Here is a 72,089-nt window from a genome sequence, read left to right on the forward strand (position 1 = left end):
CTTGGGATCTTGTTCACGAGTGAGGGAAAGATGGAGCGTGAGATCGACAGGCGGATCGGTGCAGCCTCCACAGTGATGCAGTCACTTTACCGGTCCTTCATGGTGAAGAAGCTAAGCCAAAAGGCGAAGCTCTCGATTTACCGGTCGATCTACATTCCGACTCTCACCTATGGTCATCAGATTTCATCTCATCTTCTTCCATTTATCCGGGGCCGGGTCGCGGAGGCAGCAGTCTGAGCATGGAAGCCCAAACTTCCCTCTCCCCAGACACCTCGGCCAGCTCCTCGGGAAGAACACCAAGGCGTTCCCAGGCCAGCCGAGAGACATAGTCCTTCCAGCGTGTCCTGGGTCTTCCCCGGGGCCTCCTCCCAGGGGGACATGCCTGGAACACCTCCCCAGGGAGGTGTCCAGGAGGCATCCGAAAGAGATGCCTGAGCCACCTCAGCTGATTCCTCTCGATGTGGAGGAGCAGCAGCTCTACTCCGAGCTCCTCCTGAGTGACTGTGCTTCTCACCCTATCTTTAAGGGAGTGCCCAGCCACCCTGCGAAGGAAACTCATTTCGGCCGCTTGTATCCGCAATCTTGTTCTTTCGGTCATTACCCAAAGCTCATGATCAGAGGTGAGAGTCCGAACGTAGATCGACCAGTAAATCAAGAGTTTTGCCTTTTGGCTCAGCTCCTTCTTCACCACGACAGACCGGTAAAGCGACCGCATCACTGCGGAGGCTGCACCGATCCACCTGTCGATCTCATGCTCTATCCTTCCCTCACTCGTGAACAAGATCATGAGATACTTAAACTCCTCCATTTGAGGCAGGACTTCTCCACCAACCTGGAGAGGGCAAGCCACCCTTTTCTGGTCGAGAACCATGGCCTCAGACTTGGAGGTGCTGATTCTCATCCCAGCCACTTCACACTCGACTGCAAACCACCCCAGTGCATGCTGAAGGTCCTGGTTTGAAGAAGCCAACTGGATAACATCATCTGCGAAAAGCAGAGATGAAATCCTATGGTTCCCAAACAGGATTCCTTCCGGCCCCTGACTGCACCTAGAAATTCTGTCCATAAAGATTATGAACAGAACCAGTGACAAAGGGCAGCCCTGCCGGAGTCCAACATGCACTGGGAACAGGTCTGACTTACTGCTGGCAATGCGAACCAGACTCCTGCTCCATTTGTACAGGGACTGGACAGCCCTTAGCAAAAAGCCCCGAACCCCATACCCCCAAAGCACCCCCCACAGAATACCACAAGAGACACAGTTGAATGCCTTCTCCAAATCCACAAAGCAGATGTGGAGTGGTTGGGCAAACTCCCATGAACCCTCGAGCACCCTATGAAGGGTATAGAGCTGGTCCAGTGTTCCGCGACCAGGACGAAAACCGCATTGTTCCTCCTGGATCCGAGGTTCGACTATTGGCCAAATTCTCTTCTCCAGTACCCTGGAGTAAACCTTCCCTGGGAGGCTGAGAAGTGTCATTCCCCTATAATTGGAACACACTCTCCGGTCCCCTTTCTTAAAAAGAGGGACCACCACCCCAGTCTGCCACTCTAGAGGCACTGTCCCCGACCGCCACGCGATGTTGCAGAGGCATGTCAGCCAAGACAGCCCCACAACATCCAGAGACTTGAGATACTCAGGGCAGATCTCATCCACCCCCGGTGCCTTGCCACCGAGGAGCTTGCTAACCACCTCATTGACTTCGGCTTGGGTAATGGATGAGTCCACCTCTGAGTCATCAGCCTCCACTTCCTCAATGGAAGACGAGACAGTGGGATTGAGGAGATCCTCGAAGTATTCCTTCCACTGCCTGACATTGTCCCCAGTCGAGGTCAACAGCTCCCCACCCGCACTGTAAACAGTGTTGGCAGAATACTGCTTCCCCCTCCTGAGGCGCCGGACGGTTTGCCAGAATTTCTTCGAGGCTGACTGTTGTATTTTGTTGTTTCTTTTTTGGCCTGATTTTGTATTATCAGATGTTTATCTAGTGACCTGGCGTAGTATAGAGTAATGGTGCCGTTCCCTTTAATAAAATGTGAGCATTGCAGGCTCATGTGACCTGCTTCCTTGTTTGAAAAGGGATGGGAGCCTTTGCTCTATACTCGCTACGTTTGACCAGGTGTGCAGCTATCGGGTAAGCACTATTTTTTGTACTTTTTATATCGTGTGTTTTATCACTTGCCTTAGATGCTATGTTTGAAATTTCTTTTCCTTTGCTCCTCAATGTGCGGTTTGCTGCCAAATGCTATCTGTTTGATTTGCTGGTGATTTGTAACGTTTATCAAAGTGCAGAATTAACATGTGGGTTAAAAGTGTGCTGCTCTGTGTTAATTGCTTTGTTTGTGTGTGCGCTTTGATTGTTACATTTGTTTGTTAAGTGTAGATTTTGAGTTAGTTTGATTAATTGTTTGAGTATGAGATGTGTGAATTTGTATGGGCTGAAAGTTGTTAATGAGATTTTTAATGTGGATTATATAGTATTAGTAGTAGTGATATGTTGAAATTGGTATATTTAATGGTAGTATTAGTGTCTATTAATGTTGATGGTAATAATAACTTATGGCTTGATGTATGTTTGTTTGGTTGTTTATCATGAGTTATGTATTGCTATTTATAAATGCTCATGAATGCTTATTTATTATGAATGCATTTTATTGCTTATGTTGTGTTTTACATCTGATCATTGAGTGTGATGTTTAATACTGCCATTTATGATTACTGTGGTGAGTGAGAAGACCAATAACTGTTTTAAAATGCTTCTAGTTTTTATTTTAGACCTGAAACTGTGCATTTTGTATTGTTTAGGTTTTTACCTGCTGCATCCACTCTTGTAATCATTACTGCTACAATAACTGCTGCTGCATCCACTCTTGTAATCATTACTGCTACAATAACTGCTGCTGCATCCACTCTTGCACTGCTGCATTCATTCTTGCAATTATTACAGCTGCAACCATTTTAATGCTACTACAACTGAATGCAGAGATTGAATAAAACAAAGAAAAGTGGAAATTGAGCTGAGTAATTCCTGTGCACACCATGGTCGCCCTTTCCGTGGGATAACGGAACACTGACCGATAGTCCTTCTCCATGGCCTCACCGAACTCCTCCCAGTTCCGAGTTTTTGCCTCCGCAACTGCCTGGGCTGCGGCACGCCTGGCCTGCCAATACCCATCAGCTGCCTTAGGAGTCCCGGAGGCCAAAATGGCCCGATAGGACTCCTTCTTCAGCTTGATGGCATCCCTGACTTCCAGTGTCCACCACTGGGTTTGGGGATTGCCGCCACGACAGGCACCGGAGATCTTGTGGCCACAGCTCCAAACAGCCGCGGCGACATTGGAGGCAGAAAACATGGTCCACTCAGAGTCAATGTCCCCTGCCTCCCTCGGAAGCTGGGAGAAGCTCTCCCGGAGGTGGGAGTTAAAGACCTCCCCGACAGAGTGCTCGGCCAGACATTCCCAGCAGACCCTCACCATACATTTGGGCCTGCCAGGTCTGTCCAGCCTCCTCCTCCACCAGCGGATCCAACTCACCACCAGGTGGTGATCAGTTGACAGCTCAGCCCCTCTCTTCACCTGAGTGTCCAAGACATAGGGCCGGAGATCCGATGAAACGACAACAAAGTCAATCATCCACCTCCGACCTAAGGTGTCCTGGTGCCACGTGCACTTATGGACACCCCTATGCTCGAACATGGTGTTCATTATGGACAAACCGTGACTAGCACAGAAGTCCAATAACAAAACATCACTTGGGTTCAGATCAGGGAGGCCGTTCCTCCCAATCACACTCCTCCAGGTGTCACTGTCATCGCCCACGTGAGCATTGAAGTCCCCCAGTAGAACAATGGAGTCCCCAGTCTGAGCACCTCTCAGTACCTCTCCCAGGGACTCCAATAAGGCCGGATACTCTATAGTGCTATTTGGCCCATAGGCACAAACAACAGCAAGAGCCCTCTCCCCAATCCTAAGGCGCAGAGAGGCGACCCTCTCGTTCACTGGGGTAAACTTCAACACATGGCGGCTGAGCTGGGGAGCTATAAGCAAGCCCACCCCAGCCCGCCACTGTTCACCATGGGCAACTCCAGAGAAGTGGAGAGTCCAGCCCCTCTCGAGAAGCTGGGTTCCGGAGCCCAAGCTGTGCATGGAGGTGAGCCCGACTATCTCTAGCCAGTACCTCTCAACCTCCTGCACAAGCTCAGGCTCTTCCCCCCCAGTGAAGTGACATTCCATGTCCCAACAGCTAGCTGCTGTGTTCGGGGATCAGGTCGTTGAGGCCCCTGCCTTCAACTGCCACCCAATCCACATTGCACCAGCCCCCTACGGCTACCTCTGTGGGTGGTGAACCCACAGGAGGTCGGGCCCACATCACCGCTTCGGACTGAGCCCGGCCGGGCCCCGTGGACAAAGGCCCGGCCACCAAGCACTCGCATACGAGCCCCAACCCCGGGCCTGGCTCCAGAGTGGGGCCCTGGCTGCGCCATACTGGGCAACATCATGGTCCTTGATAGATTGTTATCCATAAGGGGTTTTGGTGAACTGCTCTTAGTCTGGCCTGTCACCTAGGACCTGTCTGCCTTGGGAGACCCTAACAGGGGCGTAATGCCCCTAACAACATAGCTCCTAGGATCATTCAAGCACACAAACCCCTCCACCACAATAAGGTGGCAGTTCTAGGAGGGGCATCAGCTTTCGGTAATGACCAAAAGAACAAGATCGCGGATACAAGCAGCCGAAATGAGTTTCCTTCGCAGGGTGGCTGGGCGCTCCCTTAGAGATTGGGTGAGAAGCACAATCACTTGAGAGGAGCTCGGAGTAGAGCCGCTGCTCCTCCACATCGAGAGGAATCAGCTGAGGTGACTCGGGCATCTCTTTTGGGTGCCTCCTGGACGCCTCCCTGGGGAGGTGTTCCAGGCATGTACCCCCAGGAGGAGGCCCCAGGGAAGACCCAGGACACGCCGGAGGGACTATGTCTCTCTGCTGGCCTGGGAATGCCTCAGTGTTCTTCCCGAGGAGCTGGCCGAGGTGTCTGGGGAGAGGGAAGTTTGGGCTTCCATGCTCAGACTGCTGCCTCCGCGACCCGGCTCCGGATAAGTGGAAGAAGATGAGATGAGATGAGGTAGCAGCACCGGAAAGCCCTGTACTGACAGGCAGAAGTATGCCTTCAGGCCAGCAGAAGGCACAGCACCCCGCCAGAGATATTTTCACAGGTAAATACACATGCTTTAAACATTCATTTCAGTATCTATATATGCTCATATAATTAATATTATATATGCTGATTTTCATGTATGTTTCAGCTAACGATGCTCAGAAGTGAGGACACTGCAATCCCATCATCGCTGTCAGGCCATTGTGCCATGCTCAGTGATAAGGACATCCCGACACTCCGTCCCACCACTCAGCAGGAGTAGGAGCAGGACAGTAGCTCAGAGTCAAAGTGTGTTTCAGTGCTCAAACTGTTGGGCTATTTAGTTGAGATTTTTTACAATGTAATAAAATTTGTTATTCCCTGATACTCATGTTTTATTATTTGACATTTGCATGGTAAATTAACATATACTTAAGTAAAAACAGCAAATGAGGTGGTCTTCTTCCCTTCTACAATGCTACACACTACATGATTGGTTCCTTGGTTCCTCCCCAATATATATACCCAGAGTCTTGCCCCTCGTGTTGTGTGCGGGTCGCGTGCACTGCGTGCACACCACACATAGGGGTAGAAATGTCTTGCAGGCCGCACAAATAGCAAGTGTGGAATACTTGTGTAGTACTTCTGAGGCACATCACTCGTACAATGACCATGTGTCCTCGTGCATCTTACGGTCATCGCAAAAAGCCCCTACTAGCCGTGTATGGTGGGCTGTGAGTCAGGCTTTACTTTTAATCCACTTACTGCATGAAAAATATCACTTATATTATAACCAATTTAAACTGTCCATCCATCACCAACCTCTTTTTTTTTTCTTGTGAAGTTCATCAGACACACACACACACACACACACACACACACATACACACACTGTATATAGCCCTGCGATGGCCTGGCGACTTATCCAAGGTGTACCCCACCTCTTGCCCATAGTCAGCTGGGATAGGCTCCAGCTTGCCTGTGAGCCTGCACAGGATAAGTAGCTACAAAGAATGGATGTATATATAAGATAAAAAGAGTGTTTGCTTTGTTTAAAGTTTTCAGATTCAGGGATTTGTACTAACCCTAACCCCAGGAACATGACAAGCTGTGCTTTTTTTTAATTAATTAATTTCAAAAACCTGAAAAAAAAGGGAGACTCATGAGGAAAAGACTGTTTATAACTGCTATTACAAGAACTTACTGGAACTAACTTGTTTCATGAACATTCAACAACATTCAGTGTAACTGAAAATGGATAAAAAAGAATGATGCATAGTTAATTGCTAAAAAAAAAAAAACCCAATATTCATTAGCCCCATTCAGACTGGATTAGTTTATCATGAGATTACATGTGGAATATTTTTTTTGTACATGTCTCCTCAGTGATAAACCCTATCTGGAAAGCAATAAAATGACCACAAGGTGAAAGTTTCTAGCATATTTTCTATGGACCTGGGTGTTTGAGCCACGCGGTCAGTTGATCACACTCCTTTCACAGCATGGCATCCAAGTGGTCAAAGCGGCATTGGAGTAGAGAAGAGATGCTTACCCTTATTTCACTTTGGGCCATTCTAAGGTTCCAGCAACAGTTTACAAGACACAATTAATAATCACTGCATGTCACAAAGCATCATTTTTTCTTTTTGCAATTTGGGAAGTTATTCATATAGTCAAGCCGGAAAGCCTACACACCCCTTTTACCTTCTCAATGTTTTATTACATTACAGACTTATTCTACAATAGATTGAGTTCTTTTTTTGGTCACAAAATTCTACACAAAATAGCCCATAATGACAATGTGAAAGCAGGTTTTTAGAAAATATGCAATTTTATTTTACTGACAAAAATAGGTTATTTAGGATACACACCCTTAGCCTAATATTTGGTTGATGCACCTTTGGCAGCAATTACAGCTTCAAGGTGTCTTGGGAAAGAAGCTACGAGCTAGGCACACTTGTTTCTGGACATTTTTGCCCATTCCTCTTGGCATATCCTTGCAAGCTCCATCAGGTTGGATGGGGAACATCAGTACACAGCCATTTTCAACTCCTTCCATAGATGTTCAATTGGATTCAGGTCTGGGCTCTGGCTGGGCCACTCAAGGACATTCACAGACTTTCTCCAAAGGCACTCCTTTGTTCTCTTGGCTGTGTGTTTCGGGTTGTTTTCATATTGGAAGTTAAACCTTAACCCCAGTCTGAGGTCCAGAGCACTCTGGAGCAGGTTTTCTTCAAGGATCTCAGTGTACTTAGCTGCATTTATCTTTCCCTCCATCAGGACTAGTTGCCCCATTTCTGCTGCTGAAAAACATCCCAACATCATGATGCTGCCACTGCCATACTTCACTGTAGGGACAGCGTTAGCCAGGTGATGAGTGGTGCCTGGTTTCCTCCGATGTGACACTTGGTATTTAGGCCAAAAAGTTAAATTTTGGTTTCATCAGACCAGATAATCTTGGTTTCTCATGGGTTGAGAGTCCTTTAGGTGCCTTTTGGCAAACTCCAAGTGGAGTGTCATTTGCCTTTTACTAAGGAGTGGCTTCTGTCTGGCCATTGTACCACAAAGGCCTGATTTGTGGAGTGCTGCCTATATGGTCAAGCTTCTGAAAGGTTCTCCCATCTCCACAAGGATACGCTGGAGCTCTGTCAGAGTGATCCTCAGGTTCCTACTCACCTCCCTGGTCAAGGCTCATCTTCCTCAATCGCTCAGTTTGGCTGGGCGGCCAGGTTTAGGAAGATTCTTGGTGGTTCCAAACTTCTTCCATTTACAAATTATGGTGGCCACTGTGCTCTTTTGGACCTGTAAAGCTGCAGCAATTTTTCTGTACCCTTCTCCAGATCTATGCCTTGACACAATCCTGTTTCTGAGGTCTGCAGATAATTCCTTTGACCTCATTGCTTGGAGTTTGCTCTGACATGCACTGTCAACTGTGGGACCTTATATAAGCAGGTCTTGGCAATCCCCAATTATGTCCAAGCAACTGAATTTACCACAGGTGGACTCCAATCAAGTTGTAGAATGTCTCAAGCAGTATCAGTGGAAACAAAATGCACCTCAGCTCATTTTCGGTGTCATATCAAAAGGGTGTGCACACTTGTGTACATATGATATTTTACATTTTTAATAAATTAGCACAAATGTCTAAAAACCTGTTTTCACTTTGTCATTATGGTCTATTTTGTGTAGAATTGTGTGACAAAAAATAAACTCAATCTATTGTAGAAAAAGTCGGTAACATAAAACATGGAGAAGGTGAAAGGGGTGTGCAGACTTTCTGGCTTGACTGTATGTGGAAAAGGATCACTGATGCACACATACATGTCAACCTTTAGTTACCCATGCCCTTACAAAATCTGTATTTTCCCCTTACATACACCCATGAGCCCTTGTACATGAGAAAAAAAATCCAATATTCAAAGCACTGATTGTTTTTATTCCACATTATACACTCCTGTTGTAATAGGCATATTTATCACACTGCATCAAGTTAAAGGGATCAAATAAGCATGTACTGAATAAAAAAGAAATTTTAGATCCCAGAGAAAACAACTGAATTAAAAAGGCCTATATGTACAGTCAAGTAAACAATTATCTACTAAAGAGATTAACTGAACTATAAACTTATTTAATATACATTGCATCAGTAATACCAGAATTATTGGTGTAAATTTTGCAAAAATGTATTAATATTAAGTCAACTAAAGATGACTGAACCACATCAAGTATATTATCTAAACAAGGATTAGTGAAAATATCAATAAGTACTGAAGTTAAATTGAAAATCTTCCCAGTAATTTATAACAAGAATTTAAATCTTATTCCTTGTTGGAGTGTTCTTTGTTGTACAGCGATGTTGCAGATTTGGCACTAGCTATAAAATCACTGCTTGGACAGCAGTTGTAGCTCCTCATCACAGTTCATTTTAATTTGCAGATATGTAGTTAATGTGTCTGCAGCCATATTTTTTTCTGTACTCAGCAGGAATTTTCCTAACCAATGAAAAAGCCCTCTCACTATCTGTGTTGTTTCGCCCATAGTCAGCTGGGATAGGCTCCAGCTTGCCTGCGACCCTGTAGAAGGATAAAGCGGCTAAAGATAATGAGATGAGACTATCTGCATTGCTATGTGGGAGGCACAGCAAAGCAGTAAAAAGTTGTTTCAGCACTGGAAACCTGGCAACACCCAGAGTAGTTTTTACATCAAAGACCTTTCCCCAATATACAGTGGTGCTTGAAAGTTTGTGAACCCTTTAGAATTTTCTGTATTTCTGCATAAATATGACCTAAAACATCATCAGATTTTCACACAAGTCCTAAAAGTAGATAAAGAGAACCCAGTTAAACAAATGAAACAAAAATATTATAATTGGTCATTTATTTATTGAGGAAAATGATCCAATATTACATATCTGTGAGTGGCAAAAGTATGTGAACCTTTGCTTTCAGTATCTGGTGTGACCCCCTTGTGCAGCAATAACTGCAACTAAACGTTTTTGGTAACTGTTGATCAGTCCTGCACACCGGCTTGGAGGAATTTTAGCCCATTCCTCCATACAGAACAGCTTCAACTCTGGGATGTTGGTGGGTTTCCTTACATGGACTGCTCGCTTCAGGTCCTTCCACAACATTTCGATTGGATTAAGGTCAGGAATTTGACTTGGTCATTCCAAAACATTAACTTTATTCTTCTTTAACTATTCTTTGGTAGAGCGACTTGTGTGCTTAGGGTCGTTGTCTTGCTGCATGATCCACCTTCTCTTGAGATTCAGTTCATGGACAGATGTCCTGACATTTTCCTTTAGAATTCGCTGGTATAATTCAGAATTCATTGTTCCATCAATGATGGCAAGCTGTCCTGTCCCAGACGCAGCAAAACAGGCCCAAACCATGATACTACCACCACCATTTTTCACAGATGGGATAAGGTTCTTATGCTGGAATGCAGTGTTTTCCTTTCACCAAACAGAACACTTCTCATTTAAACCAAAAAGTTCTATTTTGGTCTCATCCGTCCACAAAACATTTTTCCAATAGCCTTCTGGCTTGTCCACGTGATCTTTAGCAAACTGCAGACAAGCAGCAATGTTCTTTTTGGAGAGCAGTGGCTTTCTCCTTGCAACCCTGCCATGCACACCATTGTTGTTCAGTGTTCTCCTGATGGCGGGCTCATGAACATTAACATTAGCCAATGTGAGAGAGGCCTTCAGTTGCTTAGAAGTTACCCTGGGGTCCTTTGTGGCCTCGCCGACTATTACACGCCTTGCTCTTGGAGTGATTTTTGTTGGTCAACCACTCCTGGGGAGGGTAACAATAGTTTTGAATTTCCTCCATTTGTTCACAATCTGTCTGACTGTGGATTGGTGGAGTCCAAAGTCTTTAGAGATGGTTTTTTAACCTTTTCCAGCCTGATGAGCATCAACAACGCTTTTTCTGAGGTCCTCAGAAATCTCCTTTGTTCATTCCATGATACACTTCCACAAACATGTGTTGTGAAGATCAGACTTTGATAGACCCCTTTTCTTTAAATAAAACAGGGTGCCCACTCACACCTGATTGTCATCCCATTGATTGAAAACACCTGACTCTAATTTCACCTTCAAATTCACTGCTAATCCTAGAGGTTCACATACTTTTGCCACTCACAGATATGTAATATTGGATCATTTTCCTCAATAAATAAATGACCAAGTATAATATTTTTGTCTCATTTGTTTAACTGGGTTCTCTTTATCTACTTTTAGGACTTGTGTGAAAATCTGATGATGTTTTAGATCATATTTATGCAGGAATATAGAAAATTCTAAAGGGTTCACAAACTTTCAAGCACCACTGTACATCTATTGGTACTTTTTTTGCCATCATTTGCCCTGCATGGCACATCATCATCTGGCATATGCTGAAAGTCCTCCCACTCCTCCTTCAACTGCTCCAGGTCCAGGTAAAAGCCAAAAGAGGAAGCTAAATTGACAACACCACTATAGTCCAGGTCATCCTTTTTAGATGGATCTAACACTGCAAGACTGACCAACACTTCATTGTCAAATGGAAACGTATCCATCATCTTCCTGGCAGCAGCCTCATAAAATCCTCTGACAGAGGAGAAGACCTGGACAGTTTTTGCATCCAGGTCTTCCTCTAGCTCCACCAGGCGAGATCTGACTGCAGGCCCCACTGCCAGCTTGTCATCGGACTGCTGCAGCTCCTGGTTGCCCACATCAAATTCCCCAAGGTTCCTGCAGGACTTGACATGCTTCAGCTCCAAGAACTTCATAGCAAACTTCCGTAGAAGCCTGTCCATCTCGGGGAGGAGACTGCCAACCATGCAATCCTCCCCTTGAAAAAGGATGTTAAACTGATTGAGCACTGGCATAATGTACTGCAGGAACAACAGTATCAGCTCAGTCAGGGGTTCCTGTAGCCTGTCATTTATCGACTTGACTTTGCCTGGTTTCTCAACATCTTTATGACTGGCAAAGTAGCTTCGCAAGGCCTGCAGTTGGCTCAGCAGGTGGTTGCAGACTTTCTCTAGGGACAGCCAATGGGTAGGACAGTGCTTCAAGATCTGCTGCTCCTCTACCTAGAATTTAATGTAGAACAATTAATTGAGGAAAAGCTGGAAGACTATCAGAAGAGAATCTCAAAGACTCCTTATGTTTTAGTGATACGATAGGTCTGTTAGCTAACTTCTGTAAACTGCTGAAATTCTTTGAAGTCCTGAATGCGCTTTGAGCTGTGGTGGAAAAAGTAGAAAACATCCACCAGAAGGTCATCTACTTTAAATGGTAGCACCCTCGCACAAAGATTTGCCAAGTGGCAAATGCAGCCAATGCTGAAACAGAAATAACAGTAGAATAAGTACAGTACTGGAGTACTATTCTGATAAAATTTTGGTGCATATTATTTTATATTATAAATATGACACATGAAACATACCTAAAAATCTTGGGACTTTTTGCTTGGAGCCTGGTCAAAACAGAATTTTTCCTGCCAATCATGATGTTGCAATTGTCACTTGCAAACCCAATCATGTTGACCCAGGGAACGTCATTTTCACTGAAAATATGCATTATGCATTAGTGCTCATTTTGTAATTATAAAAGTTACAAAGGTATTTATAATATTATACATATTACTACACACTTCCAGTCTAGATTGTTAAACAGGTATACAGATTCAGCAAACTGGCACACCATTTTACAATTTAAAGAATAAATTCTTACCTCATGAAGCTGTCAACAGCTTCAAATATTGCTGAAGCTTTACCAGAAGCAAGTTCTGGTAAATCCAGCATTCTGTTTTTTTACACAGACATCTTCAAAAACGCGTGCCAGAATGACCAAGCGCTTGGTGCTGTTTCTGTCATTGCTCTCATCTATCATAAAGCTAAATGGCTGCTGGCGCATTTTTTCGATGACAGGATTTGTATAAGCAGGGGCTAAACTTCCTTTGACAACCATGGTCGTCTTTGTTCATTTGCATGCAAAATCCTGGGCAAACAACAAATGAATAAAAGGTTAGGTCTACGTACGGTACGTAACTGGCAAGTACAGATTATTTTCCTGGTCAATAAAAGAAAATCAGAGCACAGCAAACATGCAGATGGTGTTAAATTGCTTCCATCCCCTATGACACATTTAAGAGACAGGTTACCAATGGTCATTGCCACCATTACTCTTCATTCAATACTTTTCCAGTTTACTGACGACTGATGGTAATAACGAGTGTTGGTCATCTGTGTCTACATATCCTCCTGGGAACCAAGAAAAAATGTGTCTCAATTTCTCTTTTGTTGTGATTTCCTTACTAGGTAGGGTTAAAAAACAACTTACAATTTAGATTTTTAAAAAAAAGGATGCACTCTTTACAAGACACCAGGATTCAAGTGAATAGTTTGAAAGAGTAAGAGGGTGTACATGTAAAACAAATGTCAACTACAGAGGACACAAGTCTTTGAGTTGGTTCTCAGGAGGATAAAGTGTCTATCAGCAATTAAAATGTTTAGGGAAGCGAAATCGCCGGGTAACTACAGTTGCCGTTGTATAAACGGCGACTCCCAGTATCGCCTCCCTAAATTATCATGATAATGGAGGAAGCTTTCCTACATGCAAACAGTAAAAACTTTTAAAAAATAAATTTAAAAAAATGCTTACCTGTGCAGTCTTTGGATCGGGAAACGTTTTTTCGCTAGCTTCGAAAAATGGTCAGCCACAGTCAGGGGGATGTTGTGTTCCACGAGAAATTGGCAGAACATAACTTCTGCAGCCATCACAGAAGTCTGGGCAATCTGAGCCAATGTACTTGCGCCAAAATGCTGCTCCATAGACTTGAAGGTCCTCCATTTAACGACGCAGTCTTTATGGGCCTTGGTTTGGAAATGCATTTTCAGGTCATAAAAACCTGAAGCTGCCACTTTAATGTGCTTTCTGCACAGAGCGAATATTGGGGGCCATTCAAAGATGCCTGGATCCATCCTTTGTATTCTCCATCCAGAGTTTCCCATTCCTTCAGATGTTTTCCAGTTCCAGCACATTTTTTCTTTGCCAGTGCGTTTCCAGATGCCATTTTTAAAAGATAAAACTTGTCAAATTTGATGTGCACATGAGGACTGCTCAACTACAAATGACAGAGAAAACCAGGTGCAACTAGAAAAGCACAAATTGAAAATAGCTACGTTTCACTGGGCATGCGTGAAACACAAGGACTGCTCAACCACAAATCAATGACCGAGAAAACCACGTGCAACTAGAAAACCACAAATCGAAAATAGTTAAGTTTTATTGGGCATGCGTGTTTGAAAAAATAAATGGGGGATGCTAAGAAAATTTTCTCGGAGGAATGGAAAAAATCTCGGATGATACAAAATGTAATTTTCCCTTATGAAAATCAGTGTACGCCGTATTAGCCAAAAAATTGCATTTTCCCATAAAAATACAGGGAAACTGTATAAGTAGACATGGCTATGAAACTAAACATGGAAAGTAGGCGCAGTCAAGCATCTTTTTTTAAAAGCATGAATCAACATCCGGATAAGGCTTTTGGTATATTTCTGTGGTATAAGAACAATAAGACACTTCTGAAAGTGCTGTTATAGGAAAATAGTGCCACCCTTTAACAGTATGCCCGGAAGACTTTTATTCCTTAATTAACACACTAAAACATCATTGAACATGTGCATTGGAACATTATGCTAAAAGCATTTTCACTTTACTCTTATTTTTACCAGTAAATACAGACATCAAAGGAAAAAAAAGCATGTAGAAAGAGCCTGGGGCAATTTTACAATTTGATGATTTTCAGCAACACTAAAGCAGCTCAGGGAAAAGTGTGTTAGGATTGATGGAGATAATACTCTCATATTATCCTGCTTAAACATTATAATTACTTTACTGGTGTTTTGGTGAAAGCTGATGTCTACAGTGATGCACTAGCAAAAGATAATTAGCATCAGTTATTATAATTAGCATCAGAGATTTATACTGTCATTTGTCCTTATGAAGTTGAAATGAAAGATTTATTAGTCTACAGATATGAATATGAGACATTTATTATTGAAGCACACAGGGCTTTTAGCAGCTCTGTAGTTTTATGTCATATCTAGGTAAGTAATGTAATGAAGTTTGCCGAAGACACAGCCATCGTTCGGTGTATCAGTGATGACAGAGAGGAGGAGTATAGGAGCCTGGTGAGGGACTTTGCTGTGTGGTGCAACAGGAACCATCTGCAGCTCAACACCTCAAAGACCAAGGAGCTGGTCATTGACTTTGGGAGGTCCAGACCAAGGTCACGACCAGTTCTGATCGAGGGAGTCAAGGTGGAGGCTGTGGATTCCTACAAGTACCTCGGGCTGTGGCTGGACAGCAAGCTGGACTGGACTTGCAACACCAATCACTTATACAGGAAGGGACAGAGCAGGCTATACTTCCTTATGAGGCTGTGGTCCTTTAACATCTGCAGGAAACTCCTGTGGATGTTCTATCAGGCTGTGGTTGCCAGTGTCCTGTTTTACACCGTGGTGTGCTGGGGGGCAGCACATCCAAGAAGGACACATCCAGGCTGGACAAACTGATCAGGCAGGCTGGCTCTGTGGTCGGCATGAAGCTGGACTCTCTGGTGACGGTGGCAGAGAAGAGGTCTATGAACAAACTATTGAACATCATGGACGATGCCAGTCACCCTCTGCACGCTGTCATCAGCAACCAGAGGAGCCTGTTCAGTGACAGAATGTTCCTTCCCAAGTGCAGGATGAACAGACTCAAAAACTCCTTTGTCCCTCATGCCATCAGACTGTACAACCCCTCTCTGGGATGGAGGAGGGGTAACAGGAGGACAGAGGACAGGAAGGAGCAGTAGCCTAGCCTAACAATAAGCAATACCAGACAATGTGCAATATAATGTGCAATATTAAGTGCAATATCTTTCCTGCTTTCCCCCCCCACACACACTTACCCTAACCCCACTTCTCTCCCCCCTCCCCCTTCCTCTCTTCCCCATATCTCATTCTTTTATATTTGTATATGTAAATACTTAATTTATTTTAATTTATCTAGAAGTTCTCTATTTCTTTTCTCTGTTTATCTGTAATGATGCTGCTGGAATCTTAATTTCCCTGAGGGAACCCTCCCAAGGGGATCAATAAAGTTATATCTAATCTAATTCCGATTAACTATCTAGAAATGTAATAAATATTTTATATACTTTAATTTCACAAAGGTACACATCTGGCCTGTGGGCGGCATGGTGGTGTAGTGGTTAGCGCTGTTGCCTCACAGCAAGAAGGTCCGGGTTCGAGCCCCATAGCCGGCGAGGGCCTTTCTGTGTGGAGTTTGCATGTTCTCCCCGTGTCCGTGTGGGTTTCCTCCGGGTGCTCCGGTTTCCCCCACAGTCCAAAGACATGCATGTTAGGTTAACTGGTGACTCTAAATTGACCGTAGGTGTGAGTGTGAATGGTTGTCTGTGTCTATGTGTCAGCCCTGTGATGACCTGGCGACTTGTCCAGGGTGTACTCCGCCTTCCAGGGTGTACCCCACCCGTAGTCAGCTGGGATAGGCTCCAGCTTGCCTGCGACCCTGTAGAACAGGATAAAGTGGCTAGAGAAGATGAGATGAGACACAACTGGCCTACTGTATTTCTTGAGAAGAGTCAACTTTCATTGGTCCTTTGGTGAATTAATTGAGATCAATATCCCTAACAGTAATACATGATTATTATATTAATGGCTTGCATTATTAATTTAGGGGATATAAAAAGAATAAATGAATAAAAAGTGCATCGGGAAGGGTGAAGTAATACATCACATTACAACATGCTTGGCATTACACATGAAAATAATCTATGACTTTCAATGTTAAGAATTAAATTAGGTGCATTTTGGGTTATTATTATTACCCTTTGTTGATTGCAATTATTATAAAATAATTATTTTTAAAATATTATTAAAGCAGAAATCTCTACATGTCTGTTTTCAGATACACTGCAAAAAGTGAAATTATATTGTCACAGTGCAGGCACTTACAGATGTATGTACAGATGAGGACAGGGAGCAAACAGTGTCAGAGACAAAATGAGAGACTGGAGTCCAGAGGTGGAAAAACTGGATTGACAAAGTAAAAGTCCTGCTTAGGTTTTCCTTCTGCCTGTGCTCTCAACACAGGTGATTTCACCAATTAGCTCATCAACCTGGCTTAGGGGATGTGGTAATTAGGATCAGCTGGTTCATTGAATTGGCTGGAGCAAAAATGTGGCAGGGTTTTTCCACCTCTGCTGGAGTCAGAGTCATAGAACAAGCGAGGGTCGGGCGATCGGCAAACAGTGTAGAGGAGGAAAGACAAAGAGCATAAACAAGAAAAGGAGTAGGCCAAGCCAGTCAGAAATACCAAGGCTTGGTAAGAGCAGAACAATACTTCACACTGGAGTAGTGTGAGAGAGAGGTTTATATAGGCAGAGGGACTAATTAGGATAATGAGTGTCAGCTGATATCAATAGTCTGGAGACCAGAGATGGGACCAAGTCACACATGTGCAAGTCTCAAGTAAGTCTCAAGTCTTAACCTTCAAGTCCCAAGTAAGTCCCAAGTCTTTTTTTTCTTGGGCAAGTCAAGTCAAGTCAAGTCAAGTCCAAGTCAAGTCACCTTAGGCGTATTGGCGTAATTTTAGCAGCAGAATATGAATTTAATACATTGAAAAGGCAATACATAAGTAAATGTCAGTAAACATCCCTGGCACATGTGCCCAACCTGTTAAATATTTGCATTTTAAATACTCATGTTCTGTAAAATACATAAAACAAAACAGTAATAATGTCACAAAGTTATTTACTGATGGCAAAATTGATTGCAAGATTGAAAGCCAACTAAGTTTCTCACATTGTCATCAGCCAACAAGAAAAATAAACAGAGAATTGGCATTCTGTTATGTGCATAGTTAAAAGAGGGTAGGACGACACCTTGGGTTAACAGGGGCATGAGCTCCTCCAATCTCTAATCACGTCAGATGAGATGATTATTATTAATAAGATACACGTGGAGAAACCTGAAGTGACTTCGATGTATGTTTGTGCCAGTAAAAAAAAAACCCCAAAGGATAGAGAAATGTGTCAGACATAATTTAGGTCTCAAAAAGAAGACCTGTTCGCCCGTGCAAAAGTGACATCATCTTACCCCATATGACAAGCTACAGAGGTGTGTGCTAAAGCACTCTCTCGCTCTCTCCCTCTCCGAGGCTGCCTCAGCCTGTGCGGAGCGTGGACATACGAATTTGGCGTGGGAGTCTTGGTTCCCGCTATAATAGATTGTTACGAAAATAAATGTTAAATGAAATATATATCCCGCGAATTCCTTTCTACAGGAACTTTGCTCACAACGTTTCGGTCGTGGCTAACGCACTGTCCTCCTTACCACAAGTGCAACGTTTCGGGAACAATACGGAAAGGACAGTGCGCGGGATTCATCTTTCCTTGAACAATTACCCAGAGACTTTTTAAATTACCTCACTGGGAAATATCCAATGCACCTGTTCAGTTACAGAGTTGTGCTCTCTAAATTGTAGTCATTCAAACCATTGTTTTGGTGGCCTGGTAGCCTGATATACTAAATGTAAATTCATGGTTTGGATGACTGCACAATTTATTTTCGTAACACTGTGTTACAGCGGGAACCAAGACTCCCGCGCACAGTCAGCCTATTTTGCAGAGTTTAGTGTTGCTGCTAGCCTGTATTCAAACAGCGAGTGGCATGCCGGTGAATCCAAATTGTGGTGCTTTTTTCAATAGTGCATGATAGGCAGTGGGACGGAGTTTTCTTTTCTTTTTTTGATCGGGTAGTGTGACGAAAAAAATGTGCAGGTTGCTGCACTGCTATTTCAAACGGCTATGATAAACTCCCCTGCCTCTATGCCCTATGGACAGTCTGGCTAATGTACACGAACACACTTACACGAATTTGTACTGCTCATGAACGTGTACATGTTCACAAGCTGACCATTAGCTTAACCCTGAAACAGGAGAACAGGGTAGGAAGCCGCTTATGTTATTCAGCATCACGACTGCAAAGTGCACAATCAACTTACTACTACTGATATACAATATCATTAAACTTGATGTAACTACATTGCTTACCAGCATTCACATAAGAATTTCACAATAATAAACTGAATCCCTAGCTACATCTGCAATGGCTAAAATCCTCCTACCGCTCACTCTCATGGCTAACATTGGCTAACGAGGAGTTTAGCTGCTATCACCAAATAACAACACATTAATAAACTTACTGGGCAGAATGGATCTTTAAATGCCAGACGGAATTGGAGGTCATGGTCTGGCTGTCAGAAATCGTCACGTTGCAAATCTTGCACTGCACCATTCATCGTTTACCTTCTAGGCAGTAGCCCTTGAAGCCGAAAGTGATTACTCTTGGGATGCCTGACATGATGATATGATGTGAAATCTGTGAACACATCGTGGCATGGGGCGTGGTATATAGCCCACGCAGAGAGCGTGTCTGATGGACAGGGCGGTGACAACGCAACGGCAGTGCAATCAAAATTACTGAAGTATGTGCATATTACATTTTATTTTCACAATACAAACACGATGGAAATAACACTCAAGTCACTCAAGTCATCGTGTGTCAAGTCAAGTCAAGTCCCGAGTCTTAAACTTCCAAGTCCGAGTCAAGTCTCAAGTATTTTCATGTTTTGTCAAGTCAAGTCACAAGTCATGAAAACAGTGACTCGAGTCGACTCGAGTCCAAGTCCCCAAGTCTCAAGTCCCCACCTCTGCTGGAGACAGAGGGCGCTATGAGTCTTGGGGAGTGTAGTTCATAGTGTCCATGTGTATAGTCTGGACAATCTCAGCAGGTTTACTGACAGATATTTGGAAGCCATTTTTGTTTCATGAAGTTTCAACATAGACAATCAAGGAAGTGGGGTGGCATGATGGTGTAGTGTTTAGCACTATTGTCTCACAGCAAGAAGGTTCTGGGTTCGAGCCCAGTGGCTGACAGGGGCCTTTCTGTGTGGTGTTTGCATGTTCTCCCTGTATATGCATAGGTTTCCCCCATAGTCCAAAGACATACAGGTTAGGCTAATTGGTGGCTCTAAATTGACTGTAGGTGTGAATGGTTGTTTGGATGGATAACCAAGGAAGCAGAAAATGTGTCCTTATTTGAAACCAATAATATGTTTGCGGGTAAATTTCCAAAGAGCTGGGCTTCAGCTACTCAGCTTTATTTTTTCCTGGATTCAGTAACAGTACGACATCATGCAGCATACTGACTCACAAGAGTTAATGCTCGCTCCTACTGCATGCACATGACCTTGCAGCACTCTGCTGGTTTGCAACAGGAACAATCCTGGAACTTTTTGATTGCACCTCATATACCAATCACAATTCCTTAAACAATCTAAGTAAAAAAAAAAAAATCAAGTGTTAAGAAAACTCCTATTTGGAGTTGGTAAGTCTGGATTATACTGTATGCATCAGATATAGAAGATAATGCTTCATAAGTTATAGTCCATGAAGTGCATGGAGCGGAGCCCCATACTTAAGAGAATGCATCGACCTGATTTTTGATGGCTTTTAACCGTACAACGTCTGTACATGTACCACCACTGGGAACCTGATCATAAGTGCAAGGCAATGTATCTCAAAAACACTTGACCACCGGATAATGAAATTTGTATCTTTTTTACATACAAAAGATAGATGGGTTTTTATTCAGTGCTGATTTTTAATTTGCTTTTTGAAAAATAATGTGGGATTATTTACTAACACATTTTATAGAAAATGTTCATGAGAGTGTCATATAAAATTAGTTAAATTATATTATATTAGATAGAACTTTATTGATCCCTTTGGGAGGGTTCCCTCAGGGAAATTAAAATTCCAGTAGCATCATTACAGGATAAACAGAGAATAGAAAATAGACAAAACTTCTAAATAAATTAAGTATTTACAGATACAAATATATATTTAAAAAAAATATACATGAAAAAAAGTCCATCAGGAGTATTGCACATTTATATTGCACATTGTCCCGTATTGCTTTTTGTCAGGCTAGGCTACTGCTCCTTCCCATCCTCTGTCCTCCTGTTACCCCTCCTCCCCCCCCAGAGAGGAGCTGTACAGTCTGATGGCGTGAGGGACAAAGGAGTTTTTAAGTCTGGTCATCCTGCACTTGGGAAGGAGCATTCTGTCACTGAACAGGCTCCTCTGGTTGCTGATGATGCTGTGCAGAGGGTGACTGGCATCATCCATGACATTCTGTAGTTTGTCCATAGTCCTCTTCTCTGTCACCGTCACCAGAGAGTCCAGCTTCATGCTGACCACAGAGCCAGCCCTCCTGATCAATTTGTCCAGCCTGGATGTGTCCTTCTTGGAAATGCTGCCCTCCCAGCACACCACAGTGTAAAACAGGACACTGGTGACCACGGAGTGATAGAACATCCACAGGAGTTCCCTGCAGATGTTAAAGGACTGCAGCCTCCTCAGGAAGTACAGCCTGCTCTGTCCCTTCCTGTACAGGTGGTTGGTGTTGCAAGTCCAGTTCAGCTTGCTGTCCAGCCACAGCCCGAGGTACTTGTAGGAATCCACAGCCTCCACCTTGACTCCCTCGATCAGAACTGGTCGTGACCTTGGTCTGGACCTCCCAAAGTCAATGACCAGCTCCTTGGTCTTCGAGGTGTTGAGCTGCAGATGGTTCCTGTTGCACCAAATGGCAAAGTCCCTCACCAGGCTCCTATACTCCTCCTCTCTGTCATCCCTGATACACCCCACTATGGCTGTGTCATCGGTGAACTTCTGAATGTGACACAGCTCCGAGTTGTACCATAGCAGAAGTCCGCGGTGTACAGAGTGAAGAGAAGAGGGGCCAGCACCATGCCCTTGGGTGCTCCGGTGCTGCTAATCACAGTGTCAGACGTGATGTCCTTCAGCCTGACATACTGTGGCCTGTCGATGAGGTAGCTGGAGATCCAGGTGACCAGGCAGGGGTCCACTAGCATCCTGTTCAGTTTGTCCTGAAGCATAAGGGGCTGGATTCTGTTGAAGGCACTCGAGAAGTCCAAAAAAGAGGATCCTAACTGTACCATTTCCCTTATCCAGATGCAAGTGGGCTTGGTGTAGCAGTAGAGGATGGCGTCTTCCACACCAACACCTGCCCAGTATGCAAACTGCAGACAGTCCTGGGCGTGTTGCACCTGGGATCTGAGGAGGCTGAGGAAGAGCTGCTCCAATGTCTTCATCAGATATGAAGTGAGTGCCACCGGTCAGAAGTCGTTCAGCTCTCTGGGCTGGTTCTTCTTGGGAACTGGAACAATGCATGATGTCTTCCAGAGGGTGGGCACTCTCCCCAGCTGCAGGCTGAGGTTGAAGATACGTTGGAGTGGTTCACCCAGTTCAGCAGCGCAGGTCTTCAGTAGTCGGGGACACACCTTGTCTGGGCCTGCTGCTTTCCTGGGGTGAAGCTTCCTCAGTTGACCTCTGACCTGGTCTGCAGTGATGCATGGAGGAGTCTGTGTTGAGGTGGGGGAGGAGGAGGAGGAGGGGGCTGCTGCGATGACTGGGGGGAGGTGTGTTGAGGGAAGGAGAGATGGCTGCAGTGAGGTGGAGGGTGGGGGGGACGTGGACTAGTTGAACTGGTTGAAGAAGTCATTCAGCTCGTTCGCCCTGTCTTCTGTCCCCCCCTACAACTCTGGTCTTTGTGTTGTGGCCTGTGATGGTTTTCACACCTTCCCAGATCTCCCTCATGCTGTTCTCCTTCAGCTTCTGCTCCACCTTTCTCCTGTAGCTGTCCTTAGCTTCCCTCACGCAGCGTTTCACCTCCTGCTGTGCTGCTTTCATCGCCTCCCTATCCCTGCTCCTGAAGGTGGCCTTCTTCCTGTTGAGGACAGCTTTGACTTCCTGTGTTACCCATGGCTTGTTATTAGGGTAACACCATACAGTTTAGTGGGGGAGACCACATCTGCACAGAAATTGAGGAAATCCATCAGACAGTGTGTCAGCCCCTCTATGTCCTCACAGTGTGGGCTAAGCAGCACATCCCAGTCCTTGGTGTCATAACAGTCTCTGAGGGCATCTTCCATTTCAGGGGACCACCTCCTGATGGAGCTAGTTGTTGCAGGCTGCCTTTGGACCAGGGGGGTGTACTTCAGCTGTAGATGAACCAGGTTGTGGTCAGACTTCCCTAGTGGGGGGAGGGGTGTGACTCTGTATGCATCCCTCACATTAGCATACAGCAAGTCAATTGTCCTGTTTTCCTTGTTGGACAGTCCACCACCTGGTAAAAAGCAGTCAAAGTAGAGTACAAAGTAGCGTAATTAAAGTCCCATAAATAAATAAAACAGTTATTCATCCACTAGCTTGTTGGACAGTTGACAGTTTCTGTTATGTAAGCGTGGTAGACAGCTGTAAGTGAAGGAAGGATTTTATTGAAAGCATGCTAGCAAACAGATCTGAAAGACAGACAAAGGCAGAGTCAAAAAACAGGCAGTGGTGGAGTGAGGCACATACAGGATATCAGAGGTAATACAGTACTCACAATCCAAAAACACAAACAGGGTCAAAACCAGAAAAGCAATACAAAATATGAGGCTTGGTAACATCAGATGCAGGGTACAGAGTGTATACTTCACAAAGTCTGTGTGTTACTGAGAGCTCTTATATGTATGTGCAGTGATTGCGCTCTAATCAGGAACAGGTGCATGGTAATTAGTCCTTATGGTGCTGCATGCGCCGAGTGCCAACGTGCATGGACATGACAGATGTAACCAGACAACTGTTTGATATGTCAAGTTTGATATTCAATCATAACTATACAGTCATGATGTAAAGTGAAAGTGCTGGTTTACTGCTGTCCACCAGGCACCCAGCAGAGTCACACCATAATAAATGTTGTGATGTTGTTTCTGGCGCAAGGCATGCGGTGTCAAAGAAAGGAATAAATATGTATTCATAACTGCAATGCGTATCTCATTATTGGTATCACTGTTACAAGACAATGCAGCAATTTACTGAAGTGAAATACATGACATATTACACAATTCGATGGTTTATATGCGATAATATTATTATTCAATTCAGGTTGATTTTGTGCCCTTGGAAAATTTTGCTCATACATTCATCAGGAGCTCCACTTTTCTTCAGTGCCTAAATATCTGTATTATACCAGCAGCTGTTATTGGTGTTTTACATTTGTTACAATTCATTTTGTCAATTTTGTCCAAATTATCCAAAAGTAAGGAAGGCTATTATACAGGAATAAAACTAAGCAGTCGAAGCCCAGAAGTGTTTCTCTGGCAATTGAACTCACAACCTTCTGGTCACTACAAGAGTCAATTAACCACAGCAGAATTGTCTGTAAAGAAACTTTAAAGTTTCTTTCATGATATTATGTGTGAGTTGATTATATGTTAATAAAGTATGTAAGTAGAAACCTACTACAGCGTGCATGAAAACAGAACTGTAATTTCAGTGAGGGAAAGAGAGAAATGTTTTTTTCATTATAAAATGGAAGTTCTGAACAATAAACAAAACACCTAATTTTTTTCCACTTATACCAAGCTGTGAATTATATATGATATATTTTTACTCTTTCACAATATAATGTATTATTATTATGATTACATTTTTTTCCTGTGGTGTGAAATGATTCCTTTTGCAGTTTTACCACAATCATTGTGATTTTTTTTTTCCTGAATACCCAGTTGGGGTTCTTGGTTGTACATACTTTTTCCAGCAATGGTTCATGGAAAAATAATCATAATAAACTGTGTGTGTACTCCCTTGCAAGCTCCCGCCTCAGGCTCCACTCTCAGAAGTTGATGTCTTGCTGTTTAAAATCTTTTGTTTTATTTTTCTAAATGACTCCCGCTGGTTCCATGAAAGAGCAACCAGAGGCAACACCGATCATGTTCAATATCTTCAACATCTTTGCTAAATGGTTCAAAGCAGAATATGAGAAGAGAAATGGCATTCATGGGAGTTTAGGCCATGATATTTACATGATATCTGTGGATGTTTGGTTGAACTACTAAGGTTTTTAAGTGGGTTGTGATTGGTTGACTGGTTGGCTAACAGGTTTAGGAACACAGTTTTGTGTATGGGACCACTGTTGTGTGAAAAAAACACAGCAACATGGCTGATCCTGATATACCATATGCACACTCACCCTACCAATCCTATATAAACTACCATTCTGAAAAAAAAAAAAAAAACCTATACAATTCAAATTAGTGCTGTAGTACTTGAGACCGGTCTTGGTCTCAAGACCAATTTTTGAAGGTTTCAGTCTGGTCTAGGTGTTAGGACTTGGACTTTGTTGGCCTCTAGAGGCTGCTATCATTCCTTTTTTGTTGTCATGTTTGTTTTGACTGCTAGAGGCCGCTATTGTTTCTGTGTGTTGTGTTTTGTTTTTCCATGTGCCTTGTGCCCCGCCTAGTCCTCATTATTGTCACCTGTGTTCTATTTAGTTTGTGTATTTATACTCCCTCAGTTTGGCCTCTAGTCACGGAGTCTTTTTGCTATGCTGTTTAGTGCTAGTTACCTCTGTCCCATGTGCCTTGCCTATGTCCTTGTGTTCTTTGTATTTTTGCTTTCTTTTGGACTTTGTGGATTTTCTTTTTGACTTTTTGGATCTTCTGAGCACTTGGATTTTTACCCCTTCTTTTCTAGTTATTGGCTTTTGTATTGACTTTGAACTTTTGGATTTTTTATTTTTTCCCTTATATCTTCTGAGCGTTTTGGATTATACTTTTTGGATTTTTTGCATTGTAAATAAACTGTTTTTTGCTACTCTACTTTCGCCTCATGCCTCTGCACTTGAGTCATTCCTCTGGTGGCCTAGTGGGGGTTTGCTGGATCACTACACCAGCGACCCGGGTTGGATTCCCAGCAAAACCCTAACAGAAAGACTCCGTCATGACCGACTCAGCAGAGGCTTCATCAACTGTCTACCCAGCCAACCTTCAGGGAATTATGGCTGCTTTAACGTGCTTCAGAGCTACCATGGACACTCATGGACGTACACTTGCAAGCCAACGTGAGGCCCTTGCTCGTCACGAGGTACTGCTTCAGCAAATTGGGAAAACCCTGGCAGAGCTGACTCCTCTGCCTCCATCTCCTCCTCCGGTCCCTGTTCCTGCTCCACCATCTGCTCCCTCTCCAGTGTCTCTTGCCATGCTGTCTCTTCCACCTCGCGAACCCTGCCTTCCTGCACCACAGAGGTATGATGCCAAGCACAGTGAGTGCCGAGAGTTCCTTACCCAGTGCCAACTCACCTTTAAGCTCCAGCCTACCACCTACACTACGGATCGCCGCAAGATTGCCTTTGTGATAACCTTGTTAGCTGGTAAGACACAAGCTTGGGCAACAGCCATCTGGTAGCGACAGGGACCCGAGTGCTCTGATTTCAAGCTGTTTACGGAGGAGATGCTTCGTGTCTTCGACCAGGCGGACATCAGTAAGGATGCAGCCAGGAAGCTCATGTCCATCCGATAGGGAGGAAGTGTGGCAGACTACACCATCTCGTTCCGGATGCTCACAGCAGTAAGTGGATGGAATGAGACTGCCCTTGTTTCAGCCTTCCACCATGGTCTGTCTGACCCCATCAAAGACGGTCTGGCCTCTATCAGATGCCCAAGTGACCTCGAAACACTGATCTCACATGCCATTCGTCTTGACAATAGGATTAGAGAGCGCAGCCAAGTCCAGAGCTTCCCCGGCCTCACCGCCTCAACCTGGAGCCCGTCTGCCTCCTCCAGCGACTGTCTGGAGCCCATGCAAGTGGGCCGTACCCGTCTTTCTGCGTCTGAGAGGGAGCGCAGAAGGAGGGACAAGTGCTGCATCTACTGTGGCAAGCCTGGCCACTTCCGAGCATCATGTCCTGAACTCTCGGGAAAAGGACCGCCCCGTCCAGCCGAGGGAGGGTTGTGACGGGGCCTGCCCTCTCTCCCGAACTTCCTGGCCAAGGAGTCTACATCCTGGTCTCCATCTCCTGGGGTGAGTCCGTCCACTCTTGTCAAGCCTTGTTAGACTCCGGGGCGGCTGGAAACTTTATGGATGTTCACTTCACCCAAAGTATCAATGTCCTGACTGCACCTCTTGAAGTCCCACTGTCTGTGTCTGCCCTGGATGGCCAAGCCTTAGGTGACAGAAGAGTCACCCAAGTTACTTCTCCAGTCTTTCTCCAGTCTCAAGGTCACAAAGAAGAAATATCCCTGCACCTTATTCATTCGCCAGAGTTCCCAGTCATTCTAGGCCTTCCTTGGCTTACCCACCACAATCCTCGTATAGACTGGGTAACAAGCCAGGTTGTGGAATGGGGTCCTGCATGCTATGCCTTTTGTCTGCTCTCCAGCTCTCCTGTGTCTTCTGCCGAGCCTCCTGATCTCTCCGAGTTATCTCAAGTTCCCACAGAGTACTTGGATCTTAAAGAAGTTTTCAGCAAGAGCAGGGCTGCCATTCTTCCTCTGCACTGTGCCTACGACTGTGCCATCGACTTGCTTCCTGGGGCTACCCCTCCTCGCGGCAGACTGTTTTCCCTCTCTCAGCCAGAACGCAAGGCCATGGAGGAGTACATCAAGGATGCCCTGGCCTCTGGGTTCATTCGACCCTCCACCTCACCCGCTGGTGCCGGCTTCTTCTTCGTCGGCAAGAAGGATGGGGGGCTCCGGCCGTGTATTGATTACAGGGGCCTGAACAAGATCACTGTGCGTAACCGCTATCCCCTTCCGCTGATGTCCACAGCGTTCGATCTGCTCCAAGGCGCTACTATCTTCACCAAGCTGGACATACGGAATGCATACCACCTCATCTGCATCCGACAGGGAGATGAGTGGAAGACTGCCTTTAACACCCCGTCTGGGCACTATGAATACCAAGTGATGCCCTTCGGACTCACCAATGCGCCAGCTGTCTTTCAGGCCCTTATCAATGACGTCTTGAGAGACATGATCAACCTATATGTCTTTGTTTACCTCGATGGCATTCTGATTTTCTCCAAGACCTTGCAGGAGCATCGCCACCATGTCCACCAGGTTCTCCAAAAGCTGCTACAGAACAATCTGTTTGCCAAAGCCCAGAAATGTGAGTTCCATGTCCCCAAGGTCTCCTTTCTGGGTTTTATTGTACGAACGGGACAACTCCAGATGGATCCAGCCAAGACCCTGGCCGTCCAGGACTGGCCCACTCCCAAGTCCATTAAAGAAGTTCAGCGGTTCTTAGGGTTTGCTAACTTCTACGGCAAGTTTGTCAGGAACTTCAGTTCTGTAGCAGCGCCCATTTCGGATCTCACCAGAAAGACAGGTGGATCCTTTGTCTGGTCTCCTCAGGCGGAAAAAGCATTCAGGGACCTCAAGCAACGCTTCTGCATGGCACCCATTCTGGTCCTCCCGGACACTTCGCAACCATTCGTCGTCAAGGTAGACGCCTCGGACAGTGGCATCGGCTCGGTCCTCTCTCAACGTTCGGATGAAAGGTTGCACCCCTGTGCATACTTCTCCCACCGCCTGAGCCCTGCAGAGTCCCGGTATGATGTGGGGGATCGGGAACTGCTCGCAGTTAAACTGGCCCTTGAGGAGTGGAGGCACTGGCTGGAGGGAGCACAACATCCATTCCTGGTTTGGATGGACCACAAGAACCTGGAGTACCTCCAGCAAGCCAAGAGACTTAATCCATGACAGGCTAGGTGGTCCTTGTTCTTTAGCCAATTTAACTTCACCCTATCGTACCACCCTGGCTCTAAGAACACCAAACCGGACGCGCTTTCCAGGCTATTCTCGTCCAACAACAGGGAAAGTGAAGTTGGACATATCATCCCTGTGTCCCGGATTGTGGCCCCTGTCCACTGGGGTGTTGAGGAGGCCATCCGACAAGCTCAAAGCCAGGACCCCGGCCCTGGGACGGGGCCACCAGGCCTCTTGTACGTCCCTCGTCAAGCCTGGGCCAAGGTTCTCCAGTGGGGTCACTCGTCCCCTCTCACCACCCACCCGGAAGCTCGGAGGGCCCTGGACTTATTGAGAAGATGCTTCTGGTGGCCAAGCATGGAGAAGGAAGTGAGGTCATTTGTCCTGTCCTGCGAGGTGTGCACCAGAAGCAAGAACCCATGACAGTATCCCCAGGGCCTCCTGCATTCTCTGCCCATTCCCCGGCGTCCCTGGTCCCACGTGGCAGTCGACTTCATCACGGGTCTTCCTGACTCACAAGGTAACACTGTCATTTTGGTTATCGTCGACAGATTCTCTAAGGCCTGCCGCTTCATACCACTGTGCAAACTCCCTTCTGCTCTTGAAACTGCCAAACTTATATTTACCCATGTCTTCCGAGTCTTTGGTCTCCCACAGGATATTGTCTCAGACCGGGGGCCCCAGTTCTCCTTCCGAGTGTGGTGCGGGTTCTGCAAACTCATCGGGGCCACTGCCAGCCTCTCTTCTGGGTTCCACCCCCAGTCCAATGGCCAGACTGAGAGGCTCAACCAAGACCTGGAAATCACCCTGCGAGGCCTGGTGATGGATAACCCGACATCGTGGAGCACCTGGCTGCCATGGGCAGAGTACGCCCACAGCACCCTGCAGTCATCGGCCACCAAGCTGTCGCCGTTCCAGTGCCAATTCGGGTTCCAGCCACCTCTGTTCCCAGACCAGGAGGAGGACGCTGGGGTGCCCTCAGTCAACCAATATGTGAGATGGTGTCGCAAGACCTGGAGCAAGGTCAGGAGGACCCTCATCCAGACCTCCAGGGCCAACCAGACTCAGGCCAACCACCATAGAAGGCCTGCCCATGTTTTCCGCCCTGGGCAGTGGGTTTGGCTGTCCGCCAAGGACCTTCCGCTGTGGGTGGAGAACCACAAGCTTGCTCCTCGCTACATTGGCCCCTTCAAGGTGGTGCGCAGGGTGAACCCTGTCGCCTACCGGCTCCAGTTGCCCCGGACTCTAAGGATCAACCCCACATTCCATGTTTCCCTGTTGTGGCCCGTACTGTCGTCCACATATGCCCCTGCCCCTAGGAATCCCCCACCCCCCCGCATCTTCCAGGGTCAGACTGTGTTCACTGTGCGCCGCCTGCTTGACTCCCGCCGGGTCCACGGTGGGCTCCAATACCTAGTGGACTGGGAGGGCGATGGCCCTGAGGAGCGCTGTTGGGTCCCCGCCCAGGACATTTTTGATAAAAAACTTTGTCGGGACTTCCATTTGGCCCATCCTGAGTGCCCTGGGAACGTCAGGAGACGCTCCTTGGGGGGGGTCCTGTTAGGACTTGGACTTTGTTGGCCTCTAGAGGCTGCTATCATTCTTTTTTTGTTGTCATGTTTGTTTTGACTGCTAGAGGCCGCTATTGTTTCTGTGTGTTGTGTTTTGTTTTTCCATGTGCCTTGTGCCCCGCCTAGTCCTCATTATTGTCACCTGTGTTCTATTTAGTTTGTGTATTTATACTCCCCCAGTTTGGCCTCTAGTCACGGAGTCTTTTTGCTATGCTGTTTAGTGCTAGTTACCTCTGTCCCGTGTGCCTTGCCTATGTCCTTGTGTTCTTTGTATTTTTGCTTTCTTTTGGACTTTGTGGATTTTCTTTTTGACTTTTTGGATCTTCTGAGCATTTGGATTTTTACCCCTTCTTTTCTGGTTATTGGCTTTTGTATTGACTTTGAACTTTTGGATTTTTTATGTTTTCCCTTATATCTTCTGAGCGTTTTGGATTATACTTTTTGGATTTTTTGCATTGTAAATAAACTGTTTTTTGCTACTCTACTTTCGCCTCATGCCTCTGCACTTGAGTCATTCCCCTGGTGGCCTAGTGGGGGTTTGCTGGATCGCGACCCGGGTTGGATTCCCAGCAAAACCCTAACACTAGGAACCGACTGCATTTTGACTCGGTCTCGTCTTGGCCTCAGACATAGAGGACTCAGGATTTTATTTCAAGACCGGTCAAGACCACAGCTGAGGGGATTTCACTAAATTGCCTGTTATTGTCTGATTAATATGTTAACATCATTACTGTGCTTGGAGGGAAAAATTTCTGCTTCAAATGCTACCAATCACATGACTTCTTACTAATTCGAAATTTTTGTTACTGTTAACAGCTGTCACCCCTCCCCACCCCCTTCACTCCCATTGGTCTGATCCTGGTCTTGACTCAGTCTTTCCCTGCTTTGGTCTTAGTCTTGACTTGGTCTCAACCCTTCAAAATCTTGGACTTGTCTTGGTCTTGATACACTCTGGTCTCGATTTAGATGATCTTGACTACAACACTAGTTCACACTATATTTTTCAAACAAGACAGTCTTCCTATGGATATGTCAAATCTCTATGTGTCCCCAGGCTCCAAAGAATGTCTCCAAATTCCCTCTCCATTTCTTCCAACACAGGGCAGCACGGTGGTGTAGTGGTTAGCACTGTCGCCTCACAGCAAGAAGGTTTTGGGTTCGAGCCCAGTGGCTGACGGGGGCCTTTCTGTGTGGAGTTTGCATGTTCTCCCTGTGTCTGCATGGGTTTGCTCTGGTTTCCCCCACAGTCCAAAGACATGCAGGTTAGGCTAATTGGTGGCTCTAAACTGACCATAGGTGTGAATGGTTGTTTGTCTCAAATGGCCCTTTTCCACTACCCTTTTTCAGCTCACTTCAGCTCGCTTCAGCTCACTTCAGCCCGACACGGCTCGCGTTTCGACTACCTCAGAGCAGCACGACTCAGCTCGCTTCAGCCCTGCTTAGCACCCAAAACTCACACGGTTTTGTAGTGGGGCTGAAGCGAGCCAAACCGAGCTGAGTGGGGCTGGGGGCATGAGGAGACACTCCCCTGTGCACTGATTGGTGAGGAGGAGTGTCCTCACATGCCCACACATGCCCCGCAAGCACGCTGAGATCTGTAAACACCGTAAACCCAGAAGAAGAATAATTACGAATTATGAGAATTTCTGAAGCCTTATGCGCCTCGCCTCATCTATATGCTCTTGCCAGTATCTGTTGGCATTGTCGGTGACAACAAGCCACAGCACCAAGACCAGCAACACTAATGACTCCATGTCCTCCATGTTTATTGTTTACTATCCGGGTCATGAGACTACCACTTAAAAGATCACTGATGTCACTGTTTGCGCTGCCTAACATCATCACGTGATGTTCACCCACTTTCGCTAACTCCACCCAATGTGTCCACCCACTTCCAGCCAGCACGGTTCAGTGCAGTTGTAGTCGAAATGCAACTCCAACAGCCCCACTCAGCTCGACTCAGCCCAACTCAGCACGGCACGGCTCAGCCCAATTCAGCCGCGTTGGTAGTGGAAAAGCGGCATATGTGTCATTCCTGGGATGACCGAGCCCCTTGTCCAAGGTGTACCCTGCTTCTCACCCATAGTCAACTGGGATAGGCTCCAACTTGCCCTTGGCCCTGCACAGGATAAGTGGTTACAGATCATGGATGGATTTCTTCCAACACACTCCTGCTTTTCTTCTATCTGATCTTCATATGCTGGGTGTGAAAAAAAAATATCTGAACAGAGAGTGGAACCTTGTCATAACCCTTACTTTTTTCTCCTCCAAACACACATTCCAAAGTCTGTAAAATAGCTGTTATTTTCACACCCTGCTCCTGTGTGCTTGTTGTTCCTTCCAGTGAAGAAGACTTTGTGTTTTTTCTTTTAAAATTAAACAAGGGAGGAAAAATGAGGAGGTGTGATGGAGCAGAAAGAACAGAGAAGAGCCGCTGACAACAAGACATCCATCACAGAGATGAGATTTACCCTGCATTATACACACAGTCAGTGATGATGCAAGGCTACTTCCCTAAAACATCCATAAACACTGAACAGATCTCAAACTTTTTGTAGCCAGAAATTCATTTAACATTCAAATAAATAAATAAATAAATAAAACAGTTGTATTTCCTGAACATTACAAATGTGTAATAATAATAATTATTGTAGATTACATTTAACAGCCCAACAAATACAGTTCTGTGTATTTTTTGTCCTGCACTTGTCTCACACTGTTGTCTAATTGCATTTTATGTAGTCTTGTGTACTATTATGTGTTGCACCATGGTCCTGGAGAAATGATGATGTTTCATTCCAATGTACACAAGTGACATAGTGGAATGGCAGTAAAAGTCCACTTGACTTGACTTGGTTTTTGGTCTATTTATTAGAGCCTTGATTTTGGTTTCAGCAGTGTAGCCACATGTTCTCATTCAAAAATGATTGCTTGACATACGTACTTTGTAATCAATTGTAACTACAGTGGGGAAAAAAAGTATTTAGTCAGCCACCAATTGTGAAAGTTCTCCCACTGAAAAAGATGAGACAGGCCTGTAATTTTCATCATAGGCACACTTCAACTATGAGAGACAGAATGGGGGGAAAGAATCCAGGAAATCACATTGTAGGATTTTTAATGAATTAATTGGTAAATTCCTCGGTAAAATAAGTATTTGGTCACCCACAAACAAGCAAGATTTCTGGCTCTCACAGACCTGTAACAACTTATTTAAGAGGCTCCTCTGTCCTCCACTCGTTACCTGTATTAATGGCACCTGTTTGAACTTGTTATCAGTATAAAAGACACCTGTCCACAACCTCAAACAGTCACACTCCAAACTCCACTATGGCCAAGACCAAAGAGCTGTCAAAGGACACCAGAAACAAAATTGTAGACCTCCACCAGAATGGGAAGACTGAATCTGCAATAGGTAAGCAGCTTGGTGTGAAGAAATCAACTATGGGAGCAATTATTATTAGAAAATGGAAGACATAAAAGACCACTGATAATCTCCCTCGATCTGGGGCTCCACGCAAGATCTCACCCTGTGGGGTCAAAATGATCACAAGAATGGTGAGCAAAAATCCCAGAACCACACGGGGGGACCTAGTGAATGACCTGCAGAGAGCTGGGACCAAAGTAACAAAGGCTACCATCAGTAACACACTACGCCGCCAGGGACTCAAATCCTGCAGTGCCAGACGTGTCCCCCTGCTTAAGCCAGTACATGTCCAGGCCCATCTGAAGTTTGCTAGAGAGCATTTGGATGATCCAGAAGAGGATTGGGAGAATGTCATATGGTCAGATGAAACCAAAATAGAACTTTTTGGTAAAAACTCACCTTGTCATGTTTGGAGGAGAAAGAATGCTGAGTTGCATCCAAAGAACACCATACCTACTGTGAAGCATGGGGGTGGAAACATCATGCTTTGGGGCTGTTTTTCTGCAAAGGGACCAGGACGACTGATCCGTGTAAAGGAAAGAATGAATGGGGCCATGTATCGTGAGATTTTGAGTGAAAACCTCCTTCCATCAGCAAGGGCATTGAAGATGAAACTTGGCTCGGTCTTTCAGCATGACAATGATCCCAAACACACCGCCCGGGCAACGGAGTGGCTTCGTAAGAAGCATTTCAAGGTCCTGGAGTGGCCTAGCCAGTCTCCAGATCTTAACCCCATAGAAAATCTTTGGAGGGAGTTGAAAGTCCGTTTTGCCCAGCGACAGCCCCAAAACATCACTGCTCTAGAGGAGATCTGCATGAAGGAATGGGCCAAAATACCAGCAACAGTGTGTGAAAACCTTGTGAAGACTTACAGAAAACGTTTGACCGCTGTCATTGCCAACAAAGGGTATATAACAAAGTATTGAGATGAACTTTTGTTATTGACCAAATACTTATTTTCCACCATAATTTGCAAATAAATTCTTTAAAAATCAGACAATGTGATTTTCTGGATTTTTTTTTCTCATTTTGTCTCTTATAGTTGAGGTATACCTATGATGAAAATTACAGGCCTCTCTCATCTTTTTAAGTGGGAGAACGTGCACAATTGGTGACTGACTAAATACTTTTTTGCCCCACTGTATAACTGAGTAGCACATGCTATTGATCCAGCACTGACATATGAAACAACCCACAAACCATACCAAATTAAAACTTTTGTTTCTTGTGTCTGTTTTTTATCTTTACTTGGAACTCTGTTTACCTTGGGCTCCTGGGCTACTAATTTTCCATCTCAGATTAATGTTTTCACATATGCAAGTCTGCCTTTCACTGGAAAAAACCCGACTAAGTCACATTTTAGTCATTTTGAGAAAAACATCAACAATAGGATAAAGTTCCATTCTACTGAATTCTTGATATGCACTCTAAAAAGTGTTTCAGCAGTAGTTGAAGTAACGTAAAGTTCTGAGTGAGTTTCATTCAGATTTCTGCTTTAGTGAAGGCAGTTTACATTTGTGGAGTATATCAACTTGGAATTACACGTTGTTCCCTCAGGACACATGTAACCTGCTATTCTCATTTGAGTGAACCTGCATCAATTAGGTTTCTCGTGATGCTGTGTGTCTGACGTCATGAAGTCTCCGCCTTCTCCATGTTTGTTTACCCCTGTGCGCCGCTGTATTTCTTTCTTCAACGCATTTAAATAATTTATTTTTGGACATTTGTGAATCGATTCAGAATCGTTCACGTCCGAATCGTGATTAATCTAAAAATTGGAAATTTCCCCCACCCCTAGTTGAGATTGTTAGGCATATTTGTATAATACATTGTTGCACTATTTTGCACTTTGCTGACAAAGTAAGTTTGTGGTCTTACCAACAGATACTTACTGTATGCGTTTTGTGCATATGTGTTTTAAAAAGGACAAATGTGTAATGTGATAGCACAAAAGCTGTGTTGGTGGCCATAAAGTTAATGGTTCTTTACATTTATACAATAAAGTATAAAAAACCATCAGATTTTGAGGGTTTTTTTTTTATATTTTCAGCCAACTTAAAATTGTAATTTTAGTTAAATTTAACAAACTAAAATTTCATTTTAATGTTACTATAAAAAGTAATTTTAATGAAACCATAGTATTAGGTTAGAAAGGAGCACTATTTTACTTTTGGGTTATGGTTATGCAAATTATGGAGTTGGAAAAATGGAAAACTTTAAGTTGCCTTTTAACTTTAAGCCTTAATTTTAAGTTGGATTAATGCAAAACGTTGATTTGAGAACAATTGAATTATCAAGTACATGTGACTTAAATAAATTGTGTTAATCTAACTCATTAACTTAATTTCAAAGAACTTAATTCATTTAGGTGTTACCAATTGAAGCAATTCAATTAAGTTGGTCCAACTATTTTCTTTTTTCAGTGTGAGAGCATGATTGTTCATTGTATCAAAGTTCCTCCCTGATCTTCCCAGGCAGTGTCCTGTCCGAGTATTAACCAGGCACTTAGCACAATGGGCGGCACTGATCTCTGTTTCCATAGCCTTCAGCATCTCACCTATTACATAGCTAGGGTTATGATGGGGGCAGCATGGTGGTGTAGTGGTTAGTACTGTCACCTGACAGCACAAAGGTTCTGGGTTCGAGCCCAGTGGCTGACGGGGACCTTTCTGTGTGCCATTTGCATGTTCTCCCCATGTCTGTGTGGGTTTCCTCTGGGTGCTCCGGTTTCCCCCACAGTCCAAAGACATGCAGGTTAGGTTAATTGGTGGCACTAAATTGACCGTAGGTGTGAATGGCTGTTTGTCTCTATGTGTCAGCCCTGCAATGACCTGGCGACTTCTCCAGGGTGTACCCCACCTCTTGCCCATAGTCAGCTGGGATAGGCTCCAGCTTGCCCGCGACCCTGCACAGGATAAGCAGTTATGGATAATGGAAATAATGGATGGGTTACGGTGGGGGGCAAGTTTTCTGGTAACTGTGAGTTTTTGACTCTGTACTTGCATCTGTATTGCGGTGTGACTTGCCAGAAGATACCATTTTAATAATGGTCTTTGGTATGACCCGGCCACTAGTAGAACTCATGATCTCCCAGTCAAGAGGTGGACACGCTAACCACTAGTCCAGCTCATGGTCATGTCTACTGTATAGCAGTTACTTTATATTATTTTGAATGTTTATTTGTTTGCAGTAGGGCTTACAGTGGTGCTTGAAAGTTTGTGAACGCTTTAGAATTGTCTATATTTCTGCATAAATATTACCTAAAACATCATCAGATTTTCACACAAGTCCTAAAAGTAGATAAAGAGAATCCAGTTAAACATCCATCCATCCATTAACTGTAGCCGCTTATCCTGTTCTACAGGGTCACAGGCAAGCTGGAGCCTATCCCAGCTGACTATGGGCAAGAGGCAGGGTACACCTTGGACAAGTCGCCAGGTCATCACAGGGCTGACAAAGAGACAAACAACCATTCACACTTACGGTCAATTTAGAGCTACCAATTAACCTAACCTGCATGTCTTTGGACTGTGGGGGAAACCAGAGCACCCAGAGGAAACCCATGCAGACACAGGGAGAACATGCAAACTTCACACAGAAAGGCCCTCACCAGCCACTGGGCTCGAACCCAGGACCTTCTTGCTGTGAGGCAACAGTGCTAACCACTATACCACCGTGCTGCCCCAGTTAAATAAATGAGACAAAAATATTATACTTGGTCATTTATTTATTGAGGAAAATGATCCAATATTACATATCTGTAAGTGGCAAAAGTATGCAAACCTTTGCTTATAGTATCTGGTGTGACCCCCTTGGGCAGCAATAACTGCAACTAAACATTTCTAATAACTGTTGATCAGTCCTGCACACCGGCTTGGAGAAATTTTAGCGCATTCCTCTGTACAGAACAGCTTCAACTCTGGGATGTTGGTGGGTTTCCTCACATGAACTGCTCACTTCGGGTCATTCCACAACATTTCGATTGGATTAAGGTCAGGACTTTGACTTGGCCATTCCAAAACATTAACTTTATTCTTCTTTAACCATTCTTTGGTAGAATGACTTGTATGCTTAGGCTTGTTATCTTGCTGCATGACCCACCTTCTCTTGAGATTCAGTTCATGGACAGATGTCCTGATATTTTCCTTTAGAATTCACTGGTATAATTCAGAATTCATTGCTCCATCAATGATGGCAAACCGTCCTGACCCAGATGCAGTAAAACAGGCCCAACCCATGATACTACCACCACCATGTTTCACAGATGGGATAAGGTTCTTATGCTGGAATGCAGCATTTTCCTTTCTCCAAACATAACACTATTCATTTAAACAAAAAGTTCTATTTTGATCTCATCCATTCACAAATCATTTTTCCAATAGCCTTCTGGCTTGTCCACATGATCTTTAGTAAACTGCAGATGAGCAGCAGTGTTCTTTTTGGAGAACAGTGGCTTTCTCCTTGCAACCCTGCCATGCACACCATTGGTGTTCAGTGTTCTCCTGATGGTGGACTCATGAACATTACCATTCGCCAATGTGAAAGAGGCCTTCAGTTGCTTAGAAGTTACCCTGGGGTTCTTTGTGATCTTACTGACTATTACATGCCTTGCTCTTGGAGTGATCTTTGTTGGTCGACCACTCCTGGGGAGGGCAACAATGGTCTTGAATTTCCTCCATTTGTACACAATCTGTCTGACTGTGGATTGCTGGAGTCCAAACTCTTTAGAGATGGTTTTGTAACCTTTTCCAGCCTGATAAGCATCAACAATGCTTTTTCTGAGGTCCTCAGAAATCTTCTTTGTTCATTCCATGATAGACTTCTACAAACATGTGTTGTGAAGATCAGACTTTGATAGATCCCTGTTCTTTAAATAAAACAGGGTGCCCACCCACACCTGATTGTCATCCCATTGATTGAAAACACCTGACTCTAATTTCACCTTCAAATTAACTGCTAATCCTAGAGTTTCACATACTTTTGCCACTCACAGATATGTAATATTGGATCATTTTCCTCAATAAATAAATGACCAAGTGTAATATTTTGTCTCATTTGTTTAACTGAGTTCTCTTTATCTACTTTTAGGACTTGTGTGAAAATCTGATGATGTTTTAGGTCATATTTATGCAGAAATATAGAAAATTCTAAAGGGTTCACAAACTTTCAAGCACCACTGTACTAGGTTTGACCTGACCAAATCTTATAGTCTAGAATGCAATGTGGTATTCAATGCTGTTACAATGTTCGCAGTTGTGCTGAGTTACAGCAGAGGCTCTGCTAGGCTAGTTAGGCATTGTGTCACTGATGGCAGTATTAGCAGGAAATTTGAAAGAGTTGAAGTCAAAGAAATTTAACCCAGAACCGATTCATAAAATAAAATGATCTTTATGATGATGAATATTGACATGCAAATCATTTGTAAACAGATCATTTGTCCACACTAGCTGGTGCTAGAGTGGAGCTGGTGCTAGTGTGGTTTGTTTTTAGCTAAGGGGTACCATAGTTTAATCTACTTTAATCTCTTTTAATGTATTTTAATTCAGAAGCAGTTTTCTTTTCTTTTTCTTTGAGAATAAATTTTCACAGGCCAATCAGGAAGCAGAACATTACTCGAGTCAGCATGGTTTATTTGGACCAGTATGGTTTGTTTTTACCCAAGAGCTAGCACACTTCCACTCTGAGGACTCATGCCTCCACTCTGTTCCCCAGCTGACTCCCAGACTGGCTGCAGAAGCTATACCCATTTGTCAGAAAAAAAAAATGTTGAGCTGGAAAGTAGGATATCTCCACTGCACCAGGTCTAAGAGGATGAGATTTCACTTGACTCTATAATGGCTGTGGTTACTGCTACTGCTCATGCCTTTGCCTCCATAGCTGCCATGGACACCACTATTTCAAGGTCTGACATTGCTCCTATCCAGACCACGGGTCCATGGCCTAAAGTGGGGGCACAACCAGAGCTGGTGATTTGCACAACACTGTGTCTGCTGGAGGCATGGATGGCAGCCTGAGGAGGAAAGTGAGGTGGTACATGCTCCGACTGCCACCATCAACTCCTGACCCAACCTTGCAGTATCCAGCTGGGGAATATTGTCTCTGTTTTAGAAGAACAGGAGGACTGTCTTCATTTCCTCCACTTGCTTTGGCTGCTGCTTGGCTGGTTGTGTCCCAGTCACTGAGTGACCACTACTACTCACTGGCCTTCATCTCCAGTATGGTTGCGACCAACAGCCTGACCTCCGCAATCTCCTGGACGGAATATTCACAGAGATGCACCTCGGAATCTCCCACCAGCTACATTGATCATGACAAACTCAATCATCATAAATATCAGGAGCAGAGCTGCTGCTGTCCACTCCATCTGAAACATCCTACACCACCTACCCTATCTACTAAATAAGTGCCAATCTGTGTGGGATGTGATTATTCATGCAGGGTGTAACAACAACTGTGATCAGAGGTTTGATGTTTTAAAACAGGATTTTAACAAAAGCTTGAGCTGCCTTCCATCTTATCTCCAGTCCAATTCTACCACATGGAAGAGTATCTAGGCATTTTAGTCACACTCTGAGCCTGCATAATTGGGTCCAGGTGCTATGTTCTTCATCCAATCTAGTTTATATTGACAACTTGAATCTTTTCTGGAATCGTTCTTCGTTCTTCAGGAATGACAGAATTCACCCAAATACCCTAAGCGCATAAGTTCGAGCAGACAGTGTATTTAATACAATGTTGAACAGCTCTATGAAGTGATTGAACTTCCACAATTCTGATGATTCCACTAAGAACCATTCCAGTGACCCAGTAACCTCTTTACCTTCTGTTTGCATTATGAACTCCTCTTACAGTCCAAATACAGTAGTATGCAAATGTTTGGGCACCTCTGGTCAAAATTGCTGTTCCTGTGAACAGTTAAGCAAGTTGAAGATGAAATGATCTCCAAAAGGCATAAAGTTAAAGATGACTCATTCCCTTTATATTTTAAGCAAAAACAATTTTTTATTTGCATCTTTTACATTTTCAAAATGACAGAAAAGGAAAAAGGCCTGAAGCAAAGGTTTGGGCACCCTGCATGGTTAGTACCTAGTAACACCCCCTTTGGCAAGTATCGCAGCTTGTAAACACTTTTTGTAGCCAGCTAATAATCTTTCAGTTCTTATCTGGGGGATTTTCACACATTCTTGCAAAAGGCTTCCAGTTGTACAAGTTTCTTGGTCTGTCTTGCATGCACTGCTCTTTTGAGATCTATCCACAGATTTTCAATGATGTTTAGGTCAGGGGACTGTGAGGGCCATGGCAAAACCTTCAACTTGTGCCTCTTGAGGTATTCCATTGTAGATTTTGAGGTGTGTTTTGGATCATCATCTTATTGTAGGACCCATGCTCTTTTTAACTTCAACTTTTTTACAGATGGTGTGATGTTTGCTTCCAGAATTTGCTGGTATTTATTCAAATCCATGCTTCCCTCGACCAATGAAATGTGCCCTGTGCCACTGGCTGCAACACAACCCCAAAGCATGATCGATCCACACTCATGCTTCAGAGTTGGAGAGGTGTTCTTTTCCTGGAATTTGGCACCCTTTTTTCTCCAAACATACCTTTGCACTTTGTGGCCAAAAAGTTCTATTTTGATTTCATCAGTCCACAGGACTTGTTTCCAAAATGCATCAGGCTTATTTAGATGTTCATTTACAAACTTCAGACACTGAATTTTGTGGCTAGGACGCAGGAACAGTTTTCTTCTGATGACTCTTCCATGAAGGTCATATTTGTTCAGGTGTCGCTGCATAGTAGAACAGTGCACCACCACTCCAGGGTCTGCTAAATCTTTCTGAAGGTCTTTTGCAGTCAAACAGGGGTTTTTATTTGCCTTTCTAGCAATCCAATGAGCAGTTCTTTCAGAAAGTTTTCTTTATCTTCCAGACCTCACCTTGATCTCCACTGTTTCTGTTAACTGCCATTTCTTGATAACATTACAATCTGAGGAAACAGCTACCTGAAAACACTTTGCTACGTTCTTTTAGCCTTCTCCTGCTTTGTGAGCATCAATTATTTTATTATTCAGAATGCAAGGTAGTTGCGTAGAAGAGCCCATGGCTGTTGATTTTAGAGACAAGTTTGAGGAGTCAGAGAATTTGAAATCTGCTTTGAAATCTGCATCATCTGACCTTTCCTAATGAAGAATTTGAACAAGCCACAGCTCAATAAGCTAATTAAGGTCTGGAACCTTGGTAAAAGTTACCTGAGAACTCAAATGTATTGGGGTGCCCAAACTTTCGCATAGTGTTCCTTTTCTTTTTTCACTCTCCAATTGTCTCATCTCATCTCATCTCATTATCTCCAACCGCTTTATCCTTCTACAGGGGCGCAGGCAAGCTGGAGCCTATCCCAGCTGACTACGGGCGAAAGGCGGGGTACACCCTGGACAAGTCGCCAGATCATCACAGGGCTGACACATAGACACAGACAACCATTCACACTCACATTCACACCTACGGTCAATTTAGAGTCACCAGTTAACCTAACCTGCATGTCTTTGGACTGTGGGGGAAACCGGAGCACCCGGAGGAAACCCACGCGGACACGGGGAGAACATGCAAACTCCACACAGAAAGGCCCTCGCCGGCCCCGGGGCTCGAACCCAGGACCTTCTTGCTGTGAGGCAACAGCGCTAACCACTACACCACCGTGCCGCCCCTCTCCAATTGTACAAAACAAAAATAATACACAAATCTTGCAGAAAACACTGAAAAGAAATGTGTTGTCTTTACCTTTATGCCTTTTGGTGATCAGTTCATCTTCTGCTCACTTAACTATTCACAGGAATAGACATTTTCAGTAAGGGTGCCCAAACTTTTGCATGCCACTGTAATTCTTCCAATAGTACAAAAAGCCTCCATATCATCCCTGTTAATCAAGACTTGACCAAACAAATGGCATAATGCAGCATGTAAAACTTATTTTGCAAAACCTGCCGACTATTTAAGATAAAAAAAAACTTAGTGCAAATCAGCCTGAAGAAGCTTATCTTTGATCCTTTGATGTTCTCCTCACATGTTATGAACTTTGCATTATTGAACACTAGATCACTCTCTGACAAAAGTTTTCTATGACTGATTTTATTTCTCAATACGGTCCACATTTTTTTATATTTTACCAAATGTTGGTTCTCATCCACTGTCTCAGCAACACTTGTTGAGGCTTCTCCACCAGACTATAGCTTTTTATTTTCTGCCAAACAGAGCAAGAAAGGGGTGGAATTGCATCAGTCTTTTCTAACTTATTCACCTGTAATGAATGCAGCTTTGGAGGCTTCACAACTTTTGAATATTTAGCCATTGTTATCAGATCTGAACAACATGTGCTTGTACTAATCATTTGTAGACCCCCAAAATCACATTCCTAACTTCCTATCTGAGTTATTGTCAATTGCTCTTATCAAATATGATTAAGTAATTTTATTGGGTGATTTTTAATTTGCATATAAATGACTGTTTGGATTCTAAAGGAATGGAATTTATAGACCTTATCACTAGGCTAGACTTTGCCCACCATGTGAAGGATGCCACTCACAACAATGGACATCACTGGACCTAAATTTTACTAAGGGTGTTGATGTTGATGTTTTATCTATTTTACAGGCTCTTAAACAGAGAGCACAGAAAAATACTTTTCTGTATGAAACGCTCTTGCCTGGAACGTCTGCCACAAACTGCGAAAAACATAGTCTTCCAAACTCTCAAGAAAATTGAAGATAAGATTATTCACTGCTACAGTAGAAACTGTACTGTTATATGGTGCCGAAACCTGGACAATGTCAAAATCATTGAAAAAGCAGTTGGATGGCTGCTACACACAAATGCTTAGGATGGCTCTGAATGTGTCTTGGAAGAGCCACACAACAAATATAGAGCTATATGGAGATCTTCCAACCGCATCCACAAAAGTGCAGCAATGAAGAATGTGCTTGGCAGGACATCTTGTATGCCACAGTGACGAAATTGCAAACAAGCTTTTACTATGGCAACCCACTGATGGAAAACCCCGGCATGGCAGAAGACATACTTATGTAGGTGTAATTAATGATTTTGTGTATTTAGGATTGGATAAGTGATCAATCTTTAATAATTACATGAAATCAGTCTCATTAAATTTGAAGGTTAATAATTAAAATAAATCAATCCTATTGAATCGTTTAATTTGACTCATTTGAATTGAATCATACCATAGAATCAGTCTCATTTGAATCGTTTGAAGTGAATCACTCAGGTGAATCATTTAGTGAATCATTTAGTGAATCGTTCAATGAATCATTTAGTGAATCATACCATTGATCCTGGATAAATTACCAAACAGCTAAATTATGGTATATCATTTTTGATCACTTACCATATTACATAAATTGTCTACACCTTTGAATTCTTCAGGAGATTGGGCAACTTCAAAATATCAAAACAGCAGATGAATACACACAGCTTTGATAATAAATGAATTTATTCTACAAAGATCAAAAATGGATAATCAGTTGGAATATATACAGTGAGGTGTGTGTATATGAATATGTGTGTGTGTGTGTGTGTGTGTGTGTGTGTGTGTGTGTGTGTGTGTGTGTGAAAGAGAGGGAGAGAGAGAGACACCTTGGGTCTCTCTTGAGAGGGTTGGCTCTTGTGGCTAACTCCACGTGTTTGTGGGGGAGGAGTTAAGGCCCAAGGACCACCTCATGGAGTTAAACAAAGAAAGGTGTGTTAGGTCTAGCTTGTTGCTATGTGAGACACAGGAATTTTATCTGATGTGTTGGTATGTGTGTGCGTGGGGGAAGGCCCTATGGCCTAGCTAAAGTGTGTTTGTTATCTGCAATCTTGGGGGAGGTGAATCCTCATGGTTTAGTGAGCACGTGTTTTCTAAGTAACAAAGGAATTCCACACTCAACATTATCAAACTCACTGAAATCTTAATAAGGTCAAAATGTATAATAAGAATGAAATTGAGGATTTTAGTCAGGAATAAGAGAGAGAGAGAGAGAGAGAGAGACATGCACAAACTTATGGATTAACCAATTTTAAATCAACAAACAAATGATAGAGAACCAAAATTCAGTGTATACACTTCATTTAACTTCATATAACTTCACATTAAGTGAATACTAATTCCTAAGACTTAAACTTCTGTTTGCCCAATGCCTGTTCTTACTGCAAAAAGTCTCGTCTTCTGTAGGAAGGAGAGTCTGTCTCTGTAGAAAGCAGAGGCTGTGTAGAAATGGCAGGCTGGAGAGTGGAAGCGCTTAGGTGGGAGAGAGAGAGAGGTTGCTCTGAAGTTTTCTTTGCAGATCTTCGTAGCTCGTGAGAAGAAAGTTCTGATCAGACAGGGTTAGGACGGTCCAGCCGCTCCCAACACCAATAAAACTGCCTATTTGGTTGCAGTCTAGTATGTACTGAAAGAATAACTGAAAAAAAACCGGTTTATAACTCACTTGAGTTAAAGCGCGCACGTTTCCGGAGTCCACCATGATCAAGGGTGGACAGAAGGAGGAGAACGTTCTAAGACGTGTTTCTTGCAAGAAAGAGTCGTGGTTTCGGACGGTCCGATGGTGAGCGTCCCTCTATGGTCTGTTCTCTGCTGAGTTCAGACACCAGAGACAAATGCCGCTTTTCCACTACAAACGCGGCTGAGTCGGGCTGAGCCGTGCCGTGTCGAGCTGAGCGGGGCTGTTGGAGTTGCATTTCGACTACAACTGCGCTGAACCGTGCTGGCTGGAAGTGGGTGGACACATTGGGTGGAGTTAGCGAAAGTGGGTGGATGTCACGTGATGTCGTTAAGCAGCGCAAACAGTGACATCAGTGATCTTTTAAGCGGTAGTCTCACGACCCGAATTATAAACAATAAACATGGAGGACATGGAGTCGTTAGTGTTGCTGGTCTTGGTGCTGTGGCTTGTTGTCACCGACAACGCCAACAGATACTGGCAAGAGCATATAGATGAGGCGAGGCGCATAAGGCTTCAGAAATTCTTGTAATTCGTAATTCTCCTTCTTCTGGGTTTATGGTGTTTACAGATCCCAGCGTGCTCGCGGGGCGTGTGTGGGCATGTGAGGACACTCCTCCTCACCAATCAGTGCACAGGGGAGTGTCTCCTCATGCCCCCAGCCTCACTCGGCACGGTTTGGGTCGCTTCAGCCCTACTCCAAAACGGTGCGAGTTTTAGGGGCTAAGCAGGGCTGAAGCGAGCTGAGTCGTGCTGTTTTTTGGTAGTCGAAACGCGAGCCGTGTCGGGCTGAAGTGAGCTGAAGCGAGCTGAAGTGAGCTGAAAAAGGGTAGTGGAAAAGGGCCAAAAGAAAATTGAGTTTCTAAGTCTCTTATGTGAACCCTGAAGAATGTGATGTACGTGATCCTGCCCAGGCGTGACGTAGTCAACGCGGAAGTTGGCTGGGAGTTGTAGTTCTTGGACACAAGATGGCGCATGATACCTACACTTATATGTCAAATGTATATATTTTTCAATATAACATACATTGACAACCTGCTGGACAACACAAGATGTGAAAGCGTGCAGGATCTAAAAACCATCATGATGGACTGCTCAGTCTGGATTAACTGTGCCAAAGATGTAAGGCGTCCCATGGGATGACCTAGGTGAGGAGGAAGTGAGGGAGGCGAGATACTGATTTTACAGATTCCAGTTTATGATCATTTCTCTTTTTTTCAGTGTATCTCTCTGTACTCCTTATATGTACACTTATTGCTGTACTGATAGCCAGTGTAGCATTAGCATTGTTGAGTACCTGATGTACTTAACTCATGTAGTGCAAATTCTGATTCCCTTAATAATCTCACAGGCCAGCTGAATAGTGCCTTACTTACTACATTTGAATCTGTTGTTTCTCTTGCCACAAGAACACCCATCTGGATGAAAGCAGTGCCATGGTTTTCAGATGGTACCCATGCACTCATTCAGACTTGTAGAAAATTCGACAACAGATGGTGTATGACAAAATAAGAGACTTTTCACCTTGTCTGGGTAGATAGTTATAAAAACTGTGAACATGCACTCTCAGCTGCTAGGACAGCATATTTTTGAAATCTGATATAAAAAAATCACCCTGTCTCTGTAATGGCTTTCCATTATATGTAAGAGAAGCATGCTCAATGTATATTTTTAAATCAAGACTTAAAACCCGCCTTCATTCCCTTCACTCTGGGGCACACTCGAACTCAAACAGGTTTAATGCCCTTTAATGTTCTTAATATGGCTGTTTTATTTTCATATTCGTCCATTTATTTTACTTTATTTTATTTATATTTTACTACTTACACTAAGTTTCCCCTTACATGATGTTTTAATTTCATTTTTATGACTATTAATGCTGCATTGATGTGGTTGCCTTATTTAATTTTTGTTTTTACTTGCTGGCTGTATGTTTTTTTTTCCATGTTTTCCTTTATATGTATAGTGTATTGAGACCATGCTGCATGCTGATTCTGCACTTTAAATAAAATAAAATTGAACTGGTCAGTGTTCAACCTTTTTAAACCTTAAAAAAGCCGAGCAAATTTGTTTAATCAAGCTGATTGTGAAAAATGAAAGAAATTCATTTTCTTACACTAATATTCTGATGATATAGCAAGTATTTATGAATATAATTCATACTTTTGAGAGGTCAGTGTATGGCTGTAGAATGATAGTCATGGGTAGACCTACATCTCGAGAGGTTTCTCTACTATGGCAACTTAAAAAACAAATAAACAAAAAATAAAAAACCCTCTGTATGCAGGTCACATGACCAAAATACCTGAACCTGTTTCCTTACTATGTACTTCCAGATCAATATCTTGGAATGTTGTGGGAATTTTTGCAATGTTAGTGTAGCTAATGAATGTAGGATAACCTAGTATGTCCAAACATGAGTCTAAATCAATTTTGATCAAAAATGTGACTATTGCTGGGTTTCAGTCTTGTGACTTTTCTTAGCGGTTTTACCAGAAGTGAAATAGCTGGTGGTCTAAACGGCTGCTGTAGTGCAAACAACTAGCGATAACTTATCAGCATATGCTCGTAATCTAGAAGCCACTGCTCACTTTAGATATATTCAGAAGATTGCTATGTGCAATGGAATAGACCCCTACAGTCTGGGAAAGAAGGATTTGTCATATGATCTCGAAAACTACCCTTCAGTCGAGTTCCCCGACATCTCAGACATCCTTCTACACCGCAAAACAGATGAAAGCGTGGAAGAGTATGGAGGCTTACAACTTTTTCTCACTTGTGTTGGCTCTTATCTCTCAGGAAAATCATTCACAAAGATCATCAGAAACCTCTTTAAAGACCTGGATTTTAATTAAACAAGATGGAGAAGTGATTATAGTGCATTGTAACTGGATGGCTGGGTAAGAATTTTGTTGTGACCTTCATGCATATGGACTTTGTGAGTTGTAAACAAAGAAACAGCTGGGGACTTTAGTGCTTTGTGACTAAAAAAGTACCGTAAAATAATGACGCATAGCAAGAAAAGTACTTGGAAAACACCAGGGATATACAAACCTTTCACCAAGTGATCACTGCAAACTCAAGCATGCTTAGCCTCGGCTCCCTTCAATTTCAGTGAGAGGTTCAAAAGCCACCTTTCTCAGCATCTTTTTGTGAAATCCTGTGTTCGTTCACCCTTTTTTATTAGTTCACGGGGAACCCTGAAGAAACTTTATCAGTTTTACAGTTTGATCGATTCAAACAACCTAAAATAACACAAGTGTAAGGCATTTTTCATGTGAGAAATGCACCTTCTCCATACAAACGTTTTGTCAACTGAGCTTTGGGAGACCACCAGCTAAATTTTGAATAACTAATGAGGTGGATGTGACATCATGTGAAATCCAGCAAAGTTTTTCCAAACCAGGGCAGAAATAAGCAGGTCTGGATTTTTTTTTCTTTTTTATCCAGGTACATATCTATATACAGCTATGAGAGAGAGAGAGAGAGAGAGAGAGCACTTTTATTGGTGAACATTATTAAAAGTGGTCTCATTTTTTTCCCACAGCTGTTTATGAATTTTAGAGTGTTTCTGTATTGCAATATAAAATATAGGGTATGTCAATTAATTTTGCACCCGCAATGTGATTTACTGCAGGATGAAGGTCACCTTTGCAACAATAACTATATTGACAGATTAATACAATTGATTAATACAATTAATACAATTGAAAAAATTAAATTTGTGAAAGCCTGTTTCCAATTTATAAAGCAATTTATTACACTGCAAATTAAAATACCATGGATATAGATATTACTCAAACTAACATTCATCTTTATTTATTTGTTTGTTTTAAATACAGTCGTTATGCCAATTTCTAGATTTTTTTTTAATTATTCATTTCAAGCTTGGAATTGTATTACCATTGTATTCTATTGCCATGTATGGCCATTTTAAGCTTGTTTCAGAAATAGGCTTACTAATTCTATATTTGTTATATAATGATCTCATAATTCATATTGATTTTGCCGCTTGTTTAATTTTTTTTTTTTTTCAGTTAATCTAAATTATGCCTTGGTGTCTCAAAACCATCAGGTTTCTCTGAAAGGATGATGTTATATTACTGTGACTGCTTTCATTTAATATTAAGTCATATCATGCTTTTGATGCATCCAATCACCATTTATTGCTCATATAATTGAGATTCCTTTGGGTTGGGGGGTTTGTTTGGGGCATCTGCCAGTAATCCTGGAACTCCTTCTGCCTGAGACATGATACAACTAGAGATGAAGTGAAATGGGAAAAAAAATGTATGTGAGTGAATTATGTATTGCTGCCTTTAGGTATTTGTCCAGAGCAGTGGGAAGTCGACCTCCAGCACACATGCACACTGTATTCACTTTAAAGCTGGATATTTATAGTCAGTATGAATCTTTCATGAATGATGAGACATGTGGAATAGCTGCAAGCCTGTGTTTGAGATTAGGAGTGTATTCAGGCCAGCACGGTGTGTGTACTGTATGTATGTGAGAGATAGAAGATCAGTCATAAAACTGAAACTATCTGGTGTTTTCTTTCTCTCCATTGCAATTCAATTCTTAAGTTAAACCAGAGGCCATGAAATCATCACCACAACATGACCAGACATGAATGTGTGCTAGCCTGATACGGTCTCAGATTGAGTTTAATCCAAGTCTTACACTATGTTCATGTTTGTGCTTTGCTCAGATTATGTTCTTTTGATAAAGCGAGACTTTCATATCACTGGTTCAACAGATGTCAAAGACTCACAATAATGTCTCCATTCCTCGCTGAGCCTTTTAATGTGGTCATTTGTGGGCTGTTTGATTATATGAGGCTAACTAGGTTGTTAACTCTGACCATACAGAGCTGTATGAAGGCCATCATAAGTTAAATGAGTTGTGTACCTCCATTTAGGTCCCATTTTCCCCAATCTCACATCAGGGGTCATACATTATAAGCCACAAACCATGAATGGTCCCTCTGACAACTTCTTATTTCATTAAGCATGCTCAAATTGAAAATTTTTAAGGGATGGGGTGTGTCTTGCTCAAGCTCGGGTCCTCTACCAGAAGCCTGGGAGTTTGAGGATTCTGAGCAGTATCATAGCTATTCCTCGAACTGTACAATTCTAGACAGATACCTCAGATGTTGTACCTGGAATCTGCTGGAGCCACTCTCCAAGTTTGGGGGTCACAGCCTCAAATGCTTCTATCACCACTGGGACCATTTTGGACTTTACCTTCCACATCTGTTCCAGGTGTTTTTTTCAGTCCCTGGTACTTCTCAATTTTCTCTGCTCCTTCTGCTTGATGTTACTGTCAGCTGGGATTGCCACATCTATCACAACTACATTCTTTTGCTCCTTGTCTACCACCACTATGTCTGGTTGGTTAGCCAGCATCTGCTTGTCAGTCTGGAATTTGAAGTCCCACAGGATCTTAGCTTTGTTGTTCTCAACCACTTTTGATGCTATGTCCCATTGGTACTTGGGGCCTTCTAGTCTGTATTCAGCACAGATGTTCCTGCACACTAACCAGCCACTTGGTTACACCTCTCTGTGTATGCTGCCCCAACTTGCATCTTACACTCTGCTACTACATGGGGTGTACACCATGCTTATGTGGGGAAGCCATGGCCTAAAGGTTAGAAAACCAACTTTAGGACGAAAAGGTGGCTGAATATATATATATATATATATTCTGTGGGTATGTTGTACATTGCGCTAGATAAGATGCCTGTAATGTAATGTGCTGGACCTGTCTCAGGGACATCTTTGCACAGACTGCACCTTGGGTCCTGTCTACTGTGGTAGAAACCTGTCTATATGAACGTATACATGTGTGTGTGAGAAATGTGGTTTGTTATATGATATGTTACTTTCTTTACTGACATACAAACGTGATTGTAGTGACTCAATCATACAGCAATCACAAAATAAACATTTATATAACAAAATTTGTGTTAGCATGTCTCAGATTTTTGCACAGTATTCTATATTTTAAAAAATACACTCCCTGGCCAAAATAACAAGTCAACATTTGGTTTTAAATAAGCAAAAACTTCAGAACCTTTGATTGGAACATTACTGCAGTGATTAATGTGTTTCAACTGGTAATAATTCTTTTAACCCTAACTGATGCAGTGAGTAGCTTCTCATTTCTTAAACAACCATGTCAGAAGACATATCCTTTGGTCACAGAAAACGTTACTGTGTTTCAGAAGGGTCAAATTACTGGCTTGCATCGAGCAAAGAAAACGATTAAGGATATTGGTGACATTACTGGAATTGGGTTAAGAACTGTCCAATGCATTATTAAAACCTGGAACGATAGTGGTGAACCATCAACTTTGTGGAAATGTGGTCAGAAAAAACAAACAAAAAAGAAAACTTGATTAACCAGGATCAGAGACTACTTACGGTAAACAATCAGTGAAGTTGAACTGTTAAAAAAAACACCTTATGTTTACATTTCATAGTATTTAATAGTGAAAGTAAGATCATTTCCACATGTACAATACAATGAGAACTCACAGGACTGGGACTAAGCAGCTGTGTGGCCATGTGAAGCCCTCTTGTTCGTGACACTAATTGAGAGAAAAGGCTTCATTTTGCTGGGGAGCATAAAGATTGGACTCTGAAGCAATGGAAAAAAGGTTATGTGGTCTGATAAGTCCAGTTTACCCTCTATCAGAGCAATGTGAGTGCCATGGTAAGAAGGGAAGTGCATGAAGTGATGCATCCATCATGCATCATGGCCACTTTAGAAGCCTCTGGAGGCGGTGTAATGATCTGGGATTGATTCAGTTGGTCATGTTGAGGCTCAGCAACATTATGGGGCAATAAAATGAAGTCAGCTGATGATCTGAATGTACTGAATGACCAGGTTATCACATTAATTGATTTTTTTTCTTCTCCAATAGCATGGACATTAAATTAGGGCTCAAATTGTGAAAGAGTGGTTCAGGGAGCATGAGGAATCATTTTCACACCTGAATTGGCCATCACAGAGTCCTGACCTTAACCCTATTGAAATTCTTTGGGATATGCTATTTGGGAGAAGAATTTACAGAGTGGTTCAACTCCCATCATCAATACAAAATATTGGTGAAAAATTAATGCAACTCTGGAAATAAATGTTCTGACATTGGTGAATGTGCACCATAATCAAAGTTAAAGGCAGTCCAATCAAAAATTAGCATGTTTTTTTTGGCCAGGTAGTGTATTAATCAGTATAATAAATATTATCACTAAATAGTGCATACAGTTAAGTGGCTTCTTTTAGCCATTCTTTTTCCTGATGTGTCCAATTCTATTTTCTGACACTATATTCATTGATCAATATAATAGATAATCTTCTGGGGGCGTCGTGGCTCAGGTGGTTAAGGCGCCATACCATGAATGCGGGCGACCCGGGTTCGATTCCGGCCCGAGGTCATTTCCCGATCCCTTCCCGTCTCTCTCCCGCTCATTTCCTGTCTCTACACTGTCCTATCCAATAAAGGTGCAAAAAGCCCAAAAAAATATCTTTAAAAAAAAAAAAAAAAATAGATAATCTTCTTTCTTCTTCTTTTTCCCAGTTCTCACTACAATCCCTTCCTTACACTGAATTACTGCAGCCAACATAGTGAATCTGACTGTTTTGAATTTACATTCTTATTTCATCATTTATGAGATTATTTTATTTACAGCTGTGTTTTTACTGCAAACACCATGGATAATTAGGAGTAAGGCAACACAGAAACATAATGAATATGGGTAGTGAGGCAGTATGCAGTACACATGCGCGCGCACACACACACACACACACACACACACACACACACACACACACACACACACACACACTAATACATACAAATGGTTGCTAATGCATATTACTAATACATTTATACCCAGACATAAGGCTACCTTTGTGAAGAAAATAAAAGGTCTAATACACACACCCACACATTCACATGTGCACATACACGCTTCCAAGGATAAGTATGCTTAGTGTTGGCCATCACTACAGGAGCCCTTATTACAGGGATCAGAAAATTGAAAAACAACATCAGTGAGTGCAGCTGAATCACTTTAAAACATTCACCTGCTGCATACAAATCTAAACACACACACACTCACACACGGACCTGCTTGGGGAGTACATAGAAACTAGAATTGTTCTTCCAGCATAATTTACACCATTGTCCCCAATCGATCCTGAGCTTGAGTTACTGTATGTACAGAATTTCACATTTCCTTTCCATGTTCGTATGGATTTCCTCTGGGTTCTCTGATTACCTCCCACCTCCCAAAAGCATGCTCATATGTGGATCGGCTACTCGAAATTGTCCTTATGTGTGAATGAGTGTGTGCATGTGTGTGCATGTGTGTGTACATGGTGCCCTGTGAGGGACTGGTGTCCCATAAATGAATAATTCTTTGTAGTTGACTAAGCTGCACCTGCACAGGGACACACATGCCTGGAGCTCTACAGCCAGCAGTATGTGGATAAGAAACATACTTATTCTCTCTCTCTCTCTCTCTCTCTCTCTCTCTCTCTCTCTCTCTTTCATATTTATAAAGCTCTTTAGCATATGCATAAGTAAATACACTCACACACTAGATCTATAACATGCAAATGAATATCATCATCACACTCCTGAAGATACAGTGAAGGAAAAATATCACCTATTTTTTATAGAACTTATAAATTGTCTATGTGAAAGTGAAGGACAGACAGATCTGACCTTAAATGCAGAACTCTGAGGTAATGGTGTGTGGGGAATTCAGAGACCTGGCTATGATGACGTATTACTGCTGCTGAGTTGTCACCTTTAAAATTCAGGAATGAGAGATATAAGCATGTAGAAGTATGATATATGAGTTGCAGGTTATCTAATGGAGAAATTATGGAAGCTCATTTCTGCCATTTGTGTACGTAATATACCATAGGAGATTTTCCCCATAAGAGCAAGTTTATAGCTCTAACCTGTGAGTTAATATTTCACTATTGCAATATTTTTTCTCACAATTACTTGCTAAGATAGCACAATTGCAACTTCCGTTTCCAATAATCAAACCACAATACTAAAAGAATAAGCAGAAGTGTGTAAACAAAGAATGTAACCTATATTAAATATTCTCTCTGGGAGAATATTGAGGCTGAACAGGAGAGCATGCAGCATTTGTGTGGTTTGGTTAATGGTAAGAGAATAGCCTAGCACAAAGTCATAACTGCAAGATAAAAATTTGCAACTGCATTCATATTAATATACAATTGTATAAAATTAATTCAAATATGTGATATGAACAGTCACAACTGCATAAGATTAACTCTCAGTTAAGAGATTAAAACGTCAATTGTGAGATATTAACTCATAATTGAGTAATTCACAATTGCATGATATCTAGCAATTTGTGAGGTAAAAAGTCAGAATTGCTTAATATTGCCTTGCAATTATGAGGTAAAAAGACTGAATTACATAAAATTCAATCTCAGTTATGAGGCAAAAAGTCACAATTGCATAACATTATCTAGTACTTGTGAGATAAAACATCTCAACTTGAGATATGAACTAAAAACTGCAGGGTAAAAAGTTGTAATTATGTGATTGCTCACAACTGTGAGGTAACAAGTCAGAATTATATAATATTAACTCATAATTGTGAGGTAAAACAGGTCAGAATTACATAATATTAACTGGCAATTGTGAGGTAAAACAAGTCAGAATTACATAATATTAACTCGCAATTGTGAGGTAAAAAAAGTCAGAATTACATAATATTAACTCACAACTGTGAGGTAAAAAGTCAGAATTACATAATATTAACTCACAACTGTGAGGTAAAAAGTCAGAATTACATAATATTAACTCGTAATTGTGAGGTAAAAAAGTCAGAATTACTTAATATTAACTGGCAATTCTGAGGTAAAAAAAAAAAAAAGTCCTAATAAAGTGGCCAGTGAGTGTACGTGACAAGCTGAAAAACTAATGTTGTGGTCAGAGGGTATAGTAAATACTCTCTCATAAAATATGAATGTGACATGACCTGCAAAGAATTTCACACAATCTACAAAAGCTGAAAACTTTTCCCAAGTCTCCCCGCTCTCCCCTCCCATAAAGGTCCAACGGATCTCACACTGATAATGTATTGCTGAAGTCCTCAGAATAACCTGGTCCTCACAAAAATATGCAGCCATTACATCTGTTTTTAGAAAAACCAAAAGCAGAAACAAAAGTTTCTTTTTCATGACTGACATTACGGTTAAGTCTGGCTGTAGGTATAACATTTCGTTGCTGTGACCTTCATGTTAGTGGGAGGTCCTCACTAGGATAATAAATGGATATATGTGTGTGTAGGTGTATATGTGTGTACTCAGTGGTATTACTGTACATTACTGCCAACTGAACTGCTAATCTTGTCAGTGGAAGGTCCTTCCAAGATTAGTAACCTGACAAGTATATGTATGTGTACATATGTTTAGGTCTTTGTAAGGACCAAAATGGACCAAAGAGAGAGTAGTGTCTAAAGGTGCTTTTGGACCAGAGAACCTTTATTATAATTCTTAGAACAGTTGGAGGAATCACACCCTTTTTTTGTGTATCCATTCTGCAAGACCTGCGAACGATCATAGTTCTAAGAACACTGTTTTGAGTGATTTTTTTTTAGCTCCTTTAGGGTAGGTACTCTCCCAGCACAAGAGGAACAATAAGTGATGTAAGTGTACAGTGATTGGTCCAGATGTTATTGTACATTGACTGGTTGAACACATGAATCAGCGAAGCACCGGCAACTGCCATTTTTAAAAAACGATATAAAACATTAGCCATGTAAACAATAGTTGTTGCTGTATGTTACGCAGAAGTGACATCGCTATACCAACCGTTGGCTGGGTTATATCGCTTCAGCATACCTACTTGTAGTGCAAATGCAAACATAAAAAAAGCCTCTGAATGTATGTGGTTTTGGGGAGAGCTCCTCTGTGCGTAGTTCCTCTCAATGAGTCCATAGAACTGTTTGGTCTGAAAAGTGCCTTACTGTAGGTCCTCAGAATTGCCTGGTCCTCACAAGTTGTTAAAAAAAAAGAGCCAAAAGGATTACTTTGATTATTGTGGTTAAGGTTAGGGTTGGATGTGGGTATAGCATTAATTAACTGCAATAAAATCAATGGAATAGAAGGTCCTCAGAGAGAGAGAGAGAGAGAGAGAGTACTAAGTGGTATTGCACTATTACCAAAAATAAGGCTAATTTTACACGCTTAATATGTTTCCCCAGTTCAATTTGATTCACTCTGCCTCTAATCTATTTCTGATCAAATGAGCAGAATTTAATAAGAGCAACTGCTCAGTCCTCTCAAGTAATCTTGTCCCAGTGGAGCATTTTTCTATAGGGTTAAAGAGCTCGGACATTCTGAGCAGTTAGAGAGTAATTATTTTCACCCACAAGCATTAATGCGAGTAGAGTTTTATTTCTATGGGATCTTTATTATTCTCCCATTATGATGAGGTTGTTGTAGTTATAGAGACAGAACATATCTCATTTTGAATTTCACCACTGCTCATTTAATGCTTGATTAATGTTCACCATTAGACCTTCTTTTAAATTGTACAGGCTGAAAACTGTATATTGGATATATGTGATAAGTGAGGATTCTGATAAAACAGCCTCACACTGAATCCAGAATTTGATTCTGAATAAAAATGTCTTGTGTTAATGGTATAGGTGCAGCACAAGGACAGAGAGGATTCCTCAGATGGATATTGAAGAAAAATGGAGAGACCCTTGACCTGGAGGAAACTTAGATGCTACTGCACCAATTTTGGTGGTCCAATAGTACATGGACCCCCCCCCCAAAAAAAGTATTTATCCAATTCTCATCTTTGATTCCGTGGTCAATCTGACATGGTTATTGTAGATTTGTTCCTAAGACCTACTGCTGTAATTATTAAGACTATCCTGTATTTACAATGTCTTACAAAAGTATTTATCCCCCTTGATGTTTGTCCCAGGGCGGCACGGTGGTGTAGTGGTTAGCACTGTCGCCTCACAGCAAGAAGGTCCGGGTTCGAGCCCCGTGGCCGGCGAGGGCCTTTCTGTGCAGAGTTTGCATGTTCTCCCCGTGTCCGCGTGGGTTTCCTCCGGGTGCTCCGGCTTCCCCCACAGTCCAAAGACATGCAGGTTAGGTTAACTGGTGACTCTAAATTGACCGTAGGTGTGAATGGTTGTCTGTGTCTATGTGTCAGCCCTGTGATGACCTGGCGACTTGTCCAGGGTGTACCCCGCCTTTCGCCCATAGTCAGCTGGGATAGGCTCCAGCTTGCCTGCAACCCTGTAGAAGGATAAAGCGGCTAGAGATAATGAGATGAGATGAGATGTTTGTCCCATTTTGTCGCATTACAAACTGGAATTAAAATGGATTTTTGGGGGGGGGGGGTTGCACCATTTGATTTACACAACATGCCTACCACTTTAAAGGTGAAAATTGTTGTTTTATTGTGATGCAAACAATAATTAAGATAAAAAAGCAAACCCAGAAATCTGGAATGTGCATAGATATTCACCCCCAAAGTCAATACTTTGTAGAGCCACCTTTTGCTGTGATTACAGCTGCAAGCCTCCTGGGGTATGTCTCTATTAGCTTAGCAAATCTAGACACTGGAATTGTTGCCCATTCCTCAAGACAAAACTGCTCCAACTCCTTCAATTTAGATGGGTTGCATTGGTGTGCAGCAATCTTCAAGTTATGCCACAGATTCTCAATTGGATTGAAGTCTGGGATTTGATTAGGCCATTCCAAGACATGTAAATATTTCTCTTTAAACCACTCCAGTGTAGCTTCAACAGTATGTTTAGGGTCATTGTCCTGCTGGAATGTGAACCTTCGTCCCAGTCTCAAATATCTGGCTGACTCAAACAGGTTTTCCTCCAGAATTGCCCTGTATTTAGTGCCACCCAGCTTTCCTTCAGTCCTGACCAGCTTTTCTGTCCCTGCAGATGAAAAATATCCCCACAGCATAATGCTGCCACCAACATGCTTCACTGTAGGAATGGTGTTCTCATGGTGTTGGGTTTGCACTACACATGGCATTTGCGGTGATGGTCAAAAGTTCAATTTTAGTCTCACCTGAACAGACAATCTTCTTCCATGCGTTTGGGAAGTCTGCCACATGCTGTTGGGCAAACTCCAAATGTGTTTTCTTAAGCAATGACTTTTTTCTGGCCACTCTTCTACAAAGCCCTGCTGTGTGGAGTGTATGGCTTAAAGTAGTCCTATGGACAGATACTACTATCTCCATTGTGGAATTTTGCAGCTCCTTCAGTGTTATCTTTGGTGTTTTTGTTGTATCTTTGATTAACGCCATCCTTACCCGGTCTGTGAGTTTTGGTGGGCGGTCTTCTCTTGTCAGGTTTGTAGTGGTGACATATTCTTTCCATTTTGCAATAATGGATTTGATGGTGCTCCCTGGGATATTCAAAGTTTGGGATTTTTTTAATAACCCAACCCTGATCGATACTTCTCCACAACTTTGTCTCTGACAAAGTCTGAGCCCAAGGAGGGCTCCTAAGTTTTCATGTTGCTTGCTTAGAAGTGTTGCAGAATCAGGGTCCTTCCAGAACAGGTTGATTTATACAGACATCACTTGACAGATCATGTGACACTTTGATCGCACACAGGTGGATCTTAATTAAATAATTATGTGACTTATGAAGTGAATTGGAGGGCGGCACGGTGGTGTAGTGGTTAGCGCTGTCGCCTCACAGCAAGAAGGTCCTGGGTTCGAGCCCCGGGGCCGGCGAGGGCCTTTCTGTGTGGAGTTTGCATGTTCTCCCCGTGTCCGCGTGGGTTTCCTCCGGGTGCTCCGGTTTCCCCCACAGTCCAAAGACATGCAGGTTAGGTTAACTGGTGACTCTAAATTGACCGTAGGTGTGAATGTGAGTGTGAATGGTTGTCTGTGTCTATGTGTCAGCCCTGTGATGACCTGGCGACTTGTCCAGGGTGTACCCCGCCCTTCGCCCGTAGTCAGCTGGGATAGGCTCCAGCTTGCCTGCGACCCTGTAGAAGGATAAAGCGGCTAGAGATAATGAGATGAGATGAAGTGAATTGGTTGGACCAGCTCTTATTTAGGGGTTTCATATGAAAGGGGGTGAATACCTATGCACACTCCAGATTTCTGTTTTTTCATCTTAATTATTGCTTGTTTCACAATAAAACAACAATTTTCACCTTCAAAGTGGTACGCATGTTATGTAAATCAAATGGTGCTAACCCTCCAAAAAGCCATTTTAATTCCAGCTTGTAATGCAACAAAACAGGACAAACAACAAGGGGGATGAATACTTTTGAAAGACACTGTATCCCAAGACTGTTATTTATAATAGATGAATACTGAACATTGTTTCAACATAATCATTACTGGTTGATTTTACTTGTTGGTCCTGCAATGGATTAGTGACCCATCCAGGGTGTACCCCTCCTCTCACTCAATGTTAGCTGGGATTGGATCCAGCTTCCCTGATGATGATGATGATGATGATGATAGTTTATTTCAAACATGTAAACAAACAATGAAAAATAAGCAGATAACAAGAAAAACAAAACAGCATTTGCAACAAGAACATGTAAAAAGCCACTAAATTAGAAAATAAACCTTAAATAATATAGGTAATAATAATATATCAAAATCAAAACAAAAGAAAACAAGACAAAAATATAAACAAGGACGCACTAAGCAGTTTTGAGTTTACATGTCTGAAAAGGAGTGGGCTGAAGTAAAAACTTATTTAATCCCACCCCTCTACTTTAGTCAATATAAATTGATTATCGAGCTTCCTTATATATATACACACACACACACACACACACACACACACACACATATATATATATATATATATATATATATATATATATATATATATATATACACTAATATAATATATATACACACACAGTACACACACACATATACCTACACTGTATATTACATATTACTTCAACTATTCAGATATCAATTCTCTATGACTATATCATATAATTAATTAATTATATGTGTATATCCATATGTCTACATACAAGTTTACTACAAATACCACACTCACAATGGAGAACAAAATAAAAACAAAACAAATAGATGAAGACTCAAAAAGGAAAAAAAAAAGAAAATTTACACAATAAACAGCCAGTTATGATTAATCCCCTTCATCCTTATACCTTGTGAAAATCAAATTTTTGTACATCTTTTTAAACCGCTTCATGTCTGGACATCCCTTGAGGTCCTCATTTAAACTGTTCCACCACTTTACCCCACAAATAGAAATACGAAAACCTTTCTTGGTTGTACGCACCCTATAATTTTTAAATTTAAATAAACCCCTTAAATTATAACTCCCATCTCTTTCAGTGAACAGTTTTTGAATATTATGTGGTAGTTGATTATTATTTGCTTTGAGTAATATTTGTGCTGTTTGATAGTCCACCAGATCTGCAAATTTCAGTATTTCTGACTGTAAGAATAATGTATTTGTATGATCCCGATAACCAGCCTTGTGTATAATCCTTATTGCTCTTTTTTGGAGAATGAATAATGAATGTATTGTATTTTTGTAATTATTGCCCCATACCTCTGCACAGTAACTTAAATAAGGTGAAACCAGGGAACAGTAAATAATCCGGAGTGAATTGTGATCTAGAAACTGTTTAACTTTGTTTAATATTGCAATACTTCTTGATACTTTGGATTGTATGTTTTTTATATGTGGTTTCCAGCTGAGTTTTTCATCAACAGTTGTTCCAAGAAATTTGATTTCCTTAACTCTTTCTATAATAACCCCATCTATTTGAATATTTATTTGTGTGTTTGTTTTGTTGTTACCAAATAATATTACTTTGGATTTGTTCAAGTTTAATGATAATTTGTTACTGTTGAACCATGTTATTAATTTACTTATTTCTGTTGTGATCTCCTGCAATAGTTCCATTAAATTATCACCAGAAAAGAGGATATTTGTATCGTCAGCAAATAAGACAAGCTTCATTACTTTAGATACATTACATATCTAAAGTACTATTATACTATTATATTGACTAAAGTTTGTATCACATACACATACAAATTTTAAAAAACCAAAGGTTCGAACAAATATGAAAAGCATGTGCGTATCGAGCTGTGGGGTGACTTTATGGAACAGACTGGAGACAGAAATAAAACAAAGTGCAAATATAAATCTGTTTAAAAAAAGGTACAAAAAATATTTTTAAACAAGTATATTGCAGAGGAAGTATGTTAATGGAGGATGATGAGGGATAAATAGAATAGGGTTGATTGTTATATTAGAACTAGCTTAGTATATGGTATATATTTATTTATGGGGATAGATATCTTCATATTTACAGGGATAAGTATGTAGTAGATATTTTTTTTGTAATTATATATTTATATAGATATTTATGAAGTGTATGTGTTTGTATGTATATGTGTGTATGTATATATATATGTATGTGTGTGTGTTTATGTATGTATATGTATGTATGTATATGTGTGTGTGTATATATATATATATATATATATATATATATATATATATATATATATATATATATATATATATATATAAAATGTGTGTATATGTATGTATGTGTGTATGTATGTGTATGTGTGTATATATGTACAGTGGTATGCAAAAGTTTGGGCACCCCTGGTCAAAATTGCTGTTACTGTGAACAGTTAAGCAAGTTGAAGATGAAATGATCTCCAAAAGGCATAAAGTTAAAGATGACTCATTCCCTTTATATTTTAAGCAAAAACAATTTTTTATTTTCATCTTTTACATTTTCAAAATGACAAAAAAGGAAAAGGGCCTGAAGCAAAAGTTTGGGCACCCTGCATGGTGAGTACCTAGTAACGCCCTCTTTGGCAAGTATCACAGCTTGTAAACACTTTTAGTAGCCGGCTAATAATCTTTCAGTTCTTACCTGGGGGATTTTCACACATTTGTCCTTGCAAAAGGCCTCCAGTTCTACAAGTTTCTTGGACTGTCTTGCATGCACTGCTCTTTTGAGATCTATCCACAGATTTTCAATGATGTTTAGGTCAGGGGACTGTGAGGGCCAGGGCAAAACCTTCAGCTTGTGCCTCTTGAGGTATTCCATTGTAGATTTTGAGGTGTGTTTTGGATCATCGTCTTATTGTAGGACCCATCCTTTTTTTAACTTCAACTTTTTTTTACAGATGGTGTGATGTTTGCTTCCAGAATTTGCTGGTATTTATTCAAATCCATGCTTCTGTCGACCAATGAAATGTGCCCTGTGCCACTGGCTGCAACACAACCCCAAAGCATGATCGATCCACACCCATGCTTCAGAGTTGGAGAGGTGTTCTTTTCCTGGAATTTGGCACCCTTTTTTCTCTAAACATACCTTTGCACACTGTGGCCAAAAAGTTCTATTTTAATTTCATCAGTCCACAGGACTTGTTTCCAAAATGCATCAGGCTTATTTAGATGTTCATTTGCAAACTTCAGATGCTGAATTTTGTGGCTAGGATGCAGGAACGGTTTTCTTCTGATGACTCTTCTATGAAGGTCATATTTGTTCAGGTGTTGCTGCATAGTAGAACAGTGCACCACCACTCCAGGGTCTGCTAAATCTTTCTGAAGGTCTTTTGCAGTCAAACAGGGGTTTTTATTTGCCTTTCTAGCAATCCAACGAGCAGTTCTTTCAGAAAGTTTTCGTCATCTTCCAGACCTCACCTTGATCTCCACTGTTTCTGTTAACTGCCATTTCTTAATAACATTACGATCTGAGGAAACAGCTACCTGAAAACACTTTGCTACGTTCTTGTAGCCTTCTCCTGCTTTGTGAGCATCAATTATTTTATTATTCAGAATGCGAGGGAGTTGCTTCGAGGAGCCCATGGCTGTTGATTTTAGGGACACGTTTGAGGAGTCAGAGAATTTATACAGCTTTGAAATTTGCATCATCTGACCTTTCCTAACGAAGAATGTGAACAAGCCACAGCTCAATAAGCTAATTAAGGTCTGGAACCTTGGTAAAAGTTACCCGAGAACTCAACTGTATTGGGGTGCCCAAACTTTCGCATTGGTGTTCCTTTTCTTTTTTCACTCTCCAATTGTACAAAACAAAAATAATACACAAATCTTGCATACAACACTGAAAAGAAAGGTGTTGTCTTTACCTTTATGCCTGTTGGTGATCAGTTCATCTTCTGCTCACTTAACTATTCACAGTAACAGACATTTTCAGTGAGGGTGCCCAAACTTTTGCATGCCACTGTATGTATGTGTGTGTGTATATGTGTGTGTATATATATATATATATATATATATATATATATATATATATATATATATATAATGTATGTATATGTGTATATGTATATGGATATGGTATGTAGTATATATTTATTTTTGTAATTATATATTTATATGGATAATCATGAAGTGTATATATGGTATATATTTTTATAGGTGTATTAATGTAGTTTGGATTTCGGGGTAGTTAAAAAGGGGTGGGAAATTAAAAAAAAAAGTATTGTACTTCTTCCCACTCCTTTTTCGAACAATGTGCGGTGTATTGTAATGTCTTAGCTCTTTATGTTATTTTATTTATTCTTTTTTTGTCACTTTTTTCATTTTCTTTCTTTTGTATGTACAAATAGTTACATACATTTTTATACATGTTCGAAATAAATAAATTCATTCATTCATTCATTCAAATAAATAAATTCATTCATTCATTCACATATGTCGTTGATATATAGTATAAAAAACTTTGGTCCTAACACTGACCCCTGGGGAACACCACAAGTTATGTCCAAACATGAGGAAGAGCAATCTCCCAGCTTCACAAACTGTCTCCTGTTACTTAAATAGCTTTTAACCCAGTTTAAAACTATACCCCTGATGCCATATCATTCCAGATTTTTTATTAATGTCATGATTTATTGTATCAAATGCTTTCATTAAATCAATGAATATTCCAACTGCATGTTTTTTTCTGCTCTATGGAATTGGTGATTTCTTCAACTAATTCTATTAAAGCCAGTGATGTTGATCTATGTGCTCTAAATCCATATTGACTGTCACTAAGTAGTTTATGTTTGTCAATAAATTTATCCAATCGGTTATTGAAAAGTTTTTCGAGAATTTTGGAGAATTGCGGAAGTAGTGAGACAGGTCTATAGTTTGTGAAGTGGTGTTTGCTCCCAGTTTTGTATTGAGGAATGACTTTTGCTGTTTTCATTCTGTTTGGAAATGTACCAGTTAGAAATTACAAATTGCATATATGTGAATGGTTTGGATATTCCATCAATAACATTTTTCAATATCATCATGTCAATGTCATCACAGTCGGTAGATTTTTTGTTCATACATTTCCCATCAATATCAATAATTTCATTTTCTTCCACTGCTGTAAGGAACATTGAAAAATAATTATTATCTATCAAATTGCCCAGGTTTTCAGCAGATGTTCCTGGATCCGGGATTTGTTCTGCTAAGACTGGTCCAACGTTTACAAAGTAATGGTTGAAACTATTAACTACCACATCCATATTATATTCATCTTTGTCATTATTAAGAAAGTACCTTGGATAATTTGTATATCTTGACCCATTTTTTATAATACTGTTCAAAGTGCTCCAAATTACTTTTATATTATTTCTGTTATCATTTAATAATTTCTTATAATATTCTTTCTTAGCAGCCCTTATAATATTAGTTAATTTATTTTTATATTTTTTATATCTATCCTCTGCCTCTTTAGTTTTCTGCTTTATGAACTCTTTATACAATGTATTTTTCTTTTTACAGGCATTTTGTAAACCCCTTGTAATCCATGGACATACTGTATGTTTGACTTTTTTACTCTATTGAACAATTGGGCAATTTTTATTATATAATGATATAAATATCCTCAAGAAATCCTCATATGCTTTGTTTATGTCTTTTAGTCGGTATATTTCATCCCAATTTTGTGCCAGCAAGTTATTTCTAAAAGTGTTAATTGATTCCTCTGATCTAAGTAATCTGAAAAGTTTTGTGTTTTCTGGTTTATTATTCCCAAATTTTGTTTCATAAACTGAGAAAACTGGTAAATGATCACTGATATAATTTATCAATAATCCACTTACTAAATTGTCATTAAAACTGTTAGTGAATATATTGTCTATGAGGGTGGCTCCATGTGAGGTGACTCTACTGGGTCTAGTAATTTTCGGGAAGAAGGCCTTACTGTACATTGTGTTGAAAAAATTGTCTGTCATTTTGTGTTTATTTGGATTGAGCAGGTCACTATTGAAGTCTCCGCATATGAAGACTGTTTTGTGACTCACTTTTGAAAACATTTCCTCTATCCAGTTACTGAAGACCTGAATACTAGAATCTGGAGCTCTATATATACAACTAACAATTACATTTTTATGTTTCTCTCTGCAAGTTTCAACTGTTATGCATTCTAGTGTATTGTCAATTACTGTTGATATGCTTTCCATTACATTGAATTTAAAGCCCCTATCCACAAATATGGCCACGCCCCCTCCACTCTTGTTTTGTCTATTTACGTAGTTGAATTCATAGCCCTCCAGCTCAAAGTCCGTGCCTTTGACGTTATGTATCCAAGTTTCAGATATTGCTATGATGCTGAATGGATGCAAAAACTGCTGTAGATATTCCTTGATGAGATTGAAATTTGCATACATGCTTCTGCTGTTGAAGTGGATAATTGAGAGTTTACCATCTGCTTTAATGCTCCGATTGAACTGTTCATCAGTGTAATAACAGCAGTTGTTGTTAATGGCAGAGAAGAAATTATTGTCCGGGTCTATGTCATATTCCAAATCCTGTGATTTGTAATCAGTGTACTCAAACAATTTTAGCTCCAGTAAATCCTGTTCTGTAATCCTCTGAGATGTGTGGCTTATGGTTCCACTCATGATGGTCACTGATACTTTTCCAAGTCCTCGATGTTCTTCACAACCAATACTTTGGCCTCCTCAGGTGTACCGTTTAGCTTAATAAACACTTTACAGTTTGTAGTCCAAGTGTTCTGAATTTTCCTCTGTTTCTTTAATGCGCATGCACTCCTGGCTATACCCACATTTTGTTTGGTCAGATGCTCATTTATGTAGACGCTGGATCCCTTCAGCTTGTACCCCTGCTTTAATAGTGCGGTCTTATGTTTCCTGCTGACAAACCTCATGATGATGGTCTGTTTGTCGCTGGTGTTCCTCCTTAGTAGCGGGTGGCAAGCCTCGATGTTATCACAGTCCAGGTGAATTCCCTTGGACTGCAGGAAAGCAGCTACCTGTTGCTCCATGGAGCTCGTATCCAGCTCCCCGAGCTCCTCCCCGCTGATAGCGGTCACCGCCTGAGCGTATCATCGCCCAAGCAATGGATTAGTGACCCATCCATGGTTTACCCCTCCTCTCACTCAATGTTAGCTGGGATTGGATCCAGCTTCCCTGTGACCCACAATGGATAAACGATATAGAAAATGAATGAATGAATAAATGCTTTTTTTTTCAGTGGCACAGTGGTGTAGTGGTTAGCACTGTCACCTCACAGCAAGAAGGTTCTGGGTTTGAGCCCAGTGGCTGACAGGGGCCTTTCTGTGTGGAGTTTACATGTTCTCCCTGTGTCTGCGTGGGTTTGCTCTGGGTGCTCCGGTTTCCCCCAAAGACATGCAGGTTAGGCTAATTGGTGGCTCTAAATTGACTGTAGGTGTTTGTCTAAATTGACTGTAGGTGTTTGTCTTGACAGTGGTGCTTGAAAGTTTGTGAACCCTTTAGAATGTTCTATCTTTCTGCATAGATATGACCTAAAACATCATCAGATTTTCACACAAGTCCTAAAAGTACATAAAGAGAACCCAATTTAACAAATGAGACAAAAATATTATACTTGGTCATTTATTTATTGAAGAAAATGATCCAATATTGCATATCTGTAAGTGGCAAAAGTACATGTACATCTAGGATTAGCAGTTAATTTGAAGATGAAATTAGAGTCAGGTGTTTACAATCAATGGGATGACAATCAGGTGTGAGTGGGCACCCTGTTTTATTTAAAGAACAGGGATATATCAAAGTCTGATCTTCACAACACATGTTTGTGGAAGTGTATCATGGCACAAAAAAAGGAGATTTCTGAGGACCTCAGAAAAAGCATTGTTGATGCTCATCAGGCTGGAAAAGGTTACAAAACAATCTCTGAAGAGTTTGGACTCCACCAATCCACACTCAGACAGATTGTGTCCAAATGGAGGAAATTCAAGACCATTGTTACCCTCCCCAGGAGTGGTCGACCAACAAAGATCACTCCAAGAGCAAGGTGTGTAATAGTCAGCAAAGTCACAAAGGACCCCAGGACGTAACTGACAGCCTCTCTCACATTGGCTAATGTTAATGTTCATGAGTCCATCATCAGGAGAACACTGAACAACAATGGTGTGCATGGCAGGGTTGCAAGGAGAAAGCCACTACTCTCCAAAAAGAACATTGCTGCTCATCTGCAGTTTGTTAAAGATCATGTGGACAAGCCAGAAGGCTATTGGAAAAATGTTTTGTGGATGGATGAGACCCAAATAGAACTTTTTGGTTTAAATGAGAAGCATTATGTTTGGAGAAAGGTAAACACTGCATTCCAACATAAGAACCTTATCCCATCTGTGAAACATGGTGGTGGTAGTATCATGGTTTGGGCCTGTTTTGCTGCATCTGGGCCAGGACAGCTTGTCATCATTGATGGAACAATGAATTCTGAATTATACGAACCAATTCTAAAGGAAAATGTCAGAACATCTGTCCATGAACTGAATCTCAAGAGAAGGTGAGTCATGCAGCAAGACAATGACCCTAAGCACACAAGTTGTTCTACCAAAGAATGGTTGAAGAAGAATAAAGTTAATGTTTTGCAATGGCCAAGTCAAAGTCCTGACCTTAATCCAATCAAATTGTTTTGGAAGGACTTGAAGCAAGCAATTCATGTGAGGAAACCCACCAACATCCCAGAGTTAAAGCTGTTCTGTATGGAGGAATGGGCTAAAATTCCTCCAAGCTGGTGTGCAGGACTGATCAACAGTTACCGGAAATGTTTCGTTGCAGTTATTGCTGCACAAGGGGGTCAGACCAAATATTGAAAGCAAAGGTTCACATACTTTTGCCACTGAGATATGTAATAATGGATTATTTTCCTCAATAAATAAATGACCAAGTATAATATTTTTGTCTCATTTGTTTAACTGGGTTCTCTTTATCTACTTTTAGGACTTATGTGAAAATCTGATGATGTTTTAGGTCATATTTATGCAGAAATATCGACAATTCTAAAGGGTTCACAAACTTTCAAGCACCACTCTATTGCCACTTTTCCACTACAAACGCGGCTGAGTCGGGCTGAGCCGTGCCGTGCTGAGTCGGGCTGAGCGGGGCTGTTGGAGTTGCATTTCGACTACAACCGCGCTGAACCGTGCTGGCTGGAAGTGGGTGGACACATTGGGTGGAGTTAGCGAAAGTGGGTGGATATCAGGTGATGTCGTTAAGCAGCGCAAACAGTGACATCAGTGATCTTTTAAGCGGTAGTCTCACGACCCGGATAGTAAACAATAAACATGGAGGACATGGAGTCGTTAGTGTTGCTGGTCTTGGTGCTGTGGCTTGTTGTCACCGACAACGCGGACAGATACTGGCAAGAGCGTATAGATGAGGCGAGGCGCATAAGGCTTTAGAAATTCTCGTAATTCGTAATTCTTCTCCTTCCGGGTTTACGGTGTTTACAGATCCCAGCGCGCGCGCGGGGCGTGTGTGGGCATGTGAGGACACTCCTCCTCACCAATCAGTGCACAGGGGAGTGTCTGCTCATGCCCCCAGCCTCACTCAGCTCGCTTTGGCTCGCTTCAGCCCCACTCCAAAATGGTGCGAGTTTTAGGGGCTAAGCAGGGCTGAAGCGAGCTGAGTCGTGCTGGTTTTTGGTAGTCGAAACGCGAGCCGTGTCGGGCTGAAGTGAGCTGAAGCGAGCTGAAGTGAGCTGAAAAAGGGTAGTGGAAAAGGGCCATATGTGTCAGCCCTGCGATGACCTGGCAACTTGTCCAGGGTGTACCCCACCTCTCACCCATAGTCAGCTGGGATAGGCTCCAGCTTGCCCATGACCCTGTACAGGATAAGCAGCTACAGATAATGGATGAATGATTTTTCTCATTCATCCCTGTTCACTGTAATAATATATTTAACAGTTATTCCATGAAATTGAGTTGTACATGAGCTGACAGCCGACAAGGCACATAGTGCAGAGTTGGCTATCAGACATGTATGACGAAATTGAGTGGAATCATAATTTTATGATATCCACATTCACTGGATTTTGAGAAACAGAACATTTTAATTTTTTGCAAATTCGATCAATAAAAACTTTATACAAAACTTCTGACAAAATCTCTTCTGTTTAGAATGTAAACAAACTGGCTAAATGACTAGCAATTTGTGAAAAATGCTATAATAATAATTCTTGAAAAATAAAAATATATGTTCTTACCATCAAATACTTTCATTCCCTATTTTGTTGCTTTTTTGTATTTTTTGCTGGTTTTGTTTTTGAGTAGAGTTTTTTTATTCCATCCTCGGTTGGTTCAGCAACATGCTCTGCCATTTTGTTTTTCTCTACTTAGGCCCTGTCCACACGGCAACGGATTCAGGTGACTCCGATACAATTGCTTATCGTTTAGGCCTGGCGTCCACACGGCACCGGCGTTTTGGGTGCCCAAAACGCAATCTTTTTGAGAACGGGTTCCAGAGTGGAAAGATCTGGCAACGTTGCCGTTGTGAAGTCGTCTGGATGAGTAAAACGGATTTGTTTACGATGACGTCACAACCACATGACTGTGAGTGCTTCACGCCGGGTAGAAGTGTAACGGATATCACCAGGAAAAAGCCTTACAGAGCACTAGTGAGAGTGAAACACGAGCTTAGATATTATTATTATTATTATTATTATTATTATTATTATGTTCAGTGTTAGTTCACAGTAGTAATGCAAGAAGCAGAATAGTGACAGTAATAGTGAAGCAAAAACATGCAATTGTACAAACACTGCAGCTCTACAGCAAAATATTCATTTATGAAATGGTCTGATTCTTAACACCAGTAGTGCCAATGATCTTCTCATTGCGATGCGAGTTGTCAACAAATCCTATAACTTGGTTCATGAAACGCGCTTACAAAATATTTTCACTGTGAATATTTATTGTGTAATGGTGCAAAGTGAGAGAGAGAGAGAGAGAGTCAATCCCGCCAGCAAAAATAGAGAAAAAAAGAGCGATCTCACCTCTTCAGATGTGGGTTTAAGTCCTACAATACATTCCTCAAAAAGGGCGTAGAGGAGCAAATTAATCATTATTTAATTAGCATTCAATTTATTCCGGACCATTAAAGACACCGCCTTCCGCGTAGAATCATAGGTCATCCTCGCCGCCATTTTGGAGAGGTCAAAGCGGAGAATAAAGATTAGCTGCGTTTAACTTTACCAACAGGTTTGCCATCCAAACGAGATCACATGGGATTACCTTTCACAGGTGAGACTGGAAAAATACTTTTCATTGTATTTGGTCATTGTAATGTAATTTTACAAACAGATTTTCCTGACTTTGTGGCTAATATGCATCCTTACTTCTTCTATTGTTCTGGTGTCTCCGAAGGGACCGTCTTACAGCGCCCCTAGAGGTGTGGCATGTGTATTGCATCGTTTTCAGCAAGCGTTGCGTTGCCATATGGACCTGATATTTTACTGATTGTTGCCCATTTGGACGCGATATATTTTTAAATAACATCTCGTTGCCGTTGTCGTGTGGATGTAGCCTTAGAGTATATGATCTGATAGCCTTGTAGTAGAGTTGCCAGTCAGAGCATGCGATTGCTCATATCCAGTGAATGTTGATAGAATAAAATCATATATAATCCCACTATCTGATGTCACCCAGACGATGACTGGTTTCCATTTGGGCCTGGTTCCGCTCAAGTTTTCTTTCTCATGTCATCTTCAGGATTTTTTTTTTTTAATTTCTTATTAGAGGTCTAAATTTACATCCAGATTTCTATAAAGGTGTTTTGTGACAATGTCTAATGCTGAAAGTGTGATACACAGTAAGAGTTAATTCTACACTCGATATCTACTTTTCACAGTACTATTTCTTGAGTTCAGGTGGCTAATTTTCTTAATTCTGGCATGTTTTCTCTTTGTCATGTGATCTTGTTCTCTAAAGTTCACAAAGTCACATACAATTACTTGCATATTTCCCATGTGCAAATTTACCTCACTGCTTTCCTTAATTTCCCATGGTTCTCTTTGTTTTGCACTGAATGCAACAATTACTATTTCATTACCTGCAAGATGAAAGCAAGTTTCTTGACTGTGGCATTAAATATTCCACATCAGCACCATAGTTCTTTTATTATCATCATCTGGAAGTCAATAAGACACAGTGCTGTGTTTATAGCTTCTTAAGTGCACACATGGATTCACTTGAATATTGCCACTTAATATCGTATTGGTTTTCACTTTACAGGTCACAGTACGACTCACAGGAAGTGGATTCGTAATGAGAAATTATTTCTCATTATCCCAGCCAGGACTGAGGTCATGTCTTGCATTGCTCTCAGAGAGGAAGCTGTTTGTTTGTGTTGCAGATTTGGGAGGGTTTTTTTTTTTTTTTGAGGCAGGAATAAATGCTTGAGAATGACATGGCTGTGGTGCTGTGACACAACGGTACGGCGCTGCTGACTGATCAGATACGCAAATACACGCTCAACTGAACACATTCATTTTCCATTTATTGTCTTTTAACACTTTCTTCAACGCTGCTTTCCTTTATCACTAAATAGCCAGCAGCTGAATGCTTCATTTAATGACTTCCTCCGAGTGTCTCAGTTGCTCATTTATTCATTTATTTAGTGGCCAAACCAAAGAGAGTGTCTCTTAGAGAGCGTCTCAATTCAACCAATACAGCTAAGTAATGTTTAATGGCTGCTCAGTGGAGTCTCTCTCTCTCTCTCTCTCTCTCTCTCTCTGTCACACTCACTAACACACTCGTAATATTGACTCCAACACTCTTGGACACACACATGCGTCGAGAAACAATTTAGTCTGAATGCTTTCTACTTTATTAGTGATACGCTCTAAGGAGTTTTAACAACAAAACAAAGTGTGTGTTGGGGGGGCATGAAAAGTTTCCCCTCTATATAAGAAGTGAAGATGCTGCATGTTGATGAATCAAAGGCATTTCTGGAATTAAATAAAATATAC

The sequence above is a fragment of the Neoarius graeffei genome, chromosome 19 (assembly GCF_027579695.1).
Source record: "Neoarius graeffei isolate fNeoGra1 chromosome 19, fNeoGra1.pri, whole genome shotgun sequence".
In the NCBI taxonomy this organism is placed as follows: Eukaryota; Metazoa; Chordata; class Actinopteri; order Siluriformes; family Ariidae; genus Neoarius; species Neoarius graeffei.